The sequence below is a fragment of the Paramisgurnus dabryanus genome, chromosome 5 (genome assembly GCF_030506205.2).
Source record: "Paramisgurnus dabryanus chromosome 5, PD_genome_1.1, whole genome shotgun sequence".
NCBI lineage: Eukaryota > Metazoa > Chordata > Actinopteri > Cypriniformes > Cobitidae > Paramisgurnus > Paramisgurnus dabryanus.
Window position 1 is genome coordinate 49340712 of NC_133341.1, and position 72089 is coordinate 49412800.

Sequence of the window (72089 nt, forward strand, 5' to 3'; positions counted from 1 at the left end):
GTTTTTGGCACCAAGCCAGTTTTACAACCAAGTGTGGAATTCGGAGAAATATGACGTCAAAGTAGAATTGAAGCACCTCCCCATAGCCAAATACAATGACCACTTTTGTAGCCCCGCCCACAGCTTCGCGTGACACACGTGTGTCTCAACAATCAGTAAACAATTCTTTAAAGATTGCCAAATGTAACCAAAATGACTTTTAAATACATTTTTTCTGATAGACTTTATTTTGGCGCGGTGATCTGGAAACCATGGTAACGAAGTCTTGGGTTGTGGAAGAACTGCGTGGGAACAACACAGAAGCTGAATACTTTAATTCGGAGGCTCTGAAAATAACATTAGGAATGCGTGGATAAAGGTTGTTTTTGAAGAGTTCCAGCTCGCGTGGGGAGTGTTTGATTACCTTGTGTACTGTGCGGATTCACTTGTAAAGAAGCAAGTCGATGCTGGATTTGCAGAGAGACTGTGATTAAAAGCACCACTAATATTGGATCTGATGAAAATGACACAGCAAGTAAGACATTTTACTTTATTTAAAGAGTAACTAAACCCTAAACCAACTTTTTTTAGTTAATGATCTGTAAGAATGATGCTTTATTAGTGCTGTTCATTGATTTTAGTAATTGTTTTGACATTTGGATATAAAGTGTTTCAATACTACAATATATGGTGTAAAAACGTCTGATTGCTGCCCTCTTCAGGTTGAACGGTGGCTACTGCAGTTGAATTTTCCCATTGGATGTTGGGTCCAAAAAATGACTCATGACGTAAGCAGGTTCAAGCTCACCACGCCGTTGTTACGATCTCACAACACACTAGATACAAGCTTAGTTCGTCCCCTCTATCTTCGTTGGGATCTGCCCACTTTTCTTGCATTTTTCAAATATTGCCAGTGGGTGGAGTCAGGCTCTGACCAGGGGTTTAGTTACCCTTTAAGTGACTGCGTTTCACTATTGCTTTGTTAGAAGAGATCGCTTGATATGTCCTGTTGTAACATCCGTGTCTAAACAAGTATGTTTGACTGTTTTAATTTACTAAAAACATTAAACGATTAATAAAGGTACAACACTTAACAATACGATTGTAATTTAACGGTAGAAATATGCAAAGGTAGTGATAAGGAAGGACTTATCATCCGCAATTTAGATTATGATGCCCGCTTTCTGTGTTGTATACGGTAATTTAGGCAAGTTGCGTTTGAACGGTCAAACACTCAAAGCTTTTTTATCATATAACTGTGGTATGTAACGTGTATCTAAGAGCAACCTCACAAGCACAATAGAAATATACAAAGTTATTGATAAGAGCTTATCAGCCGCAGTTTATAATCTGATGCGCGCTTACTGTGTTGTTTACGGTACTTTAGTCACGTCGAGTTTAAAGTTTTGTTTCTACTTTACTATACGTATTGTCATTTATGTGTATCATCTTTAGCACCCAGAATCTTTTGTGGCTAAAATTATGTGTGTTCGGCTGCTATTTTCACACACTAATGTTTTTATAACATTTCCCCACATGTAATGACGGGGAATGAAGCCGTCCAATCATAGCAGTGGGTGTTTACGTCCAGGTCTTCAATGCGGCCCGCCCCTTCAAACAAAGCTTTTCTCCAGTGAGCCACTAATCCATGTTACAAAATAGCCTATTACTTATTGTTATTGATGTTTTTAAATGCAAAAACCACGCGAACATCATAAGTAGACCTCAGACAACAGTATAAAACAATAAAATCAACAAATTCATCGCCCCTTTAATAATTATTATCTTAATAATTTTAGACCAATCTCAAATCCTCCATTTCTTTCTAAAATATTAGAAACGGTATTGCGCATTCTTAGTGAATAATAGTACGTTTGAAAAGCTCCAATCAAGATTCAGGCCCCACCATAGCAAAGAAACAGCATTGTTTAGGGTTACAAATGGCCTCCTCTTGAGATTTCTGATCGTGGTGAAATCTCAATCCTTATATTACTAGACCTTAGTGCAGCCTTTGACACAATAGATCACACAATCTTACTCAACAGACTAGAAAACTATGTGGGCATTAGTGGACAAGCGTTAGCCTGATTTAGATTGTACCTTACAAATCATTATCACTTTGTTTATGTAAATGAGGACGAATCATATCACTCCCCAGTTAAATACAGCGTACCACAGGGATCAGTTCTAGGTCCTATCCTATTCTCTTTATATACATGTTACCTCTGGGAGACATTATCAGGAAACATAACGCAAGTTTTCACTATGCAGATAATATCCAGCTTTACATCTCACATTCTAGCAAAACCCACCAGTTTTCCAAGCTAACAGACTGTATTAGCGATATTAGTGACTGGATGGCACATAACTTCCTTATGCTAAACTCCAATAAGATGAGGTACTTATTATTAAAACGAATCGTTCCAAACAAAATATGTCAGGTTACAAGTTGCCCATAGATGGCTGCACTGTTGTGCCATCTTCCACAGTTAGGAACCTAGGTGTGATGTTCGACAGCAATTTATCCTACGATAGTCATATTCCCAATGTCTGCCGCACAGCTTTCTTCCATCTTAGAAATATTTCAAAAATACGCCGTATGCTGTCAGATGCAGAAAAGCTTATCCACGCTTTTATGACCTCTAGAATAGACCAGAGATGTTCACAAGTCTCTGAGCTCGAGTCCGAGTCAAGTCTGAAGTCTTTGACCTCGAGTCCAAGTCAAGTCTGAAGTCTTTGAGCTTGAGTCCAAGTCAAGTCTGAAGTCTCTGGGCTCGAGTCTAAGTCAAGTCTCAAGTCTCGTTGTAACAAATAAAACTCTAATAACAAAAATAAATTATAAACATTTATAAAAAAACAAAGTTGCACATTAAGTAAGGTCAGTGGTGTAGTCTAGATTTTTGTAGTGAGTATACTGTGATTTTTCCCTCTCACCCTTTTGATACTCGTCCCAGCGCAACGCAACACTCACACTCACAGATGCATACAGTATGGATCTTCATGTAACAGAGCATTCTGAAAGTGTACTCATAAACACATAAACTGAATGTGTTATCAACATGTCAATTTATTATAAGAAAAAAAAAAGAGTTTAACAGCCAATGGGTTTACAGCTGGGGAAACTGGACTGATTTTTAGACTGGTTTAGTGTTAATTAACATCTAACTTGGGGCCAAAACTTACTCAACTGTTAATTAAAATTAAATTAACTGTTTACAATCTTCAATCCGTGGCTAACACACGCATTGAAGAAGAAAAATATCCACTCTTTCAATAGCTATTATCTGACAACTATTGATAACATTACCATGTGTAATTTAATGGTGTAAATGTTTTTAATTAATACACATTTAAGATGACCATGAATTAACTCTAATTTGCATAGTCATTGATATAAAAAGCTTATTTTTTGCATATAATACAAGCATTGTCTAAAAATGAAAATAGGCTTTTACTTTTATTATTACAAGACCATCATGTAGCCTAATATTAGACACCAAAACCAAAGTGAAGAAAATTATCTTTAATTTGCAAGTCTGAACTGAACATCAACGCAGACATGAATTTCCTCACAGAAGTTTAAGATCATATACATCTTGAACGTAAATATATATGAGTGAACACAGAGAAGGGAAGTTTAACACTGTGAAGCACAAGCAAACATGCTGAAGGCAGCTAAAAACCATCAGAATATAATCACGGGCTTATTTTATTGCACTTGAAACCTTATCTATTAAACTGGACTGATGATTTAAATGTTGTTTACTCACATGTGCGTTGTTAACTCTCGGATTTCATGTTGAAGCACTGCTCCACTCGTTCACTGCTCCATATGGACAATTCCTGTTTGTTTACAGTGTCGCGTGAGCAGCTACACTGCAGGTTCGAGTTCATTTGGCACTAAGCAGACCTCTTGGTGATGTCAAAGTACCGCGAGAGCGATTCAAAGCAGATTTCTCCATGTGATAACTGAAATCGCTCTCGCGGTACTTTGTTGTCACTCGCCTGTGGGTTCTTGTGGCGCCACAGCAGTCTGCTCCCCAGTCACTCTAGATCCGCTATAGTATTAATTTGATTTCATACGCCGATCGGATCGCGCAGTTCGGCAGGTACAGTATGACACAAAGCAGCGCAACTCTGGACCTGACTGGAGCCGGACCGGATACACTGAACCGCATGTGCGTACAGAAATCTGCTCACTTGAGCCCCTTTTTGCGGTTAAATTGTTTAACCATTTAAACAATTGCAAGCCTTAGAAACACGTTAATGATAATCTTACCCTATTTAAATTGCATATTAATCCGCAAATCGCATGCGAGCTGAACCGCGGATCCGTCACAGCACTACCAATAGCTTCAGATGAATTCCACAGCAGCAGCTGCCTGCAGGTACAGTCGACATGTATGTTCGCGGCCGCGCGCGCGGAGCAAATACGCCACGTGTTACGTCGTGGGCAGGTTGTAGGTAACGGAGGGAGCTATGACAGCGAGCTCATCAGACGTTTCCTAAAAATAAACATTTTTCACGAGTCGCGCGGCTCGAGTCGAGTCTGAAGTCTTTGAGGGTCGAGTCTCAAGTCGAGTCTGAAGTCACTGTGTGTGCGACTTAAGTCGCACTCGAGTCCGAGTCTCAAACTCGAGTCCCCATCTCTGGAATAGACTATTGTAACTAGTTACTCGGGGGATGTCACCCAAATCAGGAAAACCCACTTTTGGCATCTTTACACTGGCTACCAGTTACATATCACATACATTTTAAAATATTACTAATCACCTATAAAGCCTTAAATGCCCTAGCACCCTCGCATCTTAGAGAATTACTATCAGAATACAATCCATCACGTATACTACGGTCGCAAAATTCTGGTCTCTTAATTATCCCTATAATATCAAAAGTGTCTTAAAGTGGTAGATCCTTTTCCTACTTAGCCCCTAAGCTCTGGAATGATTTGCCATCTGATGTCCGCTAATCAGACACAGTCGATCACTTCAAGTCTAAACTAAAGACTTTTTTCTTTAACAAAGCATTCACATAATTTGTCTAGAAAATATACTTATCTTGCAATAGTTAGCTTGTACGGAACAAAGCATTCACAAAATTCGTCAATTACTAATGCCGCAATAGCTAGCCTGTCTGGAACCACCAGATTAGAGCTGAAGATCTTTGCCCGAACCCGACGGGACCCGTCGGGACCCGACGGGCTCGGGCGGGTTCGGGCTTCCTTTCTAAAATTTTACACGGGCTCGGGGCGGGCTCGGGCTTGCGCTCCGGCTTTGTGAGGTAAATGAGCGGTCAAGTTCAATCAGTAGCGCAGGAACGCGCTGAATTCATTTACAGTGGATTGGATTTAATGATTTTCCTCATCAAAAACATGTAGTCTAATCTTGGTGAGTAGGTTTTTCAATGTATAACTAAATATGAATCGAGTCTTAAATACATAATTTAGACAGAGGATATAGACTAATGTTGGCAGTAATGGGGAGAAGTGCCGACGCAAATCCAGTGGAGCCTTTCTCTTAATTTCGTTATTGCCAAATACCCATCTTAATTCAGAATGTATTATCTTAATTTAATTCGTTAAGAAATAATAATTTTATTGGCATATTTATAGTGTATTGCATAAGCCTATTTAGAATGAGATGTTACAATGTTACAGATGACTTATTTTATTTCTTTGTTTCAACTTCCAAGTGGCGTGTAAATTATTAGTCATGAATAAATAATGTTAAAACCTGTGTAAATTTCTCATTCTTGACAAAAGCTGTGTGTGTGCGCACATTTAAATAATGTCGGGCTGTAAACGGGTTCGGGCTTTTAAATAGCTGTCAATCTAAATGTACGTTCGGGTTCGGGCTGCATTCTGTCGGGCTCCGGACATTTCGGGCCTAACTTCTAAGGCCCGATTACAGCTCTACACCAGATATTAAACCACAACACTGTGAGACACTTGCATAACATGCAAATGGCCCCTACGCTAATAGGATTTTGTCTCTCTCTCCCTGTCTTGTCTTGGATCCCGAGGACAATGAGACTAACTGACCCAGTTCCGGCTGCTGTGAAGGTCAACACGCCACTGATCTACTGGCCGTCCTTCAAACGTGATGCCTGCCAAATGACCACCGATTGAACCTGTCTAATCTCCTTATCCATTTACATATATTTATATTTATATTTATCTTGCAAGGGTTTTTTCCTCCTAGGACTTTTCCCATTGGGTTTTTCTCCTAGGGGTGTTTTTCCACCCCTGGGAGTCAGCCAACTTTGGCTTAACGTAGCACCCCCTTCTATACGTTACATATAACTACGCTCACTTGTTCAGTTTAATCTTAGCCGCTGTATTTTGCTACCTATGTTGTCTATCGATTTTCAGTGTTTCCCCCACTGCAAAAACTGACTTTCTAACTTAGTAGTTTTGTCTTGTTTTTAGTAGAAATATAAAAAAATTCTTAAATCAACATGTATTTTCTTAACTCTTTCAGCGCCAGCGTTTATAAAAAAAAAAGTTGCAAGCCAGCGCTAGTGTTTTTCATGATTTTAACAAAAGTTTAATGCCTTCCAGAAAATGTTCTTCTTTAAATATATAAACATGCAATATACCAAATGAAAGAACAGACCCTCTGCTTTCAAACAAAAAAAACCTGTTTCACCCTACCTTCAGTGGTTCTTTTGTAATCAGCTTTTGAATATGGGTAGGTTTCTGCAAAAACACCACATTTTGATCAAAAAGCAGAGATAATTAAATTTTTGTGACTGACTTTTTATAGAGATCCCATTCAGAGCGATCTTTAAAACAGACACGGACATGCAGCCGCTTGCCATAGGGCAATACTTCCGGGTTTAAAAAGTTGCGGAAGGGCGTCACCTGATGGATAATAGCAGTATTGCAGAAAGACGGAAAATCTCGTCATTGGCGGGGGAAGCGTTTTCTCTTAATTGACGAGATATCATCTTAATTTAAGAATTTTTTGATATTTTTTACTGAAAACAAGACAAAAATACTAAATCATTTTTTGCAGTGCCTGCTTCTATTAATGTAAAGCTGCTTTGTTACTAATTGTAAAAAGCGCTATATAAATAAAATTGAATTGAATAGTTCAGTCTAAAATATATATGTATAATATCCAAATATGCAGTCAATTAGTAAAGATAATGCCTATTTGAACATTTGCTTAGAAAGATTCAGACAAGACCCAAACGCACCAACGGACGTCAGTGTTCACTCACCCCGCTGACCACACCCTGATCTGTGCTACATCCCTGACAGGGATTTCCATGATCTGTGTTTGATGGTCAAAAATTAGATCAAACCAGCAGTATTTGGTGTCATGCAACTACTCCTTGTTTTTTTATTCATATTTAGTGTATTTTGTGTTGTTTTGTGGCGCAAGGTAAAAGTTAATAAATCTATATTTATGTACTAATGATTTCCATTTCATCTTAACGAGGTACAAGCACTCGCTTTATAACTAGACTTTGTTCTTGTCAGTTCTACATAAAACAGAATAATTTAGTGTTTTACATTGTAATCATTTTAAGTCAAAGAGAGGTTTCTGCTTATAAATATCAGTGGTGATATCTCACAACGTGTTTTAATAGTCACGTAATGCGAAAATAAATCATCAAGTGTCCAAATGTAAGTATCCTAACCTGCAGTTCCAAACAGTGTTTTTGTATCCTTTTAATGGGGGGAGAAACACATAAACAGTTTGGTCCAGAGAAAATGATTTTTTGTCATTGCTTTATTCTAAGGGTTGGGGTGGCACGGTTCACAAAACCCTTGGTTCGGATCACGGTTTTATGGTCACGGTTCTAGGTTCTGTATGGTTCTTGTAGTTATTTTTTCTTTTAATTTTTTAACACTCCAGAAATAGTTATATCATGTAATCATGCACAAACTGAATTTGACTAAGCACACTATTGGGACCATCTCTGAGGAATGCCAGGTTAGATTTTGATACAGCAAGAGGGAAGACATTGATGATTTTAACATGCTTTTCATTTATTTGGCAAAAAAAGAGAATGTGTATTGCCATCTACATTAGAGCTGAAGATCTTTGCCCGAACCCGACGGGACCCGTCGGGACCCGACGGGCTCGGGCGGGTTCGGGCTTCCTTTCTAAAATTTTACACGGGCTCGGGGCGGGCTCGGGCTTGCGCTCCGGCTTTGTGAGGTAAATGAGCGGTCAAGTTCAATCAGTAGCGCAGGAACGCGCTGAATTCATTTACAGTGGATTGGATTTAATGATTTTCCTCATCAAAAACATGTAGTCTAATCTTGGTGAGTAGGTTTTTCAATGTATAACTAAATATGAATCGAGTCTTAAATACATAATTTAGACAGAGGATATAGACTAATGTTGGCAGTAATGGGGAGAAGTGCCGACGCAAATCCAGTGGAGCCTTTCTCTTAATTTCGTTATTGCCAAATACCCATCTTAATTCAGAATGTATTATCTTAATTTAATTCGTTAAGAAATAATAATTTTATTGGCATATTTATAGTGTATTGCATAAGCCTATTTAGAATGAGATGTTACAATGTTACAGATGACTTATTTTATTTCTTTGTTTCAACTTCCAAGTGGCGTGTAAATTATTAGTCATGAATAAATAATGTTAAAACCTGTGTAAATTTCTCATTCTTGACAAAAGCTGTGTGTGTGCGCACATTTAAATAATGTCGGGCTGTAAACGGGTTCGGGCTTTTAAATAGCTGTCAATCTAAATGTACGTTCGGGTTCGGGCTGCATTCTGTCGGGCTCCAGACATTTCGGGCCTAACTTCTAAGGCCCGATTACAGCTCTAATCTACATGAACTTATGTGCCTATTAAGCACACAAAGATAACTTGCATTTATCAAACTGCCAACTTCAGTGTAGCTCTAAGATTTATCACTGAGAGGCTGCTTAAATACTGAGTATATGTGGACGAGAGAGAAACATAACGTTTACACCTGTAATATTTAAATCAGTCTATTATCCACTTTTGACCACGTCTGTCCTGATTACTTTGAGGGGCAATTTTTGAAAAAAGATTGCGCAACTTTCACACGCTAGCAAAATGAAAAACAAAAAATCATAAAATCTCTATTATCCAACCTTAAAATACTTGTTTAAGTAGGCTTATTATAGGTGCGTTAATCACAATGATGTATAACATACAATTGCTACAGTACTTTAATTTTAATTCAAATGAATTGAGATTAACATACAATTTATAGTCATAATTCAAACTCAAGTTTTTTAAAACTATTTAATCAAATAAAACTTTTTAAATTTACTTAGAAACCAGAATTTATATCTCCCATTGCTGAAAAAAACTATAGAGACCAGAAAATCATATAAATTTTGTAGGCCACTGAAATATATTTTACTAAGATTCATTTGGCTGCTTCTTGCTACTTTTTTCTGAAGAAGGATGCTATATCTGCTGCCTTTCTATTAATTTTCCCACATTTCAATGATTGTCTGACATTAAAACACTAAAGCAAAACATTTAAACATTACCATGATTTAAAAAACTTATAAGGGTAAATGGATCTAGATTATCTGTTATATATAAAATCAATCTTAATCCTTTCATTTACGCTGTGATGTTTGTGTGGAATTTTTGAATGTACAGTGACGAACTCAAATCAGCTGTCGCGCAGCGCGCGCGCGCGCGCACACACACACAGGCGCGCTGAAAGAGAGATTCTCATTATAAAACAGATTCTTAAACCAGATTTTAAGCCCATTGTGTGTTTTTACCGCACTTTAGAAGAGAAAAAATATGAGCTTAAATCTGCTTTTTTGACACACAGTGATGAAAACGCGGTTGAAGTGCCTGTCATTTATATTCACGCCAGAGCCTGAAGAAACATAACTCTCCACTCCTGTCTTTTTTTGCCTCATTTTAATGACTTTCATTAAAGTTGCAGTTGCCGAAAAGGCAGAAAATATGCAGTCACGCCCCTCCGTGTTCGGCGATCAGGTTTCATGCATGCGCAGCTTGTTAACTAACAATAACAGTAAGGTGTAAGCATGTGTGTGTGTGTGTGTGTGTGTGTGTGTGTGTTTCGGCACACTGTACTCTCTGTTCAATATTCCACTCTGTGTGTGCGCTATGCGTCCTGCTCTGTCGTTAACAGCACATAACGTTAAGTAACATAACATTTTATTTATTTTATTTTGTTTGAAACTTTGTTTGAAACTGATTTTCTCTTACACTTGTCTTACAAAAAATCCACTTGTCCCAGACAAGCCTTAATGTCAAGCATTGACATTTCACACGGCATGATTTTGAATCACCGACTGGTCCAGATACTCGTCGCCGATTCTCTCAGATCACGTCTTTGATCATTCACACTGTGTGTTTGTCACTCTCGTGCACGAGCATTGATTTGTCTGCGATTTCTCAAAACCTGTCGGCGAATCAAAATCAGGGCTAAAATCGTGCAGTCTGAACTCTGCATTATTGGCATGCATCTTGATATAATGGGTATGGTTTTAACAAAGCTAGCTTCCATATCAGAAAAGATAGAAAAGGCACATGCCTGCATGATTATATCACCGTATTATTTACTGCCATGCAAGCAACAAATTAACGCTTGCCGAGCTGCATGTGGCTAGTGAGCTGCGCAATGAGTAACACTGCTCTATAGGAAAAAAATAAGTATTAAATGATGGGATTTTTTGAAGTGAAAATATTTAATGTGCTTGGATGTTAGAAGTAGAAGGCAAATGTAAAGTGTTATAGCATACAAATCTTCATAATCGAGGTACCCTTTAAAGCAGTGTTTTTCAATCTTGTCCTAGAGGACCCACTGCTCTGCACATTTTGCATGTCTCCCTCATCTAACACACCTGATTCAGATCATCAGCTCATGAAGGGAGAGATCCATGAACAGAACTGGGTGTGTCAATTAAGGGAGACATACAAAATATGCAGAGCTGTGGGTCCCCTAGGACAGTGGTTCCCAACTCCAGTCCTCGGGCCCCCCCTCCCAGAAAATTTTAGATGTCTCCTTTTATGAAACACCTGAATGGCTCCTGCCAGAATGTTTGGAACGTTTCTTTAATAACACACTAACAAGCTGATGAACTGAATCAGGGGTTTTATATATGGAGACATCTAAAATGTTTTGGGAGGGGGGGCCCGAGGACTGGAGTTGAGAACCACTGCCCTAGGACAAGATCGAAAACCACTGCTTTAAAGGATAATTCACCAAAAAAAAGTAAATTCTTTCATCACTTACTCACTCTCATGTAGTTACAAACCTGTATATATTTCTTTGTTCTGATGAACATAAGGGAAGAAATTCTGATGTTTGTAACAAAACAGATCAGAAGCCACATTGACTCCCACAGTAGGTAAAAAGAATACTATGGTCAACGGGGATTAGGGCTGTGCAAAAAAATCACCTGCGATTCTCATGCGCGTTTCATTAGTAAAGCCGGTTCCTTGATTAGTAATAAAACGCCATCAGCTACTTTCAGATGGAGCTGCATTTACTACACAGAGCTGTTGTTCACAGAAAAGCTGGGCAAAATCGTGTTCATAATCGAGGAAAATCGACTCTGGTAATCTATGCGATTTTGCCTAACTTCTCGGTGAACTACGGTTCTGTGAAGTAAATGCCGCTCCGTCTGAAAGCAGATGATAACAATTTACTTGTAATCAGGGAACCGGCTTTATTGAACACACGCGCATGAGAATCGCAGGCGATTATTTTGCACAGCCCTAATGGGGATTCTGATTGTGTTGTACAAGTTGTAGATATCTGTACTGTTAAATGTCAAAAGACTCATCCTCACCAGTGGAAGGCCTAGTCCTGCTCTAGCCCAGTTAACAGAGGACAGCTGTTCTCTAAGAGTGTCTGCAACAGGATTGGCCAGATTTGGGGGTGGAAACACAGGACCCTGGCATGTTGGGCACTGGTACCCAGCAGGTGCAGTGAAAAGTGGCTGATGGGATGCAAGTTCATTTAGACATGACCAGTGGAACAAATCTGAAATGGAATATAAATTAAACTATTATGAGTACATTTTATTTGCTTTTCTCTACTGGAGTAGAAAACACTTAAAGTTCACCTTCATAAGACATCATTTCTGTAGCCTCTTACCATAACAAACCAGTCGGACAGTATCCTGAAAATCTAATGGTTGGCTGCACAGACTGCAGTTAGGATTGTAATCGCTGTCCTGTAGCCACTGTAGGTATGACTGGACAATACACTTTACAAATACAGACAAAACACAAAATGTTGTTTAGCCAACATTCATTAATAACATATATTATTATAAAACAACTTAAACACTAACCTTATTATGATTGGACACAAGGCAATGCTCACAGACGTTGACCCGATGTTTAAAGCAGAACAGGTTCGTTACCTTCCTTTTGGGACACTTGCACAAACCCATTATCCGCCTGTCAAGCTTAACATCCAAGTATTTAAACATCTAAATGTCACGTAAAAATTTTATACGCTATATCACAGTTGCAATAGAATAAACAGGCTAATCCTATACAAGTACTCGTCGTCAACAGCATATTCTGCTAATTGACGTAAACAATACGTATGCAACGCATTTGGTTACAAAGTCAGAAAAATAAAATTTATAGACAAATGCAGTGCATTTATTAGGGTATTAGGATACCAGTCTACGGCTAATTTGCTTCACAGATGTATATGTACAAAACTTACTACCTTTATTTTATCAAAACATTAACAAAACAATTCTGTGTTTACCTGACATTGTCGTTACAAATACAAAACGAGCACACATGAAGTGAATCTTAACATCAAGCCAGAACGGATGTTTTTTCTCAATATTTCGTTAGCATTACTTTAGAATTCAGTATATTTTGCCACGTCTCTTCCGGTTCAGTCGCCTGGCAATGACATCACCACACCAGCAAGCACACCCTGGCCGTTTCTCTCATAGGCTGACGTGTCTCGAAAAACAGTGGAAATGAATTAGACACGAGTGAAAAGAGCAAGATAACTCACTGGAAAATGTCCGGTTGTGCTGTTAAGTGTCAGAATAAGAATGCCAAAAAAGATGGCTTTCATTTTTATAGAATACCATCGTCAAAGACATCATTTGAAGATAAACGTAGGTGTTTATGATTACAATAAGCCCTTAAACGGATAGAATGGAGCAAGGAAATCATCTGGAAATCTTTTAATAATTAGTATAGAAAATAAGTAGAGAAGATGTCCGGTGTTCTGTCGAAGTCTGTACCCTCCATGTGTTTCTTATAGCGTTTTTATCATGTTACAATTATAATTTATTAAGGAAGAAATAATAAAAAACAGGAAAATTATGAAATATTTAATAAACGCTATTATATATAATACATGATAGTATTGCTTTTACATGTACTTTAGCGATTCAGACTGTAAAAATATTTGATTTAGCAAAAAAGAAAAATACATATACATTACATACATGCATATCAGTAGCCTAGCCATTTAAACTTTTTATCTATCTAAAAAAATAAACGTAATGTGATTAAAACGCTATAAGAAACATTGCACTAAAGGGAAACATAAAGGAATCAGGCTTCGACAGAACACCGGATCCATAAAAATCACGGTTTAATGCTAAAACACTTCACAACCCTACTGCGGAGCAGTCACTTTCTGCAACCAGTTTGGCTCCGCCCACAAAAAACGTCATCTCTGTTTGCAAACACGAAATTGGTCTATGCCGTGCGCAGTGCCCTTCGAACTGAACATGTTCGCTCCCTTCGGATTGGAATCTCACTTAAGATGGCGGAATACCCTGTGAAGTCCACTTCGCAGTCCACTTACGGTCGAATGGAACGCACCTCAAGTGTAAACAGCCCCAGTTTTCTTCTTCTTATTGTTTTTATGGAAGTTGGCAAAGAACGTCTGGTTGCATTACTGCCACCTTCTGAAATGGAGTGTGGATCTGTTCCCTACACTTAAATTATCTTTATTAAACCAGTTTAAAAAACAAATAAAAAAAAAGAACACAAAACATAAATCACTAGAAATCCTTTGCAATATATCATTTACTATCAAAGGTATCTCTTCATCTTCTAGCTGATGGATTAACTCCCAGGTGTCCAATCCTGCTCCTGGAGGTCCGATGTCTCTGCAGATATGAGCTGTGTCCCAATTCAAGGGCTGCAACCTTATGAGCATTCGACCTTAAAAGGTGAGCACTCGGTCTTTCAAGGTGGAAGCCTCAGAAGTTCGCGAAGAGAACTGAAATGAGACGGTCTAACCTTCGGAGGACCCATAATTAGCGTCACCTGCTGCACGCGCCCACCTGCACGTTTCTGACTTATTAAAATAAATATGACATCAGAAAAATTATTAATTTATTTTTGAAATATGACACGTTGATGTATATTAAACTATTCAACAGTATACCAAATTTTTCAACCTTATAAATATACGCAACATAAAAAGAATATTATTAACACAAAACATAACTTATAATACTAAAACAGTGACAAGAAAAAATGATTTCTGATAAATACAATTTTATTTAATAAAGGTTTTAATTGTTTATTTTAGAATATCCACCCATTATATGCATTATATTTTCCACGTATTTGTATTTAAATATCTGTGAATTTGTGATAGTATTTTGTATTTGAATCTTAAAAACAATTCCATATATTTGCCTATTTTGATCATATGCATGTAAAATGCAAATTTCTGGTATAAATAGCAGAACACTAAAGGTTCTTTGTCATTAGAAATGCAGTCAAAAAGTGGGACAGCAATTATAACTGATCATGAAGGTAAGAACCTTAACCTTAACTATGGCTGCAAAACAGTAAACCAATTATTGAGATATTCGTGTCATATGTGCATTTGAAATATCAATAAAATCGTATTTAACGTTTTGTTAGCTGTCCTATTTTGAGATTAATTATTAGCCTAATAATAATAGTAAAATGAATATAATACATTCGTAAAATGAGGTTAAACCCTTGGCCAGACCACTTTTCAACCAAATTTAACCTTTTTCTAGATGTCTATTTATAGTCTTTTCACTTTTCACCCAGAATTTCACGTTAGACGACTGGGAAAGTCGCGATTAAACGCGATTTTGCTCGGCAGGCTACAAAGTCATAAAATCAGACAATTAAAACCAATTTACATATTTGAGCGGCAACAAACATTGTAAGAAGCTTTTAAAATGTGTGTCATTTTATACTGTTGAGCTGAGCAGTCTGCGCAAAATCTCTCATGGATGACGTACTTGAACACTCTTTTTAGTTGCGCTCTAGTGGACGGAGTTTGTGGCTAGAAGTGATACAGCTACGGACAAAATCTCGTGAAATATCGCCCGATGACCGCTGTTTCATCATAATCCTACCCTCAAACCTAACCCCAAAACCAAGATTTTATGGGATTTAGGCCGTAGCTTTATCATATCTAGACAGAACAACTGTTTTCATCCTAAACCTGACCCAAAGTTAACCCTAAACCCAACATCCCGCGAGATTTGCCCGTAGCTGTATCCCCTCTAACCAGAACCCTTCTGTGTCTTTGGGAAGCCTGCTATTCACTAGTGATGCAAAGTCCGATTCATTTCCGCGAACCGGCTCTTTTCGGACAGTTCGGCTCATTGAACCGGTTCAAAAAGCCGATTCAACGGTTGCTGATGTCATCAAGAAATGACATTGCTACGCATTTATTTTCTAATTACTTGTATCAATGAAACATTCAAATAAAGTCGTTTGTGTCAACACATTAAAACATTCAAATAAAAAGTAGTTTTTGTGAAGGCATAGCTGATTTATTGCCTTTCATTCACAAGTTAGTAATGTTTGTGTTCACAGTTTCAATCGCGGATTGTAAATGCCATATTACCAGTTTTGACTAGCCTACAACTTGAATAAGAAAAAGACACTGGCGCACAATTGCGGATGTGTAAGTATAAAGAATAAATAAACTTGTCTTTTAAACTCATTGGTCTTCCTTAAACAACTACAATATGATTTGCATGCACAATAAATCGTACTAAAACTAAAGCTTTTTAATAAAACAAGCATATCAAGAAACTAATAAAACAAGAATGGCTCGTTCAAATCCTCTGTGATTCACACGCAGTGTCAGCAACTCATCCGTCAGAATCATCGGCAATCCTCGCTTCGGCAATCATCGACAATCTTCGTTCGGTTCTTTTTTAGTTCGACGTGCTATTTCGGCTGTGCGTCCTGCGTCATCAACCCGGAACCTATGCCCAAAACTAAAGTTCGATTCAGTTCGATTTGTGAACCGGCTCGACCGGTTACTTCCTGAGAACCGGCTCAAAAGAACGATTCGTTCGAGAACCTAACATCAGAGGGGTGTTGAATGAATTATTCACATTAACTGAACTAAATATTGCACTAAGAAAGTTAGGTAAATCTTCACCAGGGGGGGATGGGATTTGTTATGCTATGTTGGAGAACCTAACTGATAAAGGAAAGGAAATATTGTTATGTCTTTACAATAAGGTATGGACAGAGGGAAATATTCCAAGAGCATGGAAAGAATCTATAATTATCCCTATTAAAAAGCCTGGAAAAGACCCTAAGATTCCTAACAACTACAGGCCAATAGCACTTACGTCTCAGTTGGGGAAAACAATGGAAAGAATAATAAATGACAGACTTATATATATAGTTGAGACTAAAGGATTGATACAAAATTATCAGAGTGGTTTTAGAAGAGGTAGAGGTACTATGGATCCTTTAGTGTGTTTGGAGGATGCCATAAGAAAAGCTCAAGTGAATAAGGAGTCAGTGGTGGCTGTCTTTTGTGATATTGAGAAAGCGTACGACATGATGTGGAAGGAAGGCCTTTTGATTAAGTTAAACCATATGGGAATCAAGGGAAGAGTGTTTACATGGATTAAGGAATTTCTGTCAGGGAGAACAATAATGGTAAGGATAAATGGGGTGACAAGTGAGCGGTATCAGGTAGAAAATGGTATTCCGCAAGGGAGTATTATCAGTCCTCTATTGTTCTCCATCATGATTAATGACATTTTTAAGGAAGTAGAGAATTTTGTAGATGTAGCATTGTTTGCAGATGATGGTACATTATGGAAAAGAGGGAGGAATGTGGAATTTGTGAAGAATAAGATTCAGCAAGCAGTTGATGTAGTGGATAAATGGGCAATTAGATGGGGTTTTAGGATCTCAATTGATAAAACCAAAATAATGGTTTTTTCAAGAAAGAAACTGGCCAAGGAAATAAAAGTGAAACTTTCTGCTAATGAGTTAGAAAGGGTTGATTCCTTTAAATACTTGGGCATATGGTTTGATCAAAGATTGACATGGGCAGTGCATATTCAAAAAATAATTGATAAGTGCAAAAAAGTAATAAATGTAATGAGGTGTTTGTGCGGAGTGGAGTGGGGAGCAAGTAGACATGCTTTAAGAACAATTTATACAGGTTTGATCAGGTCTATATTTGACTATGGTTGCTTAATATATGGATCTGCAGCCAAAACATGGCTGAACAAGTTGGATGTGATCCAAAATCAGGCATTGAGATTATGCTGTGGTGCTGTCAAAACCACGCCAGTGACAGCTGTCCAGGTGGAGATGGGAGAAATGCCTCTTCACCTTAGAAGAGATCAGCTAGCCCTTGTGTATTGGGCAAACTTGAGAGGTCATAATGGAAATCATATGAGTCAATCAGTGCTGAAGCAATGTCAAGAGCGTGGAAACGCTCAAGTCAGAAGTTTTGGTTGGGTCATCAATGATAAAGTAAATGAAATGAGGATTAATGAGTTAAAAATAAGTCCTACTGTAGCGTTACCAGTTAATCCACCATGGGTTTTTAAAGAGCTGTCCATTGATTTGGGACTATTAGAAGAAAAGCAAGAAAATGACATAGACAAATACAGGGTGCAGAACTATTTAATGGAGAGGTATAGGGAGGATTTAATTATATATACAGATGCATCTAAACGGACGGATACAAGAGTGGGGGTTGCTTATGTTATCCCTAAATTAAAAATTGAAGTGGGTAAAAGAATCAGTGATGATTTAGCCGTTTACACAGCAGAGTTGATTGCTGTGTGGCTAGCTTTGATTTGGGTGGATGTCAATAGGCCTAGGAAGGCAATAATTGCTTCAGATTCCAGTTCAGCCTTAATCAGTGTCAAAACGTTTCAGTCAAACTCAAGGCAGGATATTGTATATGATATTATTAAAGTGGCAAACAATCTGGTAAGGTCAGGAATTGATGTAACTCTTGTATGGGTACCAGCTCATATAGGAGTTGTAGGAAATGAGTCAGCAGATAAATACGCTAAGCAAGCAGCTGGAAAACCAAACATAGATATTGAGGTAAATTACAGTAAATCAGAAATTAAAAGTATGGTTAAAAACAAAATGAAGGGAAAATGGCAAACATTATGGGACAGTGGGCAGACTGGAAGACAGTACTATAGTATACAGAACAAAGTGGGAAAGGGCAGAAATACGAACAGAAGTAAGGAGGAGGAGGATGTATTTTCAAGAATGAGATATGGTCACACACGATTAAACAATACACTGGTAATAATGAAGAAGCATGCTGATGGCAACTGTCAATTTTGCGGTAATTCAGAAACAATAGAGCATGTTATTTTACACTGTACTAAATATCAGGAAGAAAGACAAAGATTAATAGCACAATTGCAAGTAGAACATATGAGGTTAAATTTACAGGACATTTTACAAATAAGCACAGGTGGAATTTGTTTTAAGTATGTAATTGACTTTTTGAGGAATACAGGATTAATTAAAAGAATTTAGATTTTTTTTTTGTTTTTTTTTTTTTTTTTTTTTCATATTTGTTTATCTCATATTTTGAAAGGATTAGACTCTAGTACCACACTCCAGTCCAGATGGTGGCGGTAATGCACTATTAAAGTTAGTTGCCAACCGCCATTAAAACGGAAGAAGAAGAAGAAGAAGAAGAACCTAACATCACTACTATTCACTGATCGAAGGTAGCACAGACCATTTAAGAGACGACGTTTAACTCTGCAAAATGAAGTTTATTGTTCGTGCAGGCAACGCTGATGACTGCAGAGATATAGAACGCATGATAAGGGTAAGCAGAAGTTCCCACGTGCATTAATTCAATCAATATGGTTGATTGATGACTTGATACTTGATTGTCTGCGTTTTAATTATAGGAACTGGCCGTTTATGAAAAGATGCCAGACCAAGTGAAGATATCCCATAGAGGTGTTGTGATTTAACTTAGCCGATCTCTTTAAACACATTTTGTAATACATTTTTCTGCATTTTGCAGATAGTTCCTTGTTATGTATGTGTTTTTATTTTTAACTGTTTTGCAGAGTTGGAGAGGGACGGATTTGGCTCAAACCCATATTACCAATGTCTTATAGCTGAGGTGCCTGAGGAGCAAAAGTCTAAAGATGGTAATAATGACTCCTAAAAGGCCAAAACAAAACCAGGGTATATATAAAGAGGAATATGGTAAACAATATGAACGACTACTTGCAATAAACTTGGGCTTAAAGATCTTTGCACATCAACACCCTGTAATAATTAATCTCACTTGTCAAAGCAAAGATCAAAAGTCACATGCATGAACAGCCACACTCATATTTACCTGCAACATTGATTTTGTCTCTACATTATTTACCTGTCAGATATATATACTGATATGTATACTGATTTCCTCAGTGTTTGAAAAAAATGTCCACTGTGATTATGTCTTGAAGAGTTTTGTAACTTCTTTATTCTTATACCGCAACAGGACATACCAAAGTTGGATATGCTCTCTTCTTCTATACGTATAGCACCTGGAAAGGGAGGGTTGTGTTTATAGAAGATCTATATGTCATGCCAGACTACAGAGGTGAGCATTTATTATTAACAAAAAGAACAAACAGTGTCCTGACAATCTTTATTATACAGTGTTTGAGCCGCTGGTGTAGTGGGCAGTGATCCAACACGCCGTTCGAGTCCGGGCTTGACATCCTTTGCCGGTCCCATTTCCCTCTCTCCATCTTTTACTTTCTGTCCTCTACTTACTGTCTGTCAATTAAAGGCAAACATGTTCCAGTCCTTGATTGTGACTGGACAATAACTATTTTAGTTATGATAAAACACAGCCATGACTCTTTCACATTGCCTAACAATGTCCTTCAGCCGTGATATAGTACAGCCTCTCTTACCTTATTTGCTGACATATACTATTCAAAAGAGCATTAAGAGTATTTTTATTTAAAGACGACATTATATAATTGTACTTATTTATCTATTTAATTAATGGATTATTTTAAGCTGCAGTCCGTAACGTTTGCCTCTCTATCCTCATCTCTGTTTGAACTATAAAATTGCAGTTATTTGGAGTAATTTTCTTTTTGTGAAATTTGCTGTTTTGGATCCAAAATATGTAATTCTTGTGATTCGTCTAGATCTGATGAGTTTTAAAAAATGGGGGGGGGGGGGTCATAGGATTGCAGTGAATGGAGTTATGAAAATCATGTCCAGCTATTGTGGTGACGATGTCAAATCATTTACCAGTTTGGCGGGTTATGTTCTACAATTTATATTCACCTTATTTACTGCAGAAGTTTAAGGAGTCTGTGCAGATTGAGCGCACATACTTAACACTTAAGAAAATATTAACAGAGCCGATCCTGGCCTTTTGGGGCCTTTTTACTTCCGATCTGATAAAGAAGTAGCGCAAAAGCACTGGATTTCAGACTACTTGGAGGGTTTTCACAAACATCTCCTTAAAAGTCTCATTGTTCTGCTTATATACAAGTAAAGCAGCCTATCTCAGTCCTGCAATGGGTACATTAAAATCACATAATGTGTCATTTGAGAAAAAAATCTCAAACACACACACACACACGTTTTTCTGACGGTTAACTCTGTATTTATTTTCATGTTCACAACACAAACTTGTCAGGATCTGCCTTTTAACATGCAAACAGTAAACAAAAAAGAATGTGTGTGATCATTTTAGAATTTCATATGGAACTGTTTGTACAAATCAACTCTACATTTATTATAATATATAACATGTTTCTTTAAAATCAAACTTTATTCTTTTATTTTTATTCATTCATTCTTTAGGAAGGATTTAAATAAAATACAATCCCGTTTTTATTTGAATGTATTTCTACACATTAGTGAGGTGTCCGGATTTGTGTATAAATGCAAGACGTCCTTACATTATGCTGTTCAGTTTGTTTAGTTGTGGGGAAATGATATGGAAATGTGCAGATGTGAACGTGCTGTTTGTATGGTTTAACTTGTACTAGGTTTTGTCATTGCTTGCACAAGAGTGCATATGGCAAAAAAAACTCGGACAGTGTGTCACATTAATAGTGTTCAAATAGACATTCTGCAACACTTCAGGTTGGATCTTAGTCGGGGAGCCAAAGTCTCAAAAGCTCAATAAAATGGATTGAACCTGACATGGTCTGCCATACTTTTTATTTGTGTTTTTTCTGTTAACTTTGACCACAAGAACCAATAATTGGAGGGTCTGCTCTGCCAGAAATATTGTGAAAAATAATTGTGGCCATTTTAGTGTATGCACCCTTTATTTTTATCAGAAAATTTTGAAAAATTATTTTTTTCCTCAAATTCTCAGTGGGTTGGGTAAGCTGTCAATAAATGCATTCCAGATACACAGAACACATGTGCTGACAAAATCCACTGAAATAACTCTTAAAACACATTTCTGCATAATTTTGCATCAATTTAATGCAAAAAAGTAGGTGTTTTTTCACTTTTTTCCCCAATATTTTCATTTTTACTTCATTGGCAATCACTATTCCCCCATTTTATGACATCAGTCAATATACCATTCTTTTCATCAAACAGTATACTCATTCCACAGAAAAAATTATAAAAATCCAACCAAAATCAAGGATCTGTGATGATTTCACTACTAGTTGGCGATCAATAGGCTCAGAACCTTAAAAGAATTTTTGCCTACTTTCAAAATTCCAAAAGACACACTGGATAACAAGATTGTTAATGTCCACATTATTAAACATCATGGTCTAGGGATCTTTTAATTTCAACATAACCCTGTTCTCCTAATGGAAATGTGTCACACAATAAATATATCACAGCAAAATGACTTTAATTATTTTATTGCCTCAGATGACAACTATTACAACTTAAAAGAGACACTCCACCCATTTGCATTAAGCTTTGTAGCTTTAGAAACCCAGTCATGTTTTTGAATGGTCATGCATCATTGTCAGTTTACCCTGAGATGGGAGAAATACAGATTTCAGTGTTGCACTTCCTTCTTCCAATGATGTAAAAATCGTCATTTTGCGTCATTGAAAGAAGGAATTGCTATATCTTTGTTGAGGGTGTAAGACTTCAAACACTCTGTCCTTATTTTTCCAGGGGGGGGGGGGGCTATGGGTGGGACCCACTCACGCTACAGACCTATTACAACAGTAAGTTACTCTGAGTTAGTGCAAGATGGCGCCAGCAGTGTGCACGGCGCACCGTCTTGTTGTCTTACTCTGGTTTTTATTTGTTTGTCTTATTAGTTTAAGTTATCAAAATGTCTCAGCTCTGTTTTTATACGATCGCCAGACACTTCTCTCTGTTCGGGATCAATATGTTTTGTTTCTGAAGAGTGTCAACCATCAATCTTCGGATATACCCCGTCCTCCATGCTTTGATCTGCTGGCGTATTTACAGCGTATACCTAATGCTTCCCAGCGGAGGAAACGCCCTAGAAGACGGAGAAAGCGTGGTGGAGTGGTTGTTAGAGTGAGGGCATACCTGCGTTCGGCTCAGAGAAGTGGATTGGAATTTCATCGCGACTGTCCCTCACGCGCTGCCCTTTCGTCCTTAGACTTTGGGATGCGATGGCTTCGCCCGATTCGATGTGGAGTTGTTGTCACTGGGGACCGGTGGCCTGCATTGGAAAGGGAGTTTGTCCCTCGGCGATCTGGGCACTTTCGAGCGATCAAGCGTGGCGTGGACCAAACAAATCTCCGACCATTGGCGCGAGCCAAATCTCCGCGTTTGGAGGGTACCGTTCTTCAGCTAGCACTGATTAACGTTAGATCCTTGACCAATAAGACGTTTATATTAAATGATTTTTTTTTTGTCCAAAAGGCTTGACCTTATGCTTCTAACGGAGACTTGGCTTCAACCCGGTGAGTTCATGTCCTTTTCAGAGCTTCTCCCTCCGGCATGTTCGTTTTTTAGCTCTCCACGATTTACGGGAAAAGGTGGAGGACTAGCGACTATTTTTAAAACTAATCTAAAGTGTAAGAGGATTCCATGTGAACATTACGGAAGTTTTGAGTTGCAACTTTTTCAAATTGATCTTAATTTATCATTGCTATGTGCACTTATTTATCGCCCTCCTAAATTTAATAAGGATTTTATTAAGGACTTCTCTGTGTTTGTGGCTGGCATTGCTGTCAACTATAATCACTTTTTAATTGTTGGTGATTTTAATATTCATGTGTGTTGTGCTTCTAAGCCTCTGGTCAAGGACTTTATGAACATTCTAGAATCGTTTAATCTTACACAATCTGTGAATTCCCCAACTCATAATAAGGGACACTCTTTGGACTTGGTCTTATCTCATGGCCTAAATTTGTCCATAAAAGACATTTCTGAGGCAGGCATTTCCGACCATATGCCCGTATTGTTTACTGTCTTTTTGCCGGGTTCACAAAATATACCATGTCTTCCTATGCAGCGGCGGCGGGCAGTTAATTCATCTACGGCTTCACTTTTTGCTGCAGCATTTGACATTCCTCTATTAACGTCCTTGGACGTGTCCTTTTCAACTCTGGATATTGATGAGATGGTCTTTTCATTTGACTCTATGTGCACGGAAAATCTCGACCAAATAGCACCATTTATTCGAAAGAATTCCAACCAAAAGAGAGAGCCATGGTGCAATGATACTACCCGTGCTCTCAGAAGGGATTGTCGACGTGCGGAGAGAAAATGGAAAAAAGACAATCTGACTGTGTCCTTGGGAATTTTAAGAGAGAGTCTGTCTGACTACCAGGACGCTGTTAGAGCCGCAAAATCTCTGTATATATCAAATCTGATACAGAATAATAGCCACAAACCTTATATACTTTTTAATGTTTTAAATAGGTTAATTAATCCTCCAGATCAGGCTGGTATTGTCCCTTGCGCTCTTTTGTGTGACAGATTTTGTAAATTTTTCATTGATAAAGTGTCCAATATCCGAACTGCAACCCATCATGTTGTGCCTGATCCAAGCATTATATCACTATGTACAGCTGTCTTTGAAGATTTTGTACCAGTATCTATTACCGATTTATCCAAGACGGTTCAAGGTTTAAGATATTCCGTTTGCTCTTTGGATAGTCTTCCAGCTAAACTATTTAAAGATGTTTTTGAGACAATTGGGCCTTTTGTTTTAAGTCTGATAAATATGTCCCTATCAGCCGGATATGTTCCAGTGGCTTTTAAAAAGGCCATTGTACAACCCTTACTGAAGAAACACAACTTAGACCCCTCCGTTTTGTCTAATTATAGGCCTGTTTCTAAGCTCCCCTTTCTATCCAAAGTTTTAGAAAAAGTGGTATATGCTCAACTACAATCACACCTAAGTTTAAACAAAATCTGTGACAAATTCCAGTCTGGTTTTAAATCCGGCCACAGTACTGAAACTGCTCTTTTAAAAGTTTTTAATGATCTTCTGCTAATTTCGGATGCTGGTAGATCTGCTGTACTGGTACTTTTAGATTTGACTGCAGCGTTTGATACTGTTGACCACAAGATTCTATTGTCCAGACTTGAGTCTTGTGTTGGCATTAAAGGTACTGTTTTGAATTGGTTTCGGTCATATCTGTCAGAGAGGTCTTTTACAGTGAACCTTGGACCTTTCAATTCAAAAAGCGCCCCAATTACTAGCGGGGTCCCTCAAGGATCAATTTTGGGCCCAGTTTTATTTTCATTGTATATGTTACCTTTGGGATCTATTTTCCATAAATACAACATCTCTTATCATTGTTTTGCGGATGACGTCCAAATTTACTTACCGTTGAACACTAAAACAAACTCAGTCGAAGTACTGAGAAATTGTTTGGGTGAAGTAAAGGATTGGATGTCACTAAATCTTCTGAATTTAAACAATGACAAAACTGAAGTTATAATTTTTGGAGATGCAGATATCTCAGGCTTGGATGCTTTTGGCCCAGCATTTTCAAACTGCTGTTCTTATGTAAAAAGCCTTGGTGTTTTAATTAGAGATCGACCGATATATCTGTTTTCCGATATTTTCCCCGATATTTGAGCATTTTCCGATGATCGGATATCTGTTTTGTAATATCGGATTGACCGATAAACAAGAAAATTGCGCGCTGGACGCATCTGAGGAGAGGAGCTCACAGCAGCAGCAGCGTGCACAGCAAATATGACGGCGGAGTGACGCGACTTTATTAAAAGGACTTTGAGTATACTTACTTTGCATATGAGGCATTTATAGCACAGCTAATTTGTGCATTAATGTATGTTATGTTAAATAAGTTGATATATTAAAAGCAATGTATGCAGCTTGTCCAAGAATAGAGACGAACTCACAGAGTCACGCTGGCTGATCCATAAAATCCGGGTCCCAATAACGACGTAGCTTTGCATGAATAAAACAGCCATGAATTAATGCTTTGTGGAATTAAAAACGCTAAATTAAATTCGTTTTTCTGTTATTTATGCTTATCATTAGCATCGTAAAATCACGTTCATATTGCTGATCACTTACCGGAGGCTAAAGCACATCTACCACTTTTAACAAGATTTACCCTATTAACATTTACCAGATAAACATTATTTTGCTAAAATATCTAAATAAATGTCTGTGGATATTAATTAATTATTTATTACCTCCGCAAGCGGTCACAGTTTAATACAGTTAATGCGCGAGTAAATGCATAGATAAACAGCGTTGTCTACAGCCATTTCATAAGCTAAAACAACTAAATATTAATTATTCTGAAATCAAATAATGTTACCAGTTAAGAAATTTGATGATATATAAGCCGTTTTGATTGTTACTTTCCTGAATGTAGTATTCCAGTCAGTGATATTATTTGTAAAATCTCTTTGCTAACTACTGGTTGGATTGCTGAAGGCTCAGGTTGCTGGTCAAAACAACGATATTATATTCCAAAAAAGGCACTTAATCCACCTGTTTTACTCTATAAACTATGTATAACAAGCAGCCAACTCCGCTATACTTTTCTCTCTCTCCCGCTCTGTTACCTGAAAACCACAGCGCGAACTTTGGATCAGTCCATTTCTGACGAAATGATAGGGGTGTTTGGAATAGTCCATGTATTGGGAATATAGTTTCTACATTATTCATTAAATTAATATTATTCTTCACTCTTTCAGACCCCTCTATTTATGACTTTTTATGCAAAGAGGGAGTGATTGTGATGATGATGATTATTATTATAAGGGTTTGTTCAGTTCAGTAGTGTAGTAATTATTGTGTCAAAAACAGAAGTATAACAGTAAATAAAAATCGGTTCAGCATATCGGTTATCGGGCACATAAGCCTCCAAATATTTGTTATCGGCATCGGTTTGAAAAAATGAGTATCGGTCGATCTCTAGTTTTAATTGATAGCACTTTTAAACTTGACAGGCAAATTAGTTCTGTGGTAAAATCAAGCTTTTTTCAACTTAGACTTCTTAGGAAGGTCAAACCCTATCTGCCACATAGCCAACTGGAAAAAGTTGTGCATGCTCTGATTACAAATCGTCTAGACTATTGCAATTCATTATACTATGGTCTTGATCAGGGCTCGATCCGCCGTTTACAATTAGTTCAAAATGCAGCGGCACGTCTTTTGACAGGTAAAAAGCGAAATGAACACATAACCCCTATATTGTCGACTCTACATTGGTTGCCTGTTGTTTTTAGAATCCATTTTAAGATTTTATTGTTTGTTTATAAATCTTTAAACGGATTGGCACCTTTATATTTATCTGACATGCTTACTTTGCATACTCCAAGTAGGACTCTGAGGTCTACTGGCCAGCTGTCTTTAGACTGTCCAAGGTCCAGACGAAAAACAAGAGGAGATAGAGCTTTCTCAATAGCAGGTCCAACACTTTGGAATTCGCTCCCTCCTTATATTAGAGCAGCTACCTCTGTGGAATGTTTTAAATCATTGTTAAAAACCCACTTGTTTGCATTGGCTTTCGAATCATGACTGAGCAGTGACATTTTATTTATTTTTTTTGGTTTTTTTAATATTGTTGGAATATTTGTATCCTGTGTTTTTACTGTATTTTATACTTGTACAGCACTTTGGGGCAGTGGTGTCTGCTTGTAAATGTGCTTTAGAAATAAACTTTGACCTTGACCTTGACCTATTACAGATTAGTGGGTGGGACTTACGAAAATACACAAAAATAAATGATACAGCTGCCATCTGTTTGGGATCTAAGCTAAAAGATGCTGTGGAGCCAGGCTTGATGTTTTCCAACAATGGTGGAAGGTTATCAATATGATATGGAAGAGGGTGATTTCGAAAGCTTGATGCTCGAATCGGATGTTCGTGGCTATCTTTATGAGCCACAATACAGGCAAGAGCAGCTGAGGCAGATGGAGGAACAGGAGGTAGAAGTCCGAGGTAGAAGACCTGCCTGTAGAAGGAAGAAGACGAGATTAATGTTTCCATGGGTAAAATGTCCCTTTAACGGAAAAAAAAATTAATTAACTAGATGCAGGTCCATGTGACATGGGATAATCAGAAGGGCATGCATGCTTTTCTTGCAGCGGCAGTATTTGCTGTATTTGAGTTCAGAAGGTTTTGCCTCTTTCAGCATCATGGTTGCCATCAATTTGCCATTGACAAGTTGTCTCCCAAAATCAGTGGCTGCTAGGTAGGTTGGCTGAACCATGTGTGCCCGCTTACACACAGCCAACTGATGCAGGGATCGGCGAAGGTGAAATAGGAGGGCATCTTCAGTTAGTGGAAGGCAACTCAGGTCTCCTTTGATGCTCACAAAGAGATGGGCTCCCAGTGCATCTAGAGTACTATCAAAGTCACTCCTGTCATAGAGTGACAGACATTCTGCCACTGTGCAGGTACTGTGATCTGAGGAAAGCTGGGATGTTCATGAAAGGTTATAACAGCAGCATGACGACATGGTGTCACTCTATGAAAGGTGCAACTTTGGTGGTACTCTGATGCACTGCAAGCCCATCTCTTTGTGAGCATCAAAGGAAACATGAGTTGCCTTCAACCAACTGAAGATGCCTTCCAATTACACATTAGCCATTCCCTGCATCAATTGGCTGTGTGTAAGTGGGGACACATGGTTCAGCCAACCTACCCAGCTTCCACTGATTTTTGAAGACAACTTGTCAATGGCAAATTGGTGGCAACCATGATGCTGAAAGAGGCAAAACCTTCTGAACTCAAACACAGCAAATACTGCCGCTGCAAGAAAAGCATGCATGCCCGAGGATGCTCCTGTGCCAGAGATGGGGACTCGAGTTTGAGACTCGGACTCGAGCGCGACTTAAGTCGCACACACAGTGACTTCAGACTCGACTTGAGACTCGACCCTCAAAGACTTCAGACTCGACTCGGACTCGAGCCGCGCGACTCGTGAACAATGTTTATTTTTAGAAAACGTCTGATGAGCTCGCTGTCATACCCCTCCCTCCGTTACCTACAACCTGCCCACGACGTCACACGTGACGTATCTGCTCCGCGCGTGCGGCCGCGAACATACATGACTGCACCGGCTGCTGCTCTGCCATTCATCTGAAGCTTTGGGTAGTGCTGTGACGGATCCGCGGTTCGGCTCGCATGCGATTCGTGGATTAATATGCAATTTAAATAGGGTAAGATTATCATTAACGTGTTTCTAAGGCTTGCAATTGTTTAAATGGTTAAACAATTTAACTGCAAAAAGGTGCTCAAGTGAGCAGATTTCTGTACGCACATGCGTTTAAATGTGTCCGGTCCTGCTCCAGTCAGGTCCAGAGTTGCGCTACTTTGTGTCATACTGTAGTCTAGTCCATTAACATACATTTGCTGAATAGACCAATGAAAAACAATGTAACATTTTTATGTGAAGCGGCTGCTGTATCTTCTTCCTGAAGCGCTGTTTGGAATTCACACTCTGCCTGTGTTTGAGCACGCGTTTAAGTGCCCTCAGTAGTGCACATACAGAGAGAAGTGTTTCAAAAGTTAAGCCAAAATAAAATCTTTCTTTTCTTGACAGGGCACATACACACAAAATGATCTCACAGTATTCTTTTTCTAATAAAAACATTTTTGTTTATGTCTTAAGAAATCAGTCAGAAACCAGTCTGGGCTTATTTGTTCTTAATAAAGAGACAGTAACCTCAATTAACCTACTTAAGTCTGTGTCATTTATGTTAATCAAACAACCCAAGACAAACAGAAAATCCCTTCTATTGATCAAAAATAATAATAATAATATTTAATTTGTACAATAAAGAAAGTGTTATTATCCATTAAATTTAATTTCTGTACCTAATGCTAATTTTAGACCTTACTTAATGTGCAACTTTGTTCTTTTTATAAATGTTTATAATTTCTTTATTTGTTATTAGAGTTTAACTTGTTACAACGAGACTTGAGACTTGACTTGGACTCGAGCCCAGAGACTTCAGACAGTGTGCCACCATTCTGATTATCCCACGTCACATGGACCTGCATCTAGTTAATTAAGTTATGTTATTTTTTTTCTGTTAAAGGGTCATGTCACCCATGGAAACATTAATCTTTATTGAAAGTGGGTCATATTTGTAATTGAAATGTAACATACATTTCAAATGTGGTGCCTATTTGACCGGAAAAAGACAGAAAGTGACTTTAGGGCGCATTTGTATGGAAGACAACAACTCCCACAATGCACAGCTCTGCAAGCCACTACCAAATAAAATAGAAACACTTACTTTATAGTCAGACGTCCGTTTGTCCCTGCAGGTTTTGGCTGTCCCTTCCAGTTGACCTTTGGTATTCTAAAATATGTATCCAGAATGCTGCTGTCCATATGCGGTGCGAAGCTTGGGTGGTTCACCACACAAACGTCCATATCCTTATCAGATGTAGAAATTTTGTCCAGAAGAAACTGGCATCTTTGAAATTCTCTGCAGCAGACAGACTCCATTTCTGTGTCCGTAGGCGCACAGCAAGAGCACAGGCACCACCATTCCCTCCCAGCTCGAGTCAGTCCAGGCTCCTCGCCGGCGACAGGCAGGTCTTCTACCTCGTCTTCTACAGGCAGGTCTTCTGTCTTGGTCTTCTACCTCCTGTTCCTCCATCTGCCTCAGCTGCTCTTCCCTGTATTGTGGCTCATAAAGATAGCCACGAACATCCGATTAGGATAGAGTGTTTGTAGTCTTACACCCTCGACAAAGATATAGCAATCCCTTCTTTCAATGATGCAAAATTATGACGATTTTTACATCATTGGAAGAAGGAAGTGCAACACTGAAATCTGTATTTCTCTCGTCTCAGGGGAAACTGACAATGGGGCATGACCATTCAAAAACATGACTGTGTTTCTAAAGCTACAAAACTTAATGCAAATGTCTCTGTCTCTTTAAAGTTGTAATAGTTGTCATCTGAGGCAATTAAATAATTAAAGTCATTTTGCTGTATTATATTTATTGTGTGACACATTTCCATTGGGAGAACAGGGTTATGTTGAAATTAAAAAGATCCCTAGACCATGATGTTTAATAATGTGGACATTAATATTATGTCAGAATTCGCTGCTTGTGTTTTTAGTAAACATGCTGCACAGTGTTTTGTACATATATATGTAAGAGCTTTCTCTAATATTTCAGCGTGATTGATGAAATAAGCTCGCAAAACTTTCACATGCTTTCAAAATGAAACTAACAAAAGACGCGGAGACAGACCTGCCAACCTTTACGCATTTTGCGTAGCACAGGGGTTTTCAAACCTGTCCTGGAGGACCACTAGTACTGCACAATTTGCATGTCTCCCTCATTAGACACACCTGGTTTAAATCTTCAGCTCATTAGTAGAGACAGCAAGACCTGGGGGGTATTGCACAAAAGTAGAATTAAGTAAGCCAGGATAACAGAAAAGGCCCAGCTTGACCTAGTTTAATCAGCCCATCCTGGCTTAGCCTGTTGCACGATTGGTAAGCCAGGATGAGAACGGGCAGCTATGTCAAGCCAGGTTTAGCTAGCTAGGATAAGTGCACGTTCACGGAATTCTTAAACAGACCACAGGATCGATCACAGAATCACTGATGCAAAAATGGATAAAACTCATAAAAATTCATCATGAAACTGCAAACACTTAACTACTTATATGTGTATCTACAGTATTTGATGCAAAAAAAAGTGTGCATTATCTTAAGAAAGCTATTTATTTCCTATAACAATTTATATTTGGTGGAACTAAACCAAAATCATTGAATTATTTTAAGATTTATGTACAGGATTTGACCAAATGAATAATTTTTTAAAGCAAAATATTAGGAAAAGGCAACAATAAAAATGCCACCTCCTAAGAAGCAAACATGCTGGTTCCTCTGTAATACCAAGAAGCCCTCAATATAGGATCCTTCAGTGCATAAAAATGGATTTCAACCCCACCCCCAAACTAAAGCTTCCAAAATTACTAAATTTACTGTGATCTTCATGAAGTTTTCAAACAGTTTTATCATTGACATGCCATAATACACTAAATAGTATATTCTGGATTGTTGGTGAATAGCCATCATGTTCAAACAAGGCTGGTTTGGACTGGAATATTGGGAAGTAAGATGGTAAGTCCCTTGAGGGGGCCAAAATGACATCTGGAAGATATGTACTGTACGGTACCTAAAAGATGGGAAAAAGGAATCATGTCTTCTGAAATGTATTTACTTTCATGCAGGACAATACACTATAGCATGCTGCAAAAAAAGCAACACCGACTATTTAAATATGGGCATGAAATAAGAAAAAAATTAAGGTACAGTATGAATATCCTCTGACCTTAGTCTCAGGAGTCTATGAAGCATCATTATATGAATGATCTGTGAGGTGGACAGAACTATAATTCATATTCAAACATCAACTCTGGGATGCAATACTAGCATCTTCAAGCGAAATAAAGACAGAAACTATAGACTTACAAGTTTAATAAATGGGAGAGTTAAAGTCTTGTCAAAAATATGCTCATATATTATTATGTAACTTGTGTTAAATAAATTATTTAATGTTTTTTTGTCATTATGTGTCCCTGCAGCACATTTGACAGATATCTGTTTTGTGGATTATTTTAACACACTAAATTTTGATAAAGTGCATTTTGCATAATAATTTGGAAAAGCATAATTTGCATATTTTTTAAGTATTAAAGTATCTTTTGACATTTTAAATATGTCAAATTATGTATTTAAATAGAATAACATGCACACTGTCATATAACTATTGAGATTAAAATACAATTTGTAAATTTACGGACTTTATTTTAAAAAACGAACAAAAATAGCATGTGCATAATAATTTGGACCATCCATCACTTTCAGAAAATCAAGATTAAGAACATTTTGCATGCTGGAGACTTGATTGCAGAAATAAATCTACACATAAGGTAGTGTCTGCTGACATATTGTATCGTCTTTACTAATTTTAACATTAAAAAAGTCATATATCTGGCACAGGGGTACAATCCACTGCATCCATTGACAATAGGGAAAGCTGTAACACAAAATAATGCCTGTTTTACGGTTACTGCCTAATGTAACACTATCTGTTCCTGTTACTTGCAGTCTTGTAGAAGTGATTTCAGTGCTAGACTGACATTTCTTAGATCACCTGAGAATCTGTACCTCTCAGTCAGATATTTCTCATGCCTTAATACTAGTCTACATATGTCCTTAATTGAAACCGCCTTTCAACTTCATCCGCCATTTCTTATATCAACATCTGCATTAATAAATGAATTCATCAAACCCCTGACAGCAGTCTTCATAATAACTAAAATAACAGTACGCATACTTAGATAAATTACAGTATATCTAGTATTTTAATGCAGGACCATGAAGTGACTCAAACACATTAATATCTAGTTGAAAGAGGAACTAGCTGATTAATCAGAAATGGTAAAGTCTGCTATACCATGCTGTGGATGTTTTATGAGTCTGTGGTGTTTAGCATCATTTTTTATGCAGTGGTCTGTTGGGGAATTAGTATGAAGGTGGCAGACAGAAATAAACTGGACAAATTAATTAGAGGGGCTGGCTACTTGGTCTGGAGCTGGACTCTGTAATACTGTCAAAACTTAATTCAATTCTAAACAATCCCTTTCACTCACTACACAGGGTGCTGGCCAACCAGTGAAGTACATTTAGTCAGAGACTGATCACTGCTTACTGAGCATTTTAGAAGGTCCTTTATACCTGTGGCCATTAGGCTGTATAATTCCTCTTTGTTAGTGCTGGGACAATTCACTATTGAAGTATTTACCATTTTTTATATGGTTATAGTTTATTATTATTTTTTATTTCTTATCTATTAATTTTTTAATCATTGATGGGCATATAATTATGTTTTTATTTCTTTTCTTTTTTTCATTTCTATAATTGTAACATGAAAGCAATGTCCCCCTGGGATTAATAAAGTTCTTTGAATTGAATTAATCACTAGGATTAATCTTAGCCTGGTTGTTAGCCTGCTCTGGAGCAGGCTAGCTGCAAAGAGTAAATCTCCATAGTAACTTCATCTAGATTAATTTAGCCTTCCTTCATGCAACCGAGTCAGGTCTAAATTCAGCCAGGATAACTGGAAAATCCCAGCTTAATCCCTTATCTTGCTTTTGTGCAATACCCCTCTGAACTGGGTGTCTAAGGTAACTGAATGAGGTGTGTCACAAAAGGTAAACATGCAAAATGTGCAGTACGAGTGGTCCTCCAGGACAGGTTTGAAAACCCCTGGCGTAGCAGATACGCATTAAGACATCAAACTACGCTTCTACGATTTGTCACACCAAAATACGCAAAATCCATTGATGGCTTTGAGTTAAACTTTTGCGCTCTAAGCAACTCATCTATGGGTGTAACCGCATTGAGCAGCAACCTGTTGGGAAAAGAAGACTTCGACCAATCATATCGCTAGTTTTAAACTCTTCAAATCTACAAGCAGAGGGCTGTGGAGCCGTCAAAACGAAAATAACGAAATTGGTTTTACCCCTCTCTGCCCATCTACATACTTTGAGTGGTTTTATAAGGGAGGACGGTTCTAAACACTGTTTCAAATTTAAATGGGCAGGGTATGGGAATTGTGAATTGCATCAATTTTTAATAAGCTTGCCAACCAGGGGCGTTGCTCTAGTGTAAATCTGCCTCAAGTTTTACGCCCAGTTTTTATTTTATCTGCCAGTATATTTAATTACATTGCTAATCGCGGCAAAAACTGAGCTATGTGAAATGTAATTCACGCTTGTAAACGCATTGCAATCGCACTTTAACGGAAAACACAAACTGGCGCGAGCAGCATGCAGAATGTCCGTGTGTGTCTGTGTTTATTTTTGTAGCATGCAGCCGCCACTCACTCAAATGTGACGGCACGCGAGAAAACATATTGAAACTAAAGCTAGTTTCCAAATAATATCAATCTTATTCTGACTCTATCGTTCCTGTCTTCTGTAGATGGACATCAGATTTTTTGTGCAAAGCAGGGAAATGGATGCAGAAAGTAGAGATTGTAGTGTATTTCGTTTTTGTTGAGCTCTGTGTAAGGTATTGGTTGGCCCGTTCATGATTCAATGAGAGACTGTAACGTGTTGCAGAGTTAACTTGTGCGCAGTAAAGAACAAAAGAAGAACTGCCCATCACTGTCCTGACTTTTCTTTGTGTTCTGTAAAAACTATAGTGCAAACACAATAGTTGGCGACGAAGATTTATCTTTGGATATTATATGAAAACGCTGTCTCCTAGTTTTTTATTTTTTGGATGGGCTTTTTTCTGGGAGAAGCGACAAGAAACCCAGTTACAGAGGGGTTAATTCAGCGCAAAAACAAGAAAAATGGCTGGATACATTGGAAAGATCGACCCATTTGACAGTGGTACGGATGACTGGACGATGTACTGTGAACAAATCGAGCAGTATTTCAAAGCGAACATCATCTATGACGACAAGCGAGTTTCAGTGTTGTTGAGTGCAATAGGAAGTACAGCTTATGCACTGCTGAGAAGCCTCACTGCTCCCGCGAAACCGGCTGATCTGAGTTTTGACAACATTGTAAAGGTAATGCAAGAGCACCTAGAACCAAAACCGCTACTCATTGCTGAACGATTCAGATTTTAAAAAAAGAAATCAGAACGACGGAGAGTCAATTGCAGCTTATTTAGCTGCGTTAAAGTTGTCAGAACACAGTTGTCAGGTTGGGGATGGACTAAATGATGTGTTGAGAGATTGTTTAGTCTGTGGCATTTCACAAGAGAGCATATAGAAGAGACTGCTCACGGAGGCGGATTTAACGTTTAGACGTTTGGTTGAAATTGCTGTCGCTATGGAAACGGTTGCCAGAGATGCTATGGAGCTGCGATCTGGAGTCAAAATGTCTGTGCAACAAAATTGGACACATACAAAGAGTATGTTGATCTGATGTTCTGCACAAAGAGAGAGAGAGAGGCAGTACAAAGCTCAGAAAAATGTAAAAATGTGCATATTGTCGGCCAGATCTCTGATGAAGACGTGAAACAGGGTTGGCAAATTTAGAAATCTACAGTCTGACAAGTGACTTAAAACAAGCAATCTGGCTTACACCACGAGTGAATGGACAAACAATCAGAATGGAACTGGACACAGGCTCTGCTGTATCAGTGTTGTCACAGCATGAGCTTAAAGAACATTTCAAGTACAATAAATTAAAACCGTCGCCTGTCAAACTAAAAACATATACAGGTGACCCCATAATTCCTCTGGGGATAATGCCTGTGACAGTAAAGTACAATGATCAACAGCGTGAATTAGATCTGTACATAGTACCAACAGATGGACCAGCACTTTGGGGACGTGACTGGTTAAGAAAGATGCAATTGGAATGGAAATCCATAAAAAGTCTGCAAATTACAGTTCCAGAGTCGCTATGCACCAGCTCTATGGCAAAGAGCAATGGATCAGGTACTTCAGGGATGCCCCAGTACCCAGTGTTACCTTGATGACATCATTGTCACTGGTGAGAGTGACAGTAGTCACTTGGAAAACTTAGCACAGGTCTTAAAGAGAATGGAAGAGTATGGACTACGTGCAAGACGTGACAAAGACACTTGTGTTATGTGGGGACTGAGAGTTGTTGTACCCCCTAAGCTGCAAACCCAAGTCTCGAAGGAGCTTCATGTGGTACATCTTGGAGTGGTAAAGATTAAGTCACTCGCCAGAAGCTTTGTATGGTGGCCCGGTATAGATCAGCAGATTGAACAGCTCGCCATTCAGTGCTCTGGATGTCAACATGTGCAAAAGATGCCAAAAACTGCACCACTACATCCATGGGAGTGGCCTGCATTACCATGGCAACGGATTCATGTTGACTTTGCGGGTCCTTTCATGGGCACCACATTTTTGGTTGTTGTGGATGCTTGCTTAAAATGGCCAGAAGTGTTCAGCATGGCCTCCACAACAGCTGCTCAAACTGTGACGGTTCTCATAGAACTCTTTGCAAGAACTGGTGTTCCAGAACAGCTAGTGAGTGACAATGGGCCCCAGTTTATATCTGAGGAGTTTCAGATCTTCCTAAAGAACAATGGAATCAAGCATGTGACTTCAGCACCCTACCACCCAGCCACCAATGGTTTAGCTGAGAGGTTTGTGCAAAGCTTGAAGAATGGTCTGCGAGCCATGACAGATGAACGGCTTACACTAAACCAGAAGCTACATAATTTCTTGTTTGCATATCGCACTGCAACTCATGTCAACACAAATCGAACACCCGCCATGTTGTTACTTGGTAGCCCTTTACGCTCAAGGCTGGACTTGCTAAAACCCAATTTGGTGAGAGCTGTACAGGATAAGCAGATGAAACAGTTACAAGGAGGTGGAGAAACAAGAGAGTTGGAAATTGGAGAGAGTTTGCTTGCTAGAAATTATAGAGGAGATCACAAATGGACCCCTTCCAAAGTTAAAGAAAGAAGAGGATCACTCTCATATACTGTTGAGATTGCACCAGATACTGTCTGGATACGTCACATTGATCAGTTAAGGAGATTGGCTGTTTCTCTGGAAAGTGCTCCTGTAAGTGTTCCATTCACCACTGTTGATACTGCTACAGGTGGAAGTGATATAACAACACCTCAAGATGTCACTGTATCTATCAGTGAAGCACCACAAACACCAACTTCAGTTTCTGAAAAGAAATGTTATCCTACCAGAATACGGAAACCACCAAACCGTCTTGATTTATAAATAATAAAGGAAATAAAAAAGTGTTGTACAAAAACTCTTATAAAGGACATTATAGCTATGCAATAGCACATCGAAATCAATCAAAATTAAGTCACAACCTCGAACTTCGAATTAAAAAATGGGATTGTTGATGCTGCCCCCATGTCACGTCTGGTCGGCTTGTCAAGCGAGGGAAAATTAACCTCTCAGAGGTGCCTTTAAAAAACATCGGTCCAGTGGAACGCGATTTATATTTTAAACATGAGGGATGTATTGCTACAACTCCTTGTAATGCATATCATAAAAAGGATTACTACCTAGTGATCTGCATTTGGACAGAGCACAGCTCTCTGCATGTGCGCGAGAGAGCCACCAAGATGTAGCGGGTTATATTTTAAACAAAAGGGATAGTTTGCCCCAGCTCGCATGAAATGCATAAAACTGAACAAATACGTAAGGATTACTAGTTAAGTTTATGTTTAGACTTTGGAGAGATGCGAGAGCGCATGCACGTGAGACAGAGAGAAGCGCAGCTGCTTATGACCCACTGGTTTTATTTCAGATGCCAGGAGGAGTCCAAGACAGGCGCATTAAGTCCATGTGCGTATAAGAAGGAATCCTCTCTCTACAAGCTCTCTCACGTAAAGTAAAGCCCACAAACCCCCATTCAAGGAAAAGCATGCAATGTGTATGTTAATGTGAAACTATAATAATCATAATAATAATAATAATAACATGTAATTTTTTGTCTTTCAAAAAAAATAATAATTTAAAAATCAAGAATTGAATCGAATCGTGACCTTATAATCGAAAATGTAATCGAATCGAGGATTTCGAGAATCGTGACACCCCTAATGGCATACATTACTTTTTGTTAGTATATAAAATGTTTTTGTTGAAAAGAAAACATTTTTTAAAATACTTTTTCTTATCTAAGGGGGGAGGACACTGTAGTTTATTTAGTTATTGTTGAACTCTGTGTAAGGTATTGGTTGGCACATTCAATGAGAGACAAGTAACGTGTTGCAGAGTTAACTTGTGTGCACTAAAGAACAAAATAAGAACTGTCCATCGTTGTCCTGACTTTTCTTTGTGTTCTGTAAAAACTATAGTGCAAACTCAATAGAGATGATGAGGATGTAAAACAAACTATATGCTCAGCCAGTCAAAACCATAGTCTAGTCTAGAGATTTGCATTATTGCTGAAAAAATCAACACTGTTCTGTATTGTCAGATAAATTGCTGTTTAGTTTGCTAGATCTACTTTAGGACACTACAGAAACAGTTGGCATAAACACTATGCAGATATTCTACACAAAAAATCATGCACATATTGCTCTTTATTTTAGTAGCAGCCAAGTATTTTTATTGTAAATTCTTGTAAAAGACTCATTATCATCAGTACTGTAGAATGCAAATCTGCTTACATTTAATTTATGCCTTAAAACACATTAATAATGTTTATGTTAGGTAGGTTAAAGAAATAGTAGTGGGAGGCCTGTGCCCCAGTACAGCTTCATGCCAATGGCCCTGCTGCAAACTTCTAGAAAATAAAGTACAACCATTCTAATGTGATAGCTCAAACCCAATGTTCCGTCTTCAAGCTCTGCCTTTCGCGCTTTCACTCTACACTCACGCTGGCCGATAGCTGAAGCCTCCGGAGGTTGCATGTGTAGGCGGTATACGTCATCAAGACAGTCTTATTTCAGAATATTAACAATTATAAAGCTAACAATTATTCTTAGTTAATTGTAAATTGATGTAATATGCGTATGAGTTGCGAATGTAATGCTCAGTTGATTTAAATAAACCAGGCTTGATGACGTATCCAGCCTGTGACCTGCGTAGCTGAATCCTTCGGATTTTACAACAGCCGCACACCGTCATGAACCTGCGATCTAATGCTTTGATTTGAAAGCCTGTTGAAGACATATTCTCAAGGACATTAAAACAAATCGCCAAGGAAGCGAAACGGGGATTTTAAACGACAACGTGACAGGAAAAACATCAAGACCAAAGTCACTATTGGAGTTAGTTTTCCAAGATGGGGCTCAAGGGACACTGAAGTTGCACTTTATATCTTCTCCTCAGGTAATTCAGCATATTCGTTTACATCTATACAGTCCATGTTGTAAACTTGAAGTTTTATAGTTCCTTGGCTAACTTTAGCATGATTATGCATAACACTTAGTGTAAACACGCATGTGGTTTAATGTGTTTGAACAGCCACACGCCGTCTCTCCGCCCATTTATGTAATCTGAGGTACTGAGATAAATGTTTTTCATCTTTTCTGACCTCTAGCACAAACACACGGTGACAGCCCTATTTTGAGCTTTTCATTGATAAAAGCGTCTGATCTGCGCGTCTTTCGTTTCATTTTACAAGCGTGTGAAAGTTGCGCAATCTTTTTTCACCAATATGAGAGAAAGCTCTTACATATACACGGACATGTAACGTTTACTTAAAACATAAGCATTGTACTTTGACATAATATTAGTTCGCGTCCATTTAAACCCGTCATGGTTGCTTTTTGTATGTGATTTTAAGCGGACATATCATGACAATCAGACTTTTTTCATGTTAAACATAAATCTGTGTGCTTTGATGGATCACAGGCAAAGGACATTGCAAATTGTTCATTTTTTTCTCATTGCTTTTGCTTTGTAGCTACTGGAAGCCATGTTAACCTTGGCATGACACGGCCGGGCCACCATACGAGTTAAAACGCGTTCCGAATGGGGGGGGGGTTAGAAAGTAATATTCAGTTGCTTGTCATATAGACTTTCACCGCTAGATGGGAGTAGATCCTACACAGTGGAGCTTTAAAGGGAAAGTTCACCCAAAATTGAAAATTCTCTCATCATTTACTAACCCTCATATTTTTACAAACCTGTATAAATGTCTTTGTTTTGATGAAAACGGAGGAAGATATTTTGAGGAATGTTTGGAACCAAACCATTCATGAGCCTCATTCACTTCTATAGTATTCTTTTTTCCTACTATGGAAGTGAATGGGCCTCATGGTCTGTTTGGTTACAAACATTTCTCAAAATATTTTGTTCGTGTTCATCAGAAAAAAGACATTTATACAGGTTTGTAACAACAAGTTTTTTGGCTGAAATGTCCCTTTAATACATATGCCATAGGTCTTATTTGCCAATACAATTTTCAATTATGTTTAAGTTCTGTTTAAGAGACATTTTTTTGTGGGGATTCTTAGTTACCTTATGCCAAATGTCTATGAAGTTTATGAAATATTATATTGCCTTTTCATTAAAAGAGTTCTTCATAGTCTACTTGTATGTTGAATAACTAGATATGGTGGTGAGTGGGAACTATGTGCTTAGTACTAAGTTGTGATGAGTGAGCATGTGAACTCAGTCAATACTGATCAGCAAATGTGCCTGACATTGCGCCGTGCCGGCTGCTCCGCTACAGTAAGTTGCTACTCAAAAAAATTTTCAAAGGTTGGCAGGTCTGCGGAGATCAGTCGCTTAAGTTTTATCAATGGTAGTCTAAAGATAGTGCTGTAGACTGTGTGTTTCATGCTAGAAGTCAGAAAAGATGTAAAACATATTGTGCTCACTACCAGGGGCGTCGTTAGGCCATTTTTAGGGGGGCTTTAAAGGGATAGTTCGGCCAAAAATGATATTAAACCCATGATTTACTCACCCCCAAGCTGTCCCAGTTGCATATGTCCATCGTTTTTCAGACAAACACATTTTCGGATATTTTATAAAATGTTTTAGATCTTTCAGTTGATTAAATGTAATGTTATGGGGTCCACCCATAGTCCACGACCTTCAAGTCCAAAAAAAGTGCGTCCATCCTTCACAAAATAAATCCAAACGGCTCCAGGATGATAAATAAAGGTCTTCTGAGGGTAATCCGCGCAGTGTTGTTGTCGAAATATCCATATTTAAAACTTTATTAACGTAAATAACTACCTTCCGGTAGCACCGCCATCTTAGTCGCGTCCGCATTCAGGATGAGCGCTTACGCAGCCTACGGAGGCTACTCTGCTGCTGCTCTGTGCCCCCGCCCTCCGAATTTGTCATACGTCACTAAGAAAAGTGCGTACACTACGCTAATACTCTCTCCTGAATGCGGACCCGACTAAGATGGCGGCCAAATTTAATGCTTCAAATTGCCAATTATTTATTTAAAACTTTTTAAAGGACCTGCAGGAAAATAATTTTCACATGTACAAACCGTAGTGTGTATTCTTTGATGAGGTTTTATCAGAAACAGGAGATCTACATTGGAAATCTAGCAAAAACAGAAGGGGACCTGGGATAGAGCCCTTGGCTGACTTCAGTTAACTAACTAAAGTTTAAATTGAAAATCGAATTGGATTGCAACCTTAAATCGAACTGAATCAGTTTGAGGATCATGACAACCCAAATAAATCTCAATTACCTTAAAAAAAACACGCTGCCACTGCTTGAGGAGTCTTTCAAACAGGCAAATGACTGAACCAAACCCGATGGCAGTGCCTTTTTGATATCTGATGTAGGACTGTACGAGGACAATTTCAGACCCCTCCGTGATTTCTAAATGGCAAAATAGCAGGGTGTTAAGTATTTGAACACCCTGCTATTTTGCTGGTTCTCCCACTTAGAAATCATGGAGGGGTCTGAAATTGTCATCATAGGTGCATGTCCACTGTGAGAGACATAATCTAAAAAAATCCAGAATTCACAATGTATGATTTATTTAACTATTTATTTGTATGATACAGCTGCAAACATGGAGTTTAAGCTCCCTCCAAAGATTCTCTATTGGGTTTAGGTCTGGAGACTGGCTAGGTGTGGAGGATGTTTTCTTGGCACAATTTAGGCCCCTTAGTGCCAATTGGGCATCGTTTAAATGCCACAGCCTACCTGAGCATTGTTTCTTACCATGTCCATACCTTTATGACCACCATGTACCCATCCTCTGATGGCTACTTCCAGCAGGATAATGCACCATGTCACAAAGTTCAATTAATTTTAAATTGGTTTCATGAACATGACAGTGAGTTCACTGTACTAAAATGGCCCCCACAGTCACCAGATCTCAACCCAAGAGCATCTTTGGGATGTGGTGGAGCGGGAGCTTCGTGCCCTGGATGTGCATCCCACAAATCTCCATCAACTGCAAGATGCAATATTTATATGTGTTACATTCACGATTATATAGAGCATATATCACCAGCAGTGAAATGTGAGTCAGGTCCACTCCATGGACATTGCAATTATTAAAGAATACAACACAAATGAAAATATACATAAATATAGGTATGAAAGAATTAAATAAAAGTAAACAATAAAAATATAAGAATAAAAAATATATATAACAAGAAACACTGGATTGTACAAGAGGCCAATGTGCATATGTGCATTACACGGTAGTCTTAAATATTAAGGTACACAGGAATGTGCAGGAGGTGAATGTGCAAACAGGTTGTGACACTGTCAATATGAGGTAGAGAATGATGAATACCCTACTGATTAAATGAATATTAAATGGAGACAAGTGAATGTTAAGAGGCTGGTTTTGAGTTAAGGAGCCTAATGGCCTGGTGGAAGAAACTCGTTAAGTCTCTGAAGTCTTTGAAGTAAAAAGATGGTTACTGGAGTGGATAGAGTCCTTGATTTTAACAGTTCTGCTTTTGCAGCGTTTGAGGCATATGTCCTGCAAAGAGGGGAGAGCAGACCCTGAGGTGCGCTCAACTAAGCGCACAAGTCTCTGCAGGGCTTTGCAGTCTTGACTGGAGTTGTTCCTATACCACACTGATATACACTGAGTTAATACATTTTCTATGGCCCCTGAATAGAAAGTTTTCAGGATAGCTGGTGAGACCCTGAATTTCCGCAGCTGTTGAAGATGGTGCAGTCTTTGCCTGGCTTTATTAACCTGTGTTTGAATGTGGTTAGTCCAAGTTAGGTCCTCAGAATTTTACACCAAGGTACTTAAAGCTGCTAACCCTCTCCTCAATGGTCCCACTGGTCAATAGAGGGGTAGAGGGCTGCTGCTGTCTCTTCCTGAGGCCAGCAATCAGATCTTTAGTTTTGTTCACATTCAGAGAGAAACAATTGTGCAAACATTATGCTGCTATGTGAAGTTGTTTGAGGACATTTATTGCCATATGAGAGGTTCATTGCTGTTATATAAATAATCTCCCCTATAAAGTGCTCATTGTATAAATGTCATGGTTATAATCGATTAATATACATGTTTATATGAGTATTTATGACTTTTCTGAACTGTATAATGTGGTCTATTGCAACAGTCAAGGCATAATAGGTTAATAGGGCTAGAGCACCGAGGAGCAGGCCAGAATGGCCAGTGCAAAGCCATATTGTTTTGGCTTTGTTTATTAGGGGTCAAGCCCAGAATGAGGGAACTTTAATTCATCAAAGGCTTCCTGAGCATCGTTATACCAACGGAAACCTACTTTAGTAGAGGTAAGTGAAGTAAGAGGTTTAGCGATCTGACCAAAGTTTCTGATGAAACGTTGATAAAAATTGGCGAATCCCAGAAATCGCTGTAAATCCTTACGTGTGTCGGGTACTGGCCACTCTGCGACCGCTTTGATCTTAGCGGGATCGGGGCAAATCTCTCCTGCGGCTATAACAAAACCCAAGAACGAAACCGACTGTTTGTGGAATTCACACTTTTCCGCCTTAACAAATAACTGATTCTCTAAGAGCCGTTGTAAGACTAGGCGAACATGCTTGATGTGTATCTGCACTGAAGGTGAGAAGATGAGAATGTCATCAAGATACACGAAGACAAATTTGTTAATCATGTCTCCCAACACTTCATTGACCATAGTCTGGAACACAGCTGGTGCGTTCGCTAACCCGAACAGTAAAACAGAGTATTCCCAGTGTCATGAAGGTGTATTAAATGCTGTCTTCCACTCATCGCCCTCCCTTATGCGAACCAAGTGATACGGGTTACGCAGATCTAACTTGGTGAAGACGCAAGCTCCCTGTAATAGTTCAAAGGCGGTGGACATTAATGGTAAGGGGTATTTATTCTTAACAGTAATGTCGTTTAAACCTCTATAATCAATACACAGACGGAGGGAGCCGTCTTTCTTCTTGACAAAGAAAAAACCTGCCCTGGCAGGGGAGGTGAAACGGCGAATGAGACCTGCGGCAAGGGCTTCATTAATGTATTTGTCCATTGCCTCTCTTTCAGGACCCGAAAGGGAAAAAATGCGGCCCTTAGGCGGCAAATTACATGAGAGAAGATCGATAGCACAAGCATACAAGTTTTACTGAACACCCGGTCCAGATCGGAATACTCCGCCGGAACCCCCGAGACATCGGCCGCTGGAATCTGCAAAACAGGACAACCATGATCAGAAAGAGCAGGACCAAGACAAGATACATTTGTCTGACTTGACATCTCCATCATAGGTGGGCAGATTATTCGCATGGGGCTCTCGTTCGGTACCACTCAAACTCTCAGTAGAAGATGTGGACGCTCCTCTGTCTCCAATGGCTTGCACGACCTGCTCCATTCTGTTATGGATCTCCGCAAGACGACCAGACAGCACTTGGAAATCATGAGACGCTGAAGAAAGCATATATGAATGTTGATCCAATAGCGCCCCTGCTGGGCTAAGGCCGCTTGAACTGACTCTCCACTCGCCTGACTTGCAGATTCCATCTTTTGGGCGCGTTCGTTCTGTAATGGATGAGACGGGGAATCTTATGCAAGTAAAACGTTAATTTAGAATAAACAGAGTAGAATAGAGAGATGATATAAATCCACAAGGGTCTCAGCAACTCAACAGCCAAACACACAATCCACGAAAATTCACAGATTGGTAGTTAATACACAATGGTGGGAATACACAATTCTCAATCGCGGCAGGGAAAATACAATCCACAGTACTCAGGAACAGTTGAAACATCAGTAGGAACGGTGAGAAACACCACAACGCTCAATCGGATCTAGCCTAGAAACAACACACACCGATGAGCAGAGAAAGAGACACTAAAAGTTCACAGATGAGTACAATACCGAGAAAATGGAGATCGTCGGCCACCGATAGTCCACAAGAGTCACAAAAAGTAATCCAAACCGAAGGTGAGAGTGAGTGCCGAACACAACACTAATCTCCGTCGAGTCCTGGAGGCAAAAACACAAAGAGAACAAGAAAAATACGATCAAAGACCAACGAGAGTCTTGCATAACATGGCAGCGATAACCCAGAAGTAACTCAACGAATGCGCACAGAACACAGCAACCCCGGACCTAAAATAGAGGAGAACAAACACACATCAGCTGGAAAACAATCAGGGATAACGAGAAGGGAGGAGACCGAGAGTGCACACATGAGACACAAAAGGTAAACAAACAAAAAGAGCAACCGAACACACCGGGGTCCTGACACTTCTGACCTGTAAGTCCTAGAAAATAATTATTTGTCTCGAGATGATTCGATTGGACCATATGACGTCATTTTCCGTCATACATTTTTTTCAGCCAATTTGAATTATCCGTAAAAACAACTTTTGCGAACTCGTCCTAGAGCTTTTGCCCGATTGCCAAACAAACGGGTATGTAGCATCTAGAGCAAAAAGTTATTAAAAGAATTTCGATAAACCAATCCGGGGCGGCAGTGGCTCAGTGGTTTAGTTAGGTTGTCTACAAATTGGAAGATTGGTGGTCAAATAAGACACGTCCCTCCCATATTTCAAATTTGATGTTTTGTCCCCCTCAATTTTTCCCAATGTCAAATATTGTTTTGCATTGCCTGCCTATCTCTGCCGATTTCAGAGTCTCCAATTTAATCCATTCTCCAACTTTTAAATGCAGCGTTACATTTTTAAAAACGAAATTATAGGCTTAAGGCCGGATTCTCGAAAACATTCTACCCTGCTAATGAGGTAACAATACACTTATCCATTAATCTTTTCACTACCTTGCGATCATTAACGCGATTCAAACGAGTGATGCATTAAGACTATAGAAGATGTTATTTGCTGTTGTAACAAAGGAGTAAATATCATTCTCTAATGTCCCAATCTTTCTATCATGCGGGTTGAGGGCTCTGGGAATGCGTGCTTCACTCTCCGTGCCCGTGGCTTTGTCTCCCGCGCTCATGCGTCTAGAGACGGACGCGGAGGGTGAAGCGTGCCCGGGGTTTCGGAGGGCTCGACTCGCATGACGGAGCGATTACCGGTTCACCTCCCGCTTAGAGCGACTTTTAGCTGTTAAATTTCACAATGAATGTATTACAGAGAAAGTTAAATGTTTGCTAATAGTATCACTAATACTTATTTGCGTTTTATGACATATTACTGATACAGGAAGTCAACTATTTTTAATGATTTCTCAGATATTGGGTCAGTTTTTGTCATTTCCAGCAGTCATACTTTAACTTACTTCTCCTACAGTTTTCGATGGATCATCATCATATTTGGTGAGTCTCATCTTAAGGCCTTTGTGATGCTAAATTGCGAAGGATTTGAAATTAATTTAAAAATTAATTAATTAAGTTAACATTTTTGTCTGTTCTGGCCTGCCAAAGTTTGATGTTTCGCTATGACTATGTCACGGTACAATTACTGAGAAGGATGTGCAGGTTAAACAGTTTTAATAAACATAATTAAAGCTCACAGTAGTACAAATTGTAGACATTCCAAGGAGTAACACAGATGGTGAACAGGAGCAAACAACCAGTGACAAAGAACAATGATCCCACAAAGACACAACCCAGGACACAGCATTTATACAAAAGGTGATTGGTAACAGCTGGTGACAAGAGGCAGGTAATTAACTAATGAGTCCAGGTGATGCTGATGATCAGTGACTGACACAATAAACACACACAAACACAGAACACAGTTAAACACTGTGACAGTACTCCCCCCTAAAGGAGTGGATTCCAGACACTCCATACGACAACACGCAAAAGTTCAGGTGGGTGGAGGAACGGAGGTGGACCTGGGGGAGGGATGGAGGGTCTAGAACCCAGGGCGGGGCCGGCAGAGCAGGAGGCCAGGGCGGGGCCGGCAGAGCAGGAGGCCAGGGCGGGGCCGGCAGAGCAGGAGGCCAGGGCGGCGCCGGCAGAGCAGGAGGGCGGGGCCGGCAGAGCAGGAGGCCAGGGCGGGGCCGGCAGAGCAGGAGGCCAGGGCGGGGCCGCGGGCGGAGGCTGGAGCCAGGGCGGGGCCGCGGGCGGAGGCTGGAGCCAGGGCGGGGCCGCGGGCGAGGCTGGAGCCAGGGCGGGGCCGCGGGCGGAGGCTGGAGCCAGGGCGGGGCCGCGGGCGGAGGCTGGAGCCAGGGCGGGGCCGCGGGCGGAGGCTGGAGCCAGGGCGGGGCCGCGGGCGGAGGCTGGAGCCAGGGCGGGGCCGCGGGCGGAGGCTGGAGCCAGGGCGGGGCCGCGGGCGGAGGCTGGAGCCAGGGCGGGGCCGCGGGCGGAGGCAGGGACCACAGCAAGGCAGGAAGCCAGGGCGGAACTGGCTGGACAGGAACCCAGGGTGGTGCTGGTGGTGTCAGGAACCTGGGTAGAGGGAGACAATAGAAAGAGGCCCTCTGGACCAGGTTAAAAAGGAACGAGAGTTCAACCCTGGCCTTCTTGGACCAGGCCGTGAGGGCAGGGAGCTTGGGAACCGCCATCTTGAAACAGGCCGAGAGTTCAGCACTCGGCTCAGATGACTCACTCGGCTCAGATGACTCACTCGGCTCAGATGACTCACTCGGCTCAGATGACTCACTCGGCTCAGATGACTCACTCGGCTCAGATGACTCACTCGGCTCAGATGACTCACTCGGCTCAGATGACTCACTCGGCTCAGATGACTCACTCGGCTCAGATGACTCAGACGAAGGATCCTGGAAAGCCTCACAGGAGACAGAAGAGCAGAACGCGGGTGGGATCATTCTGTCACGGTACAATTACTGAGAAGGATGTGCAGGTTAAACAGTTTTAATAAACATAATTAAAGCTCACAGTAGTACAAATTGTAGACATTCCAAGGAGTAACACAGATGGTGAACAGGAGCAAACAACCAGTGACAAAGAACAATGATCCCACAAAGACACAACCCAGGACACAGCATTTATACAAAAGGTGATTGGTAACAGCTGGTGACAAGAGGCAGGTAATTAACTAATGAGTCCAGGTGATGCTGATGATCAGTGACTGACACAATAAACACACACAAACACAGAACACAGTTAAACACTGTGACAGACTAGGGTTGCCACCTTTCAGAAATGGAAATAAGGAAGGGGGGGGGGGGGGTTGCCCGGGTCCGGTGACATGCCCCCACAGAAGATAATTTAAAAAAAAAATAGCAAAGTATGCCTAAGTATACAAGACTGAACCACATAGATGTGAAATATAAAGGCTATCATGATCATTTTGCCAACAATGAACCATGGTTTTAATTTAAGTTTATAATACGCCCTCTTCAAAGACCCCACCCCTTTTTAAACCTTGAGCTATCTAAATCCATAATTATTTAATAAGAAACCCATCAGAAATGATTGACACATTATGAGACGGGAGGGAGCGGGACACAGGAACAGAGGGAGAGCACTGGAGAGATATATGTGGATTGTTAGGCTAAATCTGTACTATCTCTTTTAATATAATCACTTTCTTATCAACTATATTTAAGTTTTAAAAATCCACATAATTACATACCATATGAGCCTCTGGAGACGACTGACGGACAATGAACCTTAACATTCCTCCATCCTGTGCCCGCAGCCTCTCGCTCCTCTTGTGATTATCTCCTTATGCGTGCTGCTTTATATCACACACTCCGCCGTGACAAACAGAAAAAACGCGACGGCATATGGTACAATTGGCCTTGTATTCATTGTCCCTCATGCATTCCAGCCACAGGTAGTCATTTTCCCATTCAATTCTATATTTTTGTGCTCGTTTCTTTTTCGCCGGCTGCTCGGATGCAGTCATTTTTACGTTTCCCGCTGTTGTCACTTGTCGTCATCGTTGCTATGATACGTGACATCACAATGACTGAAACGACCAATGGGCATTCCCTGATGGGGCTGCAACGCTACGCAGATCATAGACAAACAGAGGGAGAAATTACCGCACCGTCAGGGTTTTCTTATACAAATGACGCGTCTTCGTTCATGGCTGACATTATAAGCTATGTGTCTGTCATGTATTTGCACTGAATTAATTTTCATAAAATACGGAACAAACTGCGTTCCGTATCAGTTCAATACGGAACAAGAATTTTATGTGTCAAATACGGGACGATTCCGTATTATACGGAACGGTTGGCAACCCTAGTATGACACAGGTTGCTGGAACTCAGGCATACAGTGTCCGATCTTTCCCAAACTTCACATAATTGAGTCCTGGACAACAGGAAGTGACATGTTTACAATGATTTTGCAATGTCTAATCTGTCCCAAACTTCACATAATCGATAAGAGTCCTGGACTGAACACATCTACATGCCAATAGTCATTCATGGTTAAAGTGCCACCAGCTGGCAACAGGAAGTGACATGTTTACATTGATTTTGCAATGTCTGATCTGTCCCAAACTTCACATGATTGACAAGAGTCCTGGAGTGAACACATCTACATGCAAATAGTCAGTTATGATTATAGCGCCACCAGCTGGCAACAGGAAGGGACATGTTTACAATGATTATGCAATGTCCGATCTGTCCCAAACTTCACATGATTGACAAAGAGTCCTGGACTGAATACATCTGCAATACATTTACTTACACATACAGTGTTCAATCTGTGCTCTAATGAATGTTTAATAAGAATCTAGGATTGAAGGCATTTATAGTATAGGCACTGTTCAGTTTTAGTTATTGCGCCTCCTGCTGCCAACTGGACGTGTGGCACATAAAAATCACATTGCCTTATTCCTCATGTATTTACTCACTTAAATGCATATCCCCCACTGTTCACTGCTTTCCTAAGGCCCCAGCTGCCAGTGGTCATGGGTGTGAGGGCCCTTTCATAGCTGCTTGCAGCTTTAATTCCTATTTAAAACTTGACTCTTCTGTAGTTACATCGTGTACTAAGGGCGACAGAAAATTAAAAGTTGCGATTTTCTAGGCAGATATGGCTATGAACTATACTCTAATTCTGGTGTAATAATCAAGGACTCAAGGACTTTGCTGCCGTAACATGGCTGCAGGAGGCGCAATGATATTACGCAGTGCCTGAAAATAGTCCCCTGCTATTTGAAGTAACCAAGGGGACTATTTTCGGGCAATATCACTACACCTGCTTCAGCCATGTTACAGCAGCAAAGTCCTTGATTATTATGCCAGTATGATAGTATAGGTCCTAGCCATATCTGCCTGGAAAATCACAACTTTAAATTTTTCGTCCCTCTTAGTACACAATGTAACTACAAAAGAGTTTTAAATAGGAAAAATATCAAAACTCTTTGGTTATTTTTTTGCGCAATGCTAATGGTCTAATCAGATTCAATGGATTATGCTTAGCTATGCTAAAAGTGGTAGCGCCAGACCCAGAGGTCAGCTGAATGGATTCCAAAACAGTAAAAATCAAATGTTCAACTCCGGTGTTACGGTTAAAATCCAGGTAAGTCAGGATGCGGATCCAAATGCAGTGAGGTTTTATTAAAATAACAACAAACAAGCAAAAACATATCAGGAAGTCCAACAAGGAACCAAGAACACAGAACACCATAACATCAAGTAACGATCGACATCAGACACTGGAAACACTAGGCTTAAATACACAGAGTAATCAGGGAAAACAAGACACACCTGGGGAACAATCATCACACGGACCAATGAACAAAAGAACTAAAAAGAACTACAGACATGGATGAAACAGACATGACTTCAAAATAAGAGTACAAGACAGGGTACACAGACAGAGTTCATTACATAGCCCCCCCCTAAGAGCGGCTTCCAGACGCTCCCAGAGAGTCCACAATAAAGTCCAGGTGGGCGGAGGAATGGAGGTGGAACCAGGGGGAGGGACGGTGGGCTCGGACCATGAAAGTTCATAGGCAAGGGCCAAGGTGGAGCCGCGGGCGGAGGCAGGGACCAAGGCGGAGCCGCCGGCAGAGCAGGAAGCCAGGGCGGAGCCGCCGGCAGAGCAGGAAGCCAGGGCGGGCCGCCGGCAGAGCAGGAAGCCAGGGTGGAGCCGCCGGCAGAGCAGGAAGCCAGGGCGGAGCCGCCGGCAGAGCAGGAAGCCAGGGCGGAGCCGCCGGCAGAGCAGGAAGCCAGGGCGGAGCCGGCAGAGCAGGAAGCCAGGGCGGAGCCGGCAGAGCAGGAAGCCAGGGCGGGCCAGAGGCCAGAGAGGGACTGGATACCAGGGTGGTGCTGGTGGTATCAGGAACCTGGGTAAAAGAGAACAACAGAGAGAGGCCCTCTGGGCCAGGATAGACAGTTCACATTTAGTCATCTTGGACCAGACAGTGAGGGCAAGGAGCTTGGGGACAGCCACCTTGGGACAGGCAGAGAGTTCAGTACTGGCCCTAGTCTTAGTGACAATAACGAGTCTCTGGGGCATCGCGATGACCAACCTAGCCGACCAATGTGGCTCAGATGACTCAGTGGGCACAGATGACTCAGTGGGCACAGATGACTCAGTGGGCACAGATGACTCAGTGGGCACAGATGACTCAGTGGGCTCAGGGGATTCACTCGGCTCAGGGGATTCACTCGGCTCAGGGGATTCACTCGGCTCAGGGGATTCACTCGGCTCAGGGGATTCACTCGGCTCAGGGGAATCAGAAGACTCACTCGGCTCAGGGGAATCAGAAGACTCACTCGGCTCAGGGGAATCAGAAGACTCACTCGGCTCAGGGGAATCAGAAGACTCACTCGGCTCAGGGGAATCAGAAGACTCACTCGGCTCAGGGGAATCAGATGACTCACTCGGCTCAGGGGAATCAGATGACTCACTCGGCTCAGGGGAATCAGATGACTCACTCGGCTCAGAGGAATCAGATGACTCACTCGGCTCAGGGGAATCAGATGACTCAATGGATACCTGGAAAGCATCATAGGAGACAGAAGAGCAGTACGCAGACCACACACTCCACAGAGCCATGCCAAATATGGAAATTACTGAGTGCAGAGAACATACCTCAGACTTAATATGCACCACAGAGCTGGAAACCACAGGACGGGGCACCCCAGCCATCCGTACAGATACCAATGGTACATCCATCAGATTGGTGATTAAATGTCGGAATTTAGCCAGTGCTGGAGGGTTCATCGATGCAGGTTGGTGAAGTGGAGTGGGTGTGGCAGTCATTTTGTGAATGGGTGCGGGTGTCACTACTGCACCTTTAACTACTGGAACAGTGATGATGGTGGCTTTCTGACAAATCGGAGCTGGTATGGTTGTGGGAAACTCTAAAACTGGGGCAGGTTTAATAGCAGCGAACTGAGGCATGGAGTGGGATGACGTGGCGGCCATCTTAAACACGGGCGCTGACACAGGGGAAACAGGACTCGGGAGAATAGCGTCCGTGCTAACAGTAGCTCGCTCGGGCATGGGTTTCCTCCTCCGTCGCCGGTGTCGTGAGCAACGTGAGGGGTTAACGTCCACTGGCACGAAAATCTGAAGCGCGGAGGCTGCAGATTTCGCCATGGGCAACTCCGGCATGAATCGCACATGCCCTCTGCTACGCAAGTCCGCATGCTGGGCAAAAGTGAAAAAGTCCAACACCTTAAGCTCATAAATCTCCTGCATAGAGACAGGCTCACCCAAGCAGTGATTGAACCAGATCTTCATCTCGGTCTCGTTGAGACGCAGACCCTGTGACTCCGCCCAAAACCTCTGAGCGAAATCCTCCACCGGTTGGCCCCGTGGACGAAGGGAGGCCAGTTTGTTCCGCCTCTGCCAGAACTCCTTGTCAGAGGTGGGGGAAGGAATACAAAAGTAGGGCTGCAGCTATCGAGTCTTTTTGTAATCGATTAATCTAGCACTGAATCGATCGATTAATCGATTAATCGGATAAAAATTTTGTTTGTGTTTTTAAACAACCAAAACAAATAATGCATAACGAAAATGACGTGGCTGTAAAATGTTCAAGCATTTTGCTTTTATTTCTAAAAAAAACAGAGGTATTTGGCTCCAAAAAATAAGCCTATTAATTTATTACTTATTATATTTTATTTATTATTAAATTAAGTGCCAGTGCCAACAATTAAGCACTTTAATTTATTAATATGCATAACAGGTTTCATGCTGTAATCTAGCACTGACATCAAAGTAAATATCTGGTTTATGTACATTTCTACACCTGCAGCATTTACCATTAGGCTACTAACATGTAATATATCATTTCTGGGGTGAGCCTATTTGCTATGGTAACAACCTGTGTGTGTGCGCGCGCACGTGCACCTGTGTTTCTGTGTGCACGCGTGCTGTGCTTGAGGAAGAGTGACACCCCAGTCAGACGTTCAGTTGCTTCATTGCATTTTGGTACGGCAGAAAAACATACATTCCTTTTCAATAGAACGCTGCATTTGGTTTGCATCACTTGCATTGCGGTGCATTTTAGGTTAAGAATCCGTTCGAAAAAAACACGTTACGACATCACGTCCCGCTGTATACAGTGAATGCATGCTGAAATTATTGTTGCATGGCTACATAAAAGTTTAAGCATATGATGCATTGCGCGATCGGTCTGACTCGCGTGAGAGAGAATAACTTATGCTAAACTCCAATAAAACAGAGATTATTATATTGGAACAAAATATGTCAGATTACAAGTTGCCCATAAATGATTGCACTGTGGAGCCGTTTTTTTGGTACACACACCTGTAAAGTGCATGCGTGTTTGTGAAGGGGTTCTTTTTTAAGCAATTGAACGTGAATACGAAAACATCAAAGCTAAACATCATATCTAGTCAAACCGCTACAAATACAGTGTGGGATTAAAATCAGCAAAAGCTATGTTACCTTGTTTCATCGACGCTTTGTGAAACAGCAGTGGATGTTTTCAGTTCAGATGCTGAATGTAATGATAATGTAATTGATCCCAAACTTTAGACAGTCTCTCTCTGCCGTTTATGGACATATTCGCTCCGCCATCGCGCCAACTAAATTCAAAATGTACCACGCGCTATGATGTGCTTCCTGAACATTGAACAACGGTCCGTGTGAATCAGATCTCGGCGCGTGTAGTGCGCGTCATAGGAATTTAACGAGGCTTCGAGGCAGAATTTTTGCCTCGAGGAATTTTTTGAATCGAGTAAATCGAGTAACTTGATGAATCGTTTCAGCCCTATACAAAAGTCTGCACTGCTGTAAGTTGACATGCTAACACTAGAGACACACCAGGGAAACTTGGAAAAACACGGGAACAGGAATTGCTGCTGGATCCTGAGTGGTCGATCGTTCTGTTACGGTTAAAATCCAGGTAAGACAGGATGCGGATCCAAATGCAGTGAGGTAGTGATGTGACATCAGAAGCGAAGCTCCGGAGCTTGTGTCGAGCAAAAAGGGGCGTTCCAGATGAAGCTCCGATTCGAGGCTTGTATCGTTTCCGTGAAAATCACGTGACGATGACAAACGAGGCCTCGTTTTCGGTTGAATACGTCGTCATTGCTTCACTCTGAGTATCGCCTCCGGATAAAAATGGTTCGAAACTCGCGCCTCTTGTGGGTTTTGCAGTACGTTTGCATTGCTGTTGAGGTCGGAGTTGGTTGTACGTAGTGGCGAGTTTGTAGTGAGTTTGTAGTAGGGCTGTCAAAATTGCTCAAAAATGACGTTCGAATATTCTCCCTAAAAAACCCACGAATATTCGAACTATTCGAATATCTGGTTGCCCATTTTTTCAACGACGTTAACGACGTTTAACGACGCATTACTTCAATAACAGGACAAATTAATATAAAGAGACATAACTACTTCTCTAGGTAGTCTATTTAAGTTTAAATATATTTGACAACGTATATTACATACACAAAACAAGTAAATTAAGAGACATCAAAATGATATGGTACCTCGGTTACATTGCTTGACAAAACTCCCTGATGCCTGCTCCATCCACGACACTGATCGGTCTCATGTCCTTACAAATGAACGAAATTCATTTCTCCGTTATGACCTCTTGTTGTGTTGCAGACAAATAGCTTGTGGCGGGCGATGCAAAGTAAGTGTTAAGACGTGACTGTTTAGCTGGAGTTCCACAATTGTGGTCTTGTACACACTGCAAACTTTCAGGAGTGACAACCGCATTTAAATGTGAAAATATGATGATTGACACGTAGATAACCATAGCAACGGTCTGCCGTCTCACATGCTTATCACTCACAGCTTTGATGAAAATAATTTAACAGCATTATGTTTTGCAATAAACCTCCGTCGTGTCATTGTGTATTGTACGCATTTGTGAGGCTGCGCGCGCTCTTGCAGTGTTGCCAGGTCCTCGTCTTTTTTGTACTCACATACCATTTTATCGCTTAACCGTTTATGGCTTTTGGCTCATGAAGCGATCAAGTTTTTGGTGTTGTTAAAATGTGACGGTGCCTGTCCCAATATTTTGATCTTTGAGGTAAAGCGTTTGGATTTATTTTGGTTTATTATTGGATTTTTCTTGTTCGCTGTTTTTTTAGTGCAAGATCTGGCAACACTAGCCAGCAAACGCTTGTGCCTCTGTCATTCTTTGTACCGCGCATACAGAAGACTTTTCCCCCTTGTAATAATTTATTTCTTCAGAAGAGAGACCTGTCATGTCCATGATGCACGTTTAAACACTTTATTAACTAGTTGTTCATTTCGGTTATGTAGGCTACACACTATGCAAAGTTTCTGTAAACGCGGTTGTCACTGCAGTTTGCGGGAGTTAATGCGGTTGTAGAATGCGATTGTCAGTCCCGTAAATTACTTTCAATTTCTGCCATCTTCCATGCAAGACACGTCAACTTTTAACAGTGACAGACAGTGTGACTACTGTGACCTGTTCCTGAACCAGGCGCATTAGTGCGCCCAATTACAAAGCAGACAGCCACGCCTCTACTACCGCGGGCTTTAAATAAAATAAAATAATTTATTTGAATATTAATTTTCATATTCGAAATTCGTTTTTTTTTTACTATTCGAATATATATTCGAATTTAGAATATTCGTTGACAGCCCTAGTTTGTAGCATAGTTATCATTATATATCATAGCCTGTATTATATATTATATTACACTTAGTTTAGAGTAAATTATACATAGCCTAGGAAAGTAGATCATTAGAGTAAATTAGCATATATCTAGTTCTAATACTTATAATACGTAATTATTTTGCTATATATATTATGATATAGCCTATATTAGTATTAGTTTTATTATTATATATAGTATTGCTGTCATTATTATTATTATTATAAGACTAGACTGTATTAGGGATAGCCTAGGAGGACTAAGGATCCATTGGGATATTGAAACAAACAGAAGCTCCAATATCCCAATTTATATAAGCTGGCACTGACCTTCTTATGTTGTCCAGCATCATCAGTGCCCTGTGAAAGGTTGTTTTCTAGGCTTGAGAGGAGCTTTCTAAAAAGAGAAACCGCTTCAATCCAAATACTGTTAAAAAAACTTTTGTTTAAAAAAAAAACAGTAAACACTTTTCCGTGTTGCAGTTTGCTGTTTCACACTTCCAGTCCCATAAGCATTGCACTATTGCACCCCTCAGTTCAATAAGCATTGCACTATTGCATTCCCAGTCAGAACTGCACTCATAATAATTTATTTACACCAATTTGGGGCATTCACGATTATCAATAACCCAAAGAACTACTGAACAGTTGAACACAAAGTTGTGTATGTATGAGTTGTGTGTACATACATAGGTTAACACAAGCAGAGTAAAATACTTTATTTAATACACACGCAATAGATAAAGCCCACACCATGGCAATTTGGTTGCTCAGAATGAATAGATTTGTGTGCAATCATTGCTTTCCACAGCAGGTGTCACTAGAGAGCACACTGTTCATGAGGCTTCGGGTAACTGAACCTTTTGGCGAACCAATGGGCTGGAAAGCCTCAGTGGTTCAGGAAGCCTCATTTGGCCATCACTACAGTGAGGTTTTATTAAAATAGCAACAAACAAGCAAAAACATATCAGGAAGTCCAACAGGGAACCAAGAACACAGACCACATAACATCAAGTAACGATCGACATCAGACACTGGAAACACTAGGCTTAAATACACAGAGTAATCAGGGAAAACAAGACACACCTGGGGAACAATCATCACACGGACCAATGAACAAAAGAACTACAAAGAACTACAGACATGGATGAAACAGACATGACTTCAAAATAAGAGTACAAGACAGGGTACACAGACAGAGTTCATTACACTAGGGGAGCTGGAAAATGAGCATTTTTTCAAAAAACGTGGAGTGTCCCTTTAAAGGCATTTTTATATGAATATAAACTTTGTGTGTGTAATGAGTAAACTACAGCCAATTATAACTGCAAAAATAAACCCTGCAAGGGTTATTAGGACCCCAAATTAGAACCAGAATGTCTTATTTAAAGGGTTTTTAATTTTTCTGAAATATCTAGCTTATTACAATATCTTGCTTAATGCATGGTTACCAACAAATTATACATTTAAAGTTAAAGCACATGTTATTTGTTATCAACTCTTGAGTAATACTTGACTTTTCATTGATTAAGTAATTTCTGCTTTCCCTAGGAAAAGGCATTGGGAAGGCTTTAATGGCAACTGTTGCCAAAGTAAGTGTTTGGGCTTATTTGTGTCTTAGTTATATGGATTAAAAGACATTTATATCTAAATTAATCTCAGTTTGTACTTACATTTTATTAAATCAAAATTTCTATCTGTCTGTCTATCTTGTCTATAGGTGGGCAAAGAGAAGCAGTGCATGCGTTTACAGCTCTCTGTTCTGGATTGGAACAAATCCTCTTTGGACTTTTATTTGGCTAAAGGTGCAGAGGATCTTACAGCTAAAGAAGGCTGGCATTTTATCCGCTTCAGTGGAGAGGCTCTGGACAGTCTAGCTCAGGAGGCACCTTAGTTGAGAGGATAGAGCTTACGCGAGTGAGGAGGAGCTAGAAACGTCACATCCAGCGGGAGGAGATGACTTATTACTACTATAACTATTTAAATAGCATTGAACATCATTTATTCATGTCACACATTTAACCCTGTAAAACCCTCTGTTGTCATATTACATTATCAGTTTAAAGTCTAATCAAAGTTTTAAGATTATTAAATAAGTTTTTAGGAAATGAATTATTTATTTGAGAATTTGAAAGTATGTGGCAATATTTTAACCTATCTTTACTTTATTGTTTATAAAATATACTTAGCTCGATTACATCGTTTCATAAAACAAACTTGAACTAGTTTAACCCCGGTTACTATGGAAACTTATGCTCAGAAACTAGCCTGCTCCGGGGCAGGCTAACTGTCAGGCTAAGCCTCAGTTGTTGCTTAACTAGAGTTCCACTAACACTGAACTGTAAATGCAATGATATCACAGATGACTCTTTGACATTTTATTTGACTTTATTAACCACTATCAATCTAACAATTAAAGAAAATCAACTTATATATTAATTTGATAAATTCTGTTACAATAATAATTAATACAATATAGACATGTGTTTAATAATATGGTATGTTATAGGCCTATCAAATGTTAAATATAAATTATAATCTTAACTACCCCAATATAAAGATAATAGCCACAGCAGTACAATTTGTATCGAAATTTAAAATATATCTAAATCCATATAATTGCAGTGTATTGATGAAATATATATACTTTTTATTCAGATTGTCTGTCATACAGAAATGAGATTTAATTTAAATATACAACACACACAAGTCAAGTACAGTCATTGATTTTTTTATGCTTGGTGTGCATAAAAATTCACATTATTTTAAAGATCTACAGTATTTGTATCTTTCTCTAGTTCTTTATGGTCTCTGCATGTCTGAAGGAACACAATATAATTATGTGATGGTCTGCTCTTGGCATTTTGTTGTAATGAGTTAAAACTCATGCACGTGATTCCAGAGAAGATTGTTAGTGTCCTGCAGACAATAATTGTTCACCACACAAGTAGGGCTTCAAACCTACAGTATAATGTGCTTATACCTCAGGCCTGTCTTCAACTGATCCTCACCCTGAAACCATTCATGAAACTCTATTTATCTATCAACACCTAACACTACACTGTTAAAAAAGTATGTAGAAATGACAGAATTACTGTCAGCTGTTTGCCATAACTTACTGTAGATTTAAATGTATGTTATTTACTGGCAACAGCTTGTTCAAAGTTAAATTAACATTAAACATTAACAAGTCTTTTTATTTACAGAATAAAACTATAAAATAACAGCCTCATGCAAAGCATTCTGGGAACCAAAATATGAAGGAAACAACAGAAAAATGTTGATGAGGATTTCTGGTTCCCGAAATGCTTTGCATGAGGCTGTTATTTTATAGTTTTATTCTGCAAAAACAAAGACTTGTTAATGTTCATTTAACTTTGAACAAACTGTTGCCAGTAAATAACATACATTTAAATCTACATAAGTTTCTGGCAAACAGCTGCATAACTACAGCTATTTTTTTTACAGTGTGATAATAAACCAGTGGTTTAAAATCTCTCATACTCTCAGGGTTTAACATGATGACTTAAGGCTCTATAAAGCACACATAATTTGCCATCAAAAATGATTTGAGTAACATGTCATGTAATAATGATTGGTCAAGGATATGTGTAACATTTATCATTTTACACAATCATTCCTTGTACTACTATAAATTCAGAAATGCAGATGCTGTCCACCCACCATGCTCTCAGTGACCCCATTTTTTTCTTTTTAAGAACAGTTCATCTGCAGGAGTAAAGCTGTGCTGCTGATAGATGCCAGTGCTCTCTTCACTGCCAGTTAACATCTTTGGCAGCTAACATTATGAGATTAGACACTTCTAGCATATGATTATGCTTAAATCAACTACACTTCTTATGAACAATATATGCTGCTTTTTAAATCATCCCCCAAATAAACAAACTTAACATTTAATTACATTTAAAGTTAAATGTATTAAAATTATTTATCTGCTAAACATTTATTATATAGGTTACATAGTAACCAGAGCCGGCCTTTAGCGTCTGGTTGCCCGTTTCAATAACTAATAGGTGGCCCTACCAACATAAAACATAAGCATAATAGAGCAAAAAAGCAAGGATTCCTGTTGGTTTGCATCTGTAACCCTCTTCGTCAATTTTCACTTTTACTTTTGAATTATCTACAAATTAAAATCAGCATGTAACTAACGTTATACACAAAACCAAACTTAGGACATGCAACTCTGGCTAGAGTGTAGAGAGGCCTGGTTAGCTTGAATATAGCTATACTGCTTTCATTTGTTTTTTTCTTGTGAGCACAAAACTCCCATGCACATGTAATAAAACACTTTAACCCTTATTAGGGGTTGAGAAAAAAATAAGACAAAATCACACACTCTTAAATATCAGACCATATATATTGAATGTTAAACTTAAAACGTATTTATATTCATTTCAGAACTATATGAGTTATCTTTTTTAACACATCATCACAATTAACATGAAATGACTGAACAATACCCCGGGGTTTGTGTTATGTTTTTGGTGGTACCACAGCGTTGGCGCGCTTGTTGGAGCTCAGTTGAAATGTTTTCCACAGAATATTGTCTGTACTCACGGTTCCTTGGTAACAGAAAGATTATAGTGACCGTCTATCCAAACCGTTGCATCCCATGGCGAAATACGCAATGAAGAAACCCGTCCTGAAACTCCGTCTCGTCCACGTGCAAAAGACAGACACCCCCGGCCTACAGCGCGAATCCTGAGCACATCTACTGTCGCAACAATGTCAGCAGCATCCGATGCACACTAGCCAAAAGTTCACAAAATTGAATGAGCTTAATCATTTCTTGCGCACAAATGTCAATTTCATTTTAATTTATAACGTCCATACTCACTCAGAAACTCGGTGGCAAAGTGGGGTTTTTATCTATATAGCATTTCGCACATGGCCATAGGGTAACAGTTCGCACATGGTATGACGTTACCTCCACTTCAATAGAGTTTTCATGGCCGATTTAACCAGCTCCAAAACAACACTCACTCTCCCGTTTTACCAGGATTAAACACAGACAATAAAACTCTGAAAACATATAATCCCTCGTTCTTTGATGACCAGGGGCCGTATTCACAAAGAATTTTAAGGCTAAAAGTAGCTCCTAACTGGCGAATTTAGGAGCAACTCCTAAAAATAATGGGCGTGTCACTCCTAACTTTAGAATGAAGCATTTTAGCCCTAAAAGTAGCACCTAAGTCTGGGACAGCTTAAAAGAAGTCGAGAGGACTCCTAACTCACTAAGACCTATTCACAAAGGATCTTAAAATGCCTTAGGTGCTGATCCTCCTTAACATGGACAGTTTCACCAACTCAAAAGCATTGCACATAACACTTAAAAGCACACTTTAATGTAAGCATATTGTTTATGACATTTGTTTCATAATTCATTACATTCATGACAAGCAGGAAGTTTTTTAGAATTACATGAAACAATAATGATATTAAATATTTAATATTATAGGCATACCTGTTGCCATGCTAGTCTGTTTAAAGGGCCCATGTCACAGGACTTTTTTAAGATGTCAAATACATCTTTGGTGTCCCCAGAGCACATGTGTGAAGTTTTAGCTCAAAATACCATATAAATAATTTATTATAGCATGTTAAAATTGCCACTTTGTAGGTGTGTGCAAAAATGTGCCGTTTTGGGTGTGTCCTCTAAAATGCACATGTGCAGATCAAGTGCAAACACTGATCACAATGATGGTGGTTTGTTGAAATTGAAACTCAATTGTTCTGTGAATTATTTTCTCTCTGCACTAAATGGCAGTGCTGTGGTTGGATTAAGGGGTTGGATTATTATAATAAGAGCTCCTTATGACATCATAAGGAGAGCCAAATTTCAACGACCTATTTTTTCATGTGCTTGTAGAGAATGGTTTACCAAAACTAAGTTACTGGGTTGATCTTTTTCAAATTTTCTAGGTTGATAGCATCACTAGGGACCCAATCATAGCACTTAAACATGGAAAAAGTCAGATTTTCATGTCATGGCCCCTTTAAATGCTGAAATCTCAACCCTCTACTGCGATTGTAATGTCTCGCATTCGTCCGGGGTCCGCGACATAAGCGGGGATGCTGCATTGATCTGCAACAAACCCTCTCCCCAGTGATGCGCGGGTTGATACGAAATGAGCGGATGCATGCGGTCACCCGCGGTTATGAGTCATCCAAAAATATTTTTTATGATATTCGGGTCGCGTTCGGTCGGGTCATTTGAAATAAAGATGCCAATTAACTATTAAACAATTACTACTTAAAAAAAATGCGGGCCAGGGAGCGGGTCGGGTACACTATTTATTTTTTGCGGTCCGAGTTGCGGGCGGGTTAGTTGAAAACGTTGGTCGGGTGCCAGTTGTTTTGTACATTGACCCGCGCATCCCTTTTTGCGCATGTCTCACGCTTAGTTTTGCTTGATATCTCAATGCCGAATTTCCCTTTTATTACGTTTTTCCAGCACTAACTGGGCCAGCAGCAGTAACTGATCCTGCATCCATTTGGGCTTTCTTTTTCGTTTTGGCGAGTTCATAATCCACCATCATTTATTTATTACATTAGGCAGGCTTCTTTAATATGGGCAACATTTCCTTGCTTTAAGTAGTCTTTTTAGGATAATAGGATGTACATTAATCAAGCAAGTGTTAATGCAATGTCGTTTTTTATTATTAGGCAATTGGCGGTTTTCATTTGTATTAGGCTACCTTGATTTAATTTAATTTAAATCACGACTTTTCTTTTATGTATGCATTTCGATGGCATTACTATAATTATTTTGTATAAGACACAGACATATTTCGATATTGTAATTCCATGATTTGGTGCGTCTGTGTTATTTTCCGCATGACAGCCCTGTCATCTAACAACCAATCACCGTGGTCATTGCGAGGCAGCTCGTGCATGAGAATTGACGTCATCCGAAGCAACGAAGACTCACTCTTAGTTTAGGAGTTATCATTTTTCCTTACTAAAAGTAGGTCTGAAAGGCGTTGTGAATAACTTTTAAGAGAAAACTCCTAGCTAAAATCTTTTAGTGCGATTTAGGAGTACTCTTAGTGATAAGATAAAATGCTTTGTGAATACGGCCCCAGTAATGTAATCGATCGTACAAAACTTTCAACTATCTCCTCGCCATCTCTGTGTCTCTTCTTTTTTTTTTAACTCTCTCCGTTTCTTGTTGTTGTTTTTAGTCCCGCCCCCACAATAATCTGGTAGGTTACCATACTGCTCTCTGGATGGCACTCATTGGATAACAAACAAACTGACACCTCAACACCCAATACAACACAGAATGACAGTGGGTGTAAAAGTTACTCACAAAAGCGTATATTTCAACATCTCATAACCTTATAACTCGATAACCAATATGAATTAATATTTAATATTAATAACAAAAAAAAAATGTTTATGCACAGAGAACAATTAAACTGGCCCATATTTCAGTATATACATTTTATCTGTTAACAAATCCCAAAATAAACAATATACAAAATTTAGCAGGGTGCTACACATCAAGGGTATATTATTTTATTACGTGCACTTGACTTTCAGCTTCACGAACATGCAGCTCAACAGAAACTAGATAGTAAAGTTTGAAGACAAACTTTATGTTGGCTTGAGAAAGCGTAGCCTGAACGTTTAAAACGGTTTGACATAAGTTTAGTTTAGTAGGCTATCTGGCTGTTAGTATGTTTAAGTATGAAGGTAGCATGATTTACCATGAAGCTAGCATGATGTTAGCATGATTAGCATGAAGCTAGCATGATGCTAGCATGATTAGAATGAAGCTAGCTTGATGCTAGCATGATTAGCATGAAGCTAGCATGATAAGCATGAAGCTAGCATGATGCTAGCATGATTAGCATGAAGCTAGCATGATGCTAGCATGATTAGCATGAAGCTAGCATGATTAGCATGAAGCTAGTATGATGCTAACATGATGTTAGCATGATTAGCATGAAGCTAGCATGATGATAGCATGATTAGCATGAAGCTAGCATGATGTTAGCATGATTAGCATGAAGCTAGCATGATGCTAGCATGATTAGAATGAAGCTAGCTTGATGCTAGCATGATTAGCATGAAGCTAGCATGATAAACATGAAGCTAGCATGATGCTAGCATGATTAGCATGAAGCTAGCATGATGCTAGCATGATTAGCATGAAGCTAGCATGATTAGCATGAAGCTAGTATGATGCTAACATGATGTTAGCATGATTAGCATGAAGCTAGCATGATGATAGCATGATTAGCATTAAGCTAGCATGATGCTAGCATGATTAGCATGAAGCTAGCATGATGCTAGCATGATTAGCATGAAGCTAGCATGATGCTAGCATGATTAGCATGAAGCTAGCATGATGCTAGCATGATTTGCATGAAGCTAGCATGATGCTAGCATGATTAGCATGAAGCTAGCATGATGCTAGCATGATTAGCATGATGCTAGCATGATTAGCATGAAGCTAGCATGATGCTAGCATGATTAGCATGAAGCTAGCATGATGCTAGCATGATTAGCATGAAGCTAGCATGATGCTAGCATGATTAGCATGAAGCTAGCATGAAGCTAGCATGATTAGCATGAAGCTAGCATGATGCTAGTATGATTAGCATGAAGCTAGCATGATGCTAGCATGATTAGCATGAAGCTAGCATGATGTTAGCATGATTAGCATGAAGCTAGCATGAAGTTAGCATGATTAGCATGAAGCTAGCATGAAGTTAGCATGATTAGCATGAAGCTAGCATGATGTTAGCATGATTAGCATGAAGCTAGCATGAAGCTAGCATGATTAACAAGAAGCTAGCATGAAGCTAACATTTATTGCGTTGCTAGGGTACTAAGTTTGGTTGCTAGGGAGAAAATTGGCATCCCATAATGATCACCCTTCAAGCCACAAGTTAAACGGTCCAACCCCCGTGTCTCTACAATGTTCTGATGCGGAGATATAAGGCTTTGTTTATTCCGTTGCTAGGGTACTAAGTTTGGTTGCTAGGGAGAAAATTGGCATCCCATAATGATCACACTTCAAGCCACAAGTAAAACGGTCCAACCCCCGTGTCTCTATGATGTTCTGAAGCGGAGATATAAGGCTTTGTTTATTCCGTTGCTAGGGTACTAAGTTTGGTTGCTAGGGAAAAAAATGGCATCCCATAATGATTACACTTCAAGCCACAAGAAAAACGGTCCAACCCCTGTGTCTCTACGATGTTCAGATCCAGAGATATAAGGCTTTGTTTATTATGTTGCTAGGGTCTTCATATTTTGTTGCTAGGGGCGTGGCTTAATACCTCAATAAGAATCCTAAGAGACTGATTGGATGCCTGAGTAAAATGAGCCCACCCCTATGTCTCTATGACACTCTGGTGCAAAGATATCCATCTGGGCTTTTTATAATGGTAGTCTATGGGAGATGTTGCTAGGGTACCCAAAATTGTTGCTAGGGGCGTGGCTTAATATCTCTGGGGTGATCCTAAGAGACTGATTGGATGCTTGAGTAAAATGAGCCCACCCCCATGTCTCTAAGACACTCTAAAGTGAAGATATTCCATCTGGGACGCTTTTTTTCCCTTTTATGGGCATGTTTCCTGCCCCATTATAAGTCAATGGGAAAATTTGGGGGCCTCTTACACCCCAGGGGTACAGCTTACACCCCATTGTGAGGTATGTTCTTACACAGCCTGTCAGCCTCCTTAAATGTGGTAAGCCACAAGTTTCTACAAGTTTCTCACTCGCAGCTTTGACCCGTCAAAGTTTGTCTCAATGTTAAGTCAATGGAAATTTTGGGGTGTTTCAGCGCCCCGTTTAGGAATTCGGAAGGTCCCATCAGTTAGAAAAGATATAGCACACCTCGTCAGATCAGACCGAAAGTCTGTCCAAAGTTTGATGGCTGTAGCTTGAAAGCTCTAGGACGAGTTAGAGTTAGAAATTTTAGTCTCAGAAGAAAAAGAATAATAATAATAACTAGATAGGTACATTTCCTGAAGAAAATGTGAAGTGGTGCTTGCCGTGGCAAATTTCGGGGGACAATATATGATTATACTCCAAGCCAAAAGTAAAACAATTCAACCCACATGTCTCTACGATATTCTGATGCGGAGATATAAGGCTTTGTTTATTCGGTTGCTAGGGTACTGTATTTGGTTGCTAGGGAGAAAATTGGCATCCACTAGTGATTACCCTCCGAGTCACGAGTCAAACGGTCCAACCCCCGTGTCTCTACGATGTTCTGATGCGGAGATATAAGGCTTTGTTTACTCTGTTGCTAGGGTACTGTATTTGGTTGCTAGGGAATAAATTGGCATCCACTAGTGATTACACTCCGAGATACGAGTCAAACGGTCCAACCCCCGTGTCTCTACGATGTTCTGATGCGGAGATATAAGGCTTTGTTTACTCTGTTGCTAGGGTACTGTATTTGGTTGCTAGGGAAAAAAATGGCATCCACTAGTGATTACCCTCCGAGTCACGAGTCAAACGGTCCAAACCCCATGTCTCTACGATGTTCTGATGCGGAGATATAAGGCTTTGTTTACTCTGTTGCTAGGGTACTGTATTTGATTGCTAGGGAAAAAAATGGCATCCACTAGTGATTACCCTCCGAGTCACGAGTCAAACGGTCCAAACCCCGTGTCTCTACAATGTTCTGATGCTGAGATATAAGGCTTTGTTTACTCTGTTGCTAGGGTACTGTATTTGGTTGCTAGGGAAAAAAATGGCATCCACTTGTGATTACCCTCCGAGTCACGAGTCAAACGGTCCAACCCCCGTGTCTCTACGATGTTCTGATGCGGAGATATAAGGCTTTGTTTACTCTGTTGCTAGGGTACTGTATTTGGTTGCTAGGGGCGTGGCTTGGGAGTGGCCAATGATGTGCCCAGTGATTACACTCCGAGTCACAAGTAAAACGGTCCAACCCCCGTGTCTCTACGATGTTCTGATGTGGAGATATAAGGCTTTGTTTACTCTGTTGCTAGGGTACTGTATTTGGTTGCTAGGGGCGTGGCTTGGGAGTGGCCAATTATGTGCCCAGTGATTACACTCCGAGTCACAAGTAAAACGGTCCAACCCCCGTGTCTCTACGATGTTCTGATGCGGAGATATAAGGCTTTGTTTACTCTGTTGCTAGGGTACTGTATTTGGTTGCTAGGGGCGTGGCTTGGGAGTGGCCAATGATGTGCCCAGTGATTACACTCCGAGTCACAAGTAAAACGGTCCAAACCCCGTGTCTCTACGATGTTCTGATGCGGAGATATAAGGCTTTGTTTATTCGGTTGCTAGGGTGCTCAAATTTGGTTGCTAGGGGCGTGGCTTGGGAGTGGCCAATGATGTGCCCAATTGTTACACCCCTAGTCACAAGTAAAACGGTCCAACCCCCGTGTCTCTACGATGTTCTGATGCCGAGATATAACTGTTTGTATTTTATGTTGCTAGGGTGCTCAAAAGTGGTTGCTAGGGGCGTGGCTTAGTAAGTCTGTAAGGATCCTGAGAGACTGATTGGATGCCTAAGTAAAATGAGCCCACCCCCATGTCTCTATGACACTGTGGTGCAAAGATATCCATCCAGGCATTTTATAATGGCAGTCTATGGTATAGGTTGCTAGGGTGCCCAAAATGGTTGCTATGGTAACCTTACACCCCATTGTGGGGGACGTCCTGACAGAGTCTAGCACCCTCTTCAAATTTAGTAACCCACATGTTTCTATGAAATCCTGGCTCGGACCTATGACCCGTCAAAATTTTTGCAATGGTAAGTCTATGGGATTTTGCCCCATTGACTTTTCATTGGGGCACTTTTGGGCACCTCTTACACCCCAGGGGTACAACTTACACCCCATTGTGATCCATGTTCTTAAAGAGCCTACCACCCTCTTCAAATGTTATAACCCACATGTTTCTACAAAATCCTCGAGCGGAGCTATGACTCGTCAAAGTTGGGCGCAATGTTAAGTCAATGGGATTTTTTGGGTGGTTTTTCGCCCCCCTTTCGGAAATCCTGCACCCGATCGCTTATAAAAGTCATAGCAGTCCTCTCCTCAATAAGCCGGTCGATTTGAGCCCTAATTTATGGGTCTACGACAAAGCGTGCGGGACGAGTTACGCGCCAAAAAAGTGTCCAGAAAAAGAAGAATAATAATAATAATAATAAGTATGCAAGATAGTAATAGTGATGCTTTGCATAAATGCAAGCACCACTAATAATAATAATAATAATAAGTTTAAGTGCAACAACAGTATGTTGGCTTTCTCAAGCCAACATAATGATCCAACCTTATTTAATTAAAACTATAAAATTATAGTTGAAACTAGATAAGTTTGAACACAAACTTTAAGTTGTCTTGAGAAAGCCTGGCCTGAAAGTTTAAAACAGCTGGCATGATTTAGCATGAAGCAAACATAAGCTACCATGATTTAGCATGAAGTTAGCATGATATAACTAACACGATGTAGCATGAAGCTAGCATGAAGTAAACATGATTTAGCATGAAGCAGGATTTAGCATGAAGCTAACATGATTAAACATGAAGCTAACATGATGCTAACATAAATTAGCATGAAGCTAGCATGATGCTAACATGAATTAGCATGAAGCTAGCATGATGCTAACATGAATTACCATGAAGCTAGCATGATGCTAACATGAATTAGCATGATGCTTACATGAATTAGCATGATGCTAACATAAATTAGCATGAAGCTAGCATGATGCTAACATAAATTAGCATGAAGCTAGCATGATGCTAACATGAATTAGCATGAAGCTAGCATGATGCTAACATGAATTAGCATGAAGCTAACATGATGCTAACATGAATTAGCATGAAGCTAGCATGATGCTAACATGAATTAGCATGAAGCTAGAATGATGTTAACATGAATTAGCATGAAGCTAGCATGATGCTAACATGAATTAGCATGAAGCTAACATGATGCTAACATGAATTCACATAAAGATAGCATGATGGTAACATGAATTAGCATGAATTAGCATGATGGTAACATGAATTAGCATGAAGCTAACATGATGCTAACATGAAATAGCATGAATTAAAATGAAGCTAGTATGATGCTAACATAAATCAACACGAAGCTAACATGATGCTAACATGAATTTGAATGATGCTAACATGAATTAGCATGAAGCTAACATGATGCTAACATGAATTAGCATGCAGCTAGAATGATGCTAACATGAATTAACCAACATGATCTCACAAAGTTCCGTGGGATAGTCATTTTATGTAAATCTAACCATAAACCGAAGCGACAATGGTAAGAAAATAGGACAAAACAGTTGAGTTACCAATCCGTGAGAATGCCACGGAAAAGAAAGTCCGTGGCAGGGCCACGGAAATATGCGGAGATCCGTAAGAATGCCACGGAAAAATGAGCAAAAATTTCCGTGAAAAAAAGCTAACAAGATTTAACATGAAGCTAGCATGATTAAGCATGAAGTTAGCAGGATTTATTATGAAATTAGCATAAAGCTAGCATGAAACTAGCATGACGCTAGTATGACTTAGCATGAAGCTAACATGACCCAAAGACCCAACCCCCATGTCTCTATGATGTTCGGATCCAGAGATATAAGGCTTTGTTTATTATGTTGCTTGGGTGCTCATATTTGGTTGCTAGGGGCGTGGCTTAATACCTCAATACGAATCCTAAGAGTCTGATTGGATGCCTGAGTAAAATGAGCCTATGCCACCCCTATGTCTCTATGACACTCTCTTTCAAAGATATCTATCTGGGATTTTTATAATGGTAGTCTATGGGAGATGTTGCTAGGGTACCCAAATTTGTTGCTAAGGGTGTGGCTTAATAGCTCTGGGGCTTTCCTAAGAGACTGATTGGATGACTGAGTAAAATGAGCCCACCCCCATGTCTCTACGACACTCTAAAGTGAAGATATTCCATCTGGGACGCTTTTATTACCTTATATGGGCATGTTCCCTCCCCCATTACAAGTCAATGGGGATTTTTGGGTGCCTCTTACGCCCCAGTGGTACAGATGTGGCCTTTAACAATGCGCGTCTCTGAAAGCAGAATGCCGCGAGCACTTCCGAAATTCTGCGAGATCCCGCAGAAGGGGGATTCGGTGGGGGACGCAGGAAATAAAAAACCTGTAGAGGGCAGTCGTGATTCAAGTAGGGCATACTGACGACAATGTGTGCTCGACTTTATGCTTTAAGCATACTATATGATATTGAAGTAACATGACAGGGATTATCGGTGCTTTGGTAGTACTTTGATGTCACATGCAAGCTTTTTGACACGAAGTTTTCTTTTGCCAGTTACATAAACAGTCAAATATTCTTCATAAAAATCTGACTTAAACGCGGATCATTCGTCTTTTTTTTGTGTACACTTACAGTAGAAGAGACGTGATGATAACTTCTTTATAACAAAATAATTCGCGAAGACCTTTGAAGAAACCGAGAGCATTTGCGCAATATCATATAACTAGTTTATCTAATTGTACATTTAGTTCATTTTTGCATCTGAACGTTTTTAATAGCCTGAACATGGTTGTAATGTGCTTTTCTGCATTACTGTACTTTTTATATTATCATGTTTTCCTTTACATGGTATGAAACTCGATATAAAGTGTGCAATGATGTTGAATAAATTTGTATAATGTGTTATATTTTGTAGTAAGTAAATAAAATCATGCTGTAAGTGCAAATATTCAATTCGAGGAGTTTCTGAGATGTTTGTCATCGGCAAAAGGCGCAGTTTCTCTGTTGCTGATTAAAACCCGTTGGCTATATGGGATTTTTTAAAATTAACATTTGTTCTACTTATTATTTATTTTTTTGCCTACATTTACTCAAATAATATCAATGTAAAAATAGTAAGTAAATCATAGTTCAAGTTAGGCGTAAAACGTACATTTTTTTAAGTTGATGTTAAATACAAATAATATTAATTTGAAGAAAGCAATTATTACAGGTTTAAAAACTTAAATATATAATTCTGACATTATCAAATATATTGATTAAAATAATCTGTAAATTAAATACTTATAATATTAAGGCGTATACATCAAATAAAATATGTACATTTTAAACCAAATATCTATTTCTAGTCATTAATTTTGAATTGTCTAACTAAAAAAAAATCACATAACTGACATTAAAAGATTTTATTAAGTTACTTTAATCATTTATTTTAGATAGCCTACATTTACAAAGCCACTGAATCATTTTTGATGAATCATGCATATAAATAAAAATATGTAAAACTAAATAAAGGAGATGTCATACACGGACTCCATGAAAGCATACGTTTCTTGTTCGGTCCACGTGGGGTTAAACGGTCACAAAGCCTATTCTCCATAAAAATCCGACTTAAATGCGCATCATTTGATTCATTTTTTCTGTGCAATTAGAAGAGACGTGATGTATAACGGAGTCTTATAACAAACCTCTAATTCGCGTAGACCTTGAAGAGACCGAGAGCATTTGCGCAATATCATTAACTAATTTATCTAATTTTACATTTTTTTGTGATTTGTGAATTCATGTTCTGCTTGCCACAAATTCCAAATATTCTGTTGTATTATTATTCCCATTTTTTGTTAAACCGAGTAACTCCCAAGCTAA

The 72089-nt window shown here is 39.6% G+C and overlaps 2 protein-coding genes across 6 annotated transcripts in view; one reads left to right on the plus strand and one right to left on the minus strand.

Annotated features, from left to right (window-relative positions):
• The window catches only part of zfpl1 (zinc finger protein-like 1), a 136421-nt gene extending 123554 nt beyond the window's left edge, over positions 1–12867 (minus strand). For 2 of the 3 annotated variants that reach the window (XM_065284611.2, XM_065284609.2), the window contains exons 1-4: positions 12713–12855; positions 12282–12422; positions 12083–12194; positions 11775–11968 (exon numbers count right to left, since the gene is read on the minus strand). In XM_065284611.2, coding sequence (XP_065140683.1) covers positions 11775–11968; positions 12083–12194; positions 12282–12422 — 447 coding nt within the window. In that variant the 5' untranslated portion in view covers positions 12713–12855. Of the gene's footprint in view, positions 1–11774; positions 11969–12082; positions 12195–12281; positions 12423–12712 lie in introns of all 3 variants that reach the window. The other variant, XM_065284610.2, reaches the window with a different exon arrangement.
• Positions 12868–18910: 6043 nt separating this feature from the next.
• Positions 18911–59238, plus strand: sat2b (spermidine/spermine N1-acetyltransferase family member 2b). 3 transcript variants are annotated; one of them, XR_010543694.1, is made up of 7 exons: positions 18911–19048; positions 19134–19185; positions 19299–19382; positions 19724–19825; positions 58012–58052; positions 58181–58404; positions 58437–59238. XR_010543694.1 is itself a non-coding variant. In XM_065284607.1 (6 exons), exons 1-6 carry the CDS (start codon positions 18986–18988, stop codon positions 58352–58354), a joined length of 516 nt encoding a protein of 171 aa, XP_065140679.1. In that variant the 5' UTR covers positions 18911–18985; the 3' UTR covers positions 58355–59238. The 3 variants fall into 3 exon arrangements, 2 of the variants coding, with proteins under 2 accessions (XP_065140679.1, XP_065140680.1); XM_065284607.1 differs by having other exon boundaries at positions 58181–59238; XM_065284608.2 differs by lacking the exons at positions 58012–58052; positions 58181–58404; positions 58437–59238 and adding an exon at positions 30131–30497.
• The last annotated feature ends 12851 nt before the right edge of the window (positions 59239–72089 follow it).

Bases quoted from the DNA above. Each gene is read 5' to 3' on its own strand.
- sat2b (XM_065284607.1), top strand. From the start codon at position 18,986: ATGAAGTTTATTGTTCGTGCAGGCAACGCTGATGACTGCAGAGATATA. The intron at 19,049-19,133 runs GTAAGCAGAAGT...TTTTAATTATAG, and splicing joins ATATAGAACGCATGATAAGG to GAACTGGCCGTTTATGAAAA. The intron at 19,826-58,011 runs GTGAGCATTTAT...TGCTTTCCCTAG, and splicing joins TGTCATGCCAGACTACAGAG to GAAAAGGCATTGGGAAGGCT.